General features: G+C 44.3%; 2 protein-coding genes across 5 annotated transcripts; one reads left to right on the top strand and one right to left on the bottom strand.

Moving 5' to 3' along the window:
* Positions 1 to 8,154: 8,154 nt before the first annotated feature.
* Positions 8,155 to 11,227, bottom strand: LOC116967572. Its single transcript, XM_033014189.1, has 3 exons — positions 11,200 to 11,227; positions 9,764 to 10,032; positions 8,155 to 8,648 (listed from the first exon to the last, which is right to left on the bottom strand). The coding sequence occupies exons 2-3, from the start codon at positions 9,873 to 9,875 to the stop codon at positions 8,155 to 8,157; spliced, it is 606 nt and encodes a 201-aa protein (XP_032870080.1). The 5' UTR covers positions 9,876 to 10,032; positions 11,200 to 11,227.
* A 14,926-nt stretch (positions 11,228 to 26,153) lies between these two features.
* Positions 26,154 to 67,966, top strand: LOC116967540. Of its 4 annotated transcripts, none has more exons than XR_004410251.1 (8): positions 26,154 to 26,387; positions 26,644 to 26,796; positions 32,996 to 33,223; positions 41,169 to 41,321; positions 50,824 to 51,054; positions 58,786 to 58,939; positions 65,347 to 65,589; positions 67,360 to 67,656. XR_004410251.1 is itself a non-coding variant. In XM_033014171.1 (6 exons), the coding sequence occupies exons 1-6, from the start codon at positions 26,216 to 26,218 to the stop codon at positions 67,383 to 67,385; spliced, it is 963 nt and encodes a 320-aa protein (XP_032870062.1). In that variant the 5' UTR covers positions 26,154 to 26,215; the 3' UTR covers positions 67,386 to 67,966. The 4 variants fall into 4 exon arrangements, 2 of the variants coding, with proteins under 2 accessions (XP_032870062.1, XP_032870061.1); XR_004410250.1 differs by having other exon boundaries at positions 50,824 to 51,072; XM_033014171.1 differs by lacking the exons at positions 58,786 to 58,939; positions 65,347 to 65,589 and having other exon boundaries at positions 67,360 to 67,966.
* Positions 67,967 to 72,089: the final 4,123 nt, after the last annotated feature.

The following is a 72,089-nucleotide window of genomic DNA, read 5'->3' as shown; positions in this document are numbered from 1 at the left end:
TGTACAGACAAACACCAGCATCTCTCCAGTAATACCACATCCTGACTCAGACAAATGTTCCTATTCACCCTCCATGAATAAGTGGTGAATTCAACACATCCACTTGGTGAATTGCATGTCTTGTGAAAACACTGTAGAGACATCAGTACTACTGATACCTGTACCACAAATTATTACCTTATACTGCATGGGCTTGTAGTCATAAATCTAATCACGGCCTTTCTTTTTTATCCTTCACCCTGACTCTAAACCTAGATCCAATCACAATCCTTTAAAAACCTGGAAAAGTAATCCAATCAAAATATTAACAATAAACTCCCACAGACTGATTACAAAGATGACCTAGAATGAAACAAAACACATTCCTATGCCACAATAATGTGTAACTCCTTAAACTGGTTCATTATATTCTCATTGATGCTGGTGTCACATTTTCCAGACTGACTGGATATCCAGCAATGTCCAAGTCAGGAATTAATTTGTGCAGCTGAGTTATGCAAAGGGAATTTGTATTGAAAAATCTAGCAGGGACAATGATACTTCCAGTACTAGCGGCATCAGTCTCATCCGACACAACCCCCTTCAATGATCTACTTCAATCCACATGTTCTCATTCCTCACTATTGGTGACAAGGCGTGATGCTCTGCTAGCAGTCGCAAATCTTTTAGCTCCGCTGAAAAAAATCGCGATTTTTCGCGTAAAAATCGGGTCTGGAGGTCGGGACCGTTTTTAAAATCTTACCGGAGTCCCGGGTCGCTGTGCTGATCAAAGATCTTATAGCGGAGCAAGATAGACCACTCCTCCGAAATCCAATGGACTGACGTGTAGTACGTGACGGAACGTCACGGCCGCCATTTCTTTAAGCGACACGCGACTTCCGGTATGCCACCCGCTGTGATCCAAAGCAGAGATTATAGAGCTCCTCTATAGAGCTCCTCTATAATTGATCCAAAGCAAAGATCCTCGAGTATCTTGTAGCGGGAACAGCCCCCCTCCTTTGCGTAGTTTCCCTTGCATTGTATTGTGCAGTTTCACTTGTATTGCTTTAACACACACTGCACAAAATTAAATTTAACGTATATATATTTAATATATTTATATGAATGTGTGTCTGTGTGTGAGAGGCAAGTTAGAGATAATAAAGTTTATGCTCATGTATCAGAAGCAACTTTGATTTAAATCATCACTAATAATTTATTTGTCTTGTAAGATGATGTACATAAACCATAAAGGCAATTATATATAGAATTATATAGTGATAATAAATATATGCATATATATATTTATACACACATATATACATATATACACACATACATACACATACATATGCACACATACAAATGCACATACATATTGATACATTTATATGCATACATATATAAACATATATATATATACACACATATACATGCATATATACACATACATGCATATATACACATCAATAGATTTACGATCAGCTCCTGTGGATTGGAGGATAGCTAATGCTATCCCACTTTTCAAGAAAGGAGTGTGAGAGAAAACGGGAAATTACAGACCAGTTAGCCCGACTTTGGTGGTGTGAAAGATGCTGGAGTCAATTATTAAAGATGTAATAATGGGGCATTTGGATAGCAGTAAAAGGATCTGTCCAAGTCAACATGGATTTATGAAAGGGAAATCATGTTTGACTAATCTTCTGGATTTTTTTGCCGCAAGGCTTGGTGTTGGGGCTGCAACTGTTTACCATATATATTAATGATTTGGAAAAGGAAATTAGGAGCAAAACTAATGCATACATACCTACATATGTACCCATGCGCTGCTGTGACCCGACCCCCGGAGATTCGGAGACTCCAACCGCAGGCCTGACAGACAGTAATATCAGAGCCTGCGGGTCCCTGCTGGGAGACCGCTTTTCGGGTCTTCCGCAACGGCGACTTCTCCCGCACGAGTAGCGGGGTCGAGGATGACCTGGAGCGGGGCCATACATCATCTCCCGGCATGGCTTAAACGGCTGCGGCACTTTGCTAGCGCCCGCCGGGGGCTATGAGGTTCAAGTGACAAATAAATTGTATTGTGTATTGTGTATATTTAAATTCATCTGGTAAATTGGTCAAATAACATGGGCACCTTCTTGCTTTTTTTGATACATGGACTTTTTAAATGTGAATGTCTCATATCAACACATTTGTGGGTCAACAGTATTTTGTACAAACCCCCACAATTTCAAATAATTCTCAATTGAACTTCTTAAACAAGGAAAACGATTTTTATTTACATCATTTTGTGCACGACATACACAGGGTTGCAGTATTTAGAATATCAGATAATCAATAAAAGTGATCTCAAATTCTACACATTTCAAACAAAGGAAAAAAATTGCGACTTATACACAATCACTAGACTAAGTGGGACCCGTTGGGATAAGATTTACACAATTCACATTATTCTGTGCGCGAGTTATACAGGATTGCAGTGTTCAGCATATCAGCTAACCAGTGAAAGTGATGTACAATTTAACGTATGTAACACAATGATAGCCCCACCCCTGCTTCACCAAAGAGCAAAATGTCCAACATAGAAACAATAATAAATAAATCGCCATCTGCATTAGTTTTGTGCAGTTAACAAATCACAATTTCACACAATGTACATAAGCGGGCAGTTATTTGACAAATACTCCGCAGTTCGGTGTAGATCATGTCCACTGTCGACATCTGAAATTACAGAAAATATCTGCAGTCAATATGCATTAAATAACAGAGATGTACAAAGAAATTGCTCTTGAGAAGATTTTTACAAGGATGTTGCCATGAGGACTCAACTATCTGAGCTCAATGATCTAACTACAGTGAGAGATGAAACAGGCCAAATAAAGTTTTCAACGTACCACAGAGGTAATAAATGTTTTCTTACCTTTCCTCCTTAATGGGGAACCTGAAGGAAGACAAGTCGTGTTGCCTACATTGCCGATTGTCGATTGTTTTTCGCAGGAGTGGTCCATCTTGAGCACATGGTATTGCGGGTAGGGTGCTCACACGGATAGAAAATTGGTTGGTAGACAGGAAGCAAAGAGTAGGAGTGAACGGGTCCTTTCCAGAATGGCAGGCAGTGTCGAGTGGAGTGTCGTAAGGTTTGGTATTGGGGCCACAACTGTTTACCATAATTTATTAATGATTTGGAAGAGTGAATTAGGAGCAACACTCGCAAGTTTGCGAATGACACAAAGCTGGGTGGCAGTGTGAACTGTGAAGAGGATGTTAGGAGGTTGCAGGGTGACCTGGACAGGTTGAGTGAGTGGGCAGATGCATGGCATGTGCAGTATACTATAGATAAATGTGAGGTTATCCACTTTGAAGGCAAAAACAAGGGGGCAGATTATTATCTCAATAGAGTTAGGTTAGGTAAGGGGGATGTGCAGCGAGACCTGGGCGTCCTTGTACACCGGCCACTGAAAGTTGGCTTAGAGGTACAGCAGGCAGTTAAGAAAGCTATGGAATGTTGACCTTCATAACAAGAGGATTTCAGTATAGAGTGAAGAGGTTCTTCTGCAGCGTAGGTTCACGAGATTGATCCCTGGGTTGGTGGGACTGTATATGAGTAAAGATTGAAAAGACTAGGCTTGTATTCACTGGAGTTTAGAAGGATGAGGGGGTATCTTATAGAAACATATTAAATTATTAAAGGACTGGACAAGCTAGGTGCAGGAAAAATGTTCCCAATGTTGGCTGAGTCCAGAACCAGGGGCCACAATCTTAGAATAAAGGGCATGTAATTTAAGACTAAGGTGAGAAGAAACTTTTTCACCCAGAGAAATTTATGAATTTATGGAATTCCCTGCAGAGGCCGAAGCGAAGATCCTATCTTTGGGCAGAAGTAAGATACTCCCACAGAGTATCCATTACTGCCCATTAGGTTCCCATTGTGATGAAGAACACGCAGGCATGAAAAGTGGAAAAATGATTTATTAAAGTTTAAAATGTGAATCGCTTAAAATATAAGAACATTTTAAATGTCAAAGATGAGAATAATTCTTTCTTGCTGTGCCTCTTGTTGCTGCTCACTGCGTCTTTATGTCTCTTTGTTGTTGATAAAATAAAGAGACAATTTAAATATAGAGAGATTCAGCGGTCAGACTAACCAAGAAAATCTGATAATTTATCTCAGGTCATCATTCAATGAAGCACACTTTTATATAAGCACGCATATATACAAACACACAGACTCACACACATCTATACACACACACACACAGAGACTCGCACACACACACACACAGACTCACTCAAATGTTTAAAGCCTCCTGTAGAGGCTGCTGCTGTTGAAGCAAATACATGCTTTAAATAACGTCCAACAATCACACTCACCATTGACAGAGTAGTCAGCTCTCTTGAATTATTCAGCGGTGTCTTCACTCGGTGCCTTCTGCAGTCAGCGCCATCTTGCCACGAACCGGAAATGACGCACTCAGCACCACATTGCCGCCTTATCCATCCGCATACTGTTGCGACGATTTTAAGAGCCAAGCCAATTAGTCCAACACTTTGCAAGCAGCCAACACATTTTCAGAAGAGTCTTTAAAAGCCAAGACAATTTGGCAAACACTTTGCAAGCATCCAACACATTTTCTGAAGAGTCTTTAAAAGCCAAGACAATTTGGCAAACACTTTGCAACCACATCAAGGGGGCTCGCCGTGGAGTAGACGTGCGTTCAGTGTTATTCGCCGCTCAGAGAGCCGTGACCCTCTCGCTTCCTCTGTCTTGCAGAGACTGCGTGAGGCACAACACTTCCTGGTTTTATAGTCCCTCCCCCTGGGACTCTGAGTGAGCTGGCCAAAAATGACAGCCGTAAGTGGCGGCGTTCACTCGGAAATCAAGAAACAGAAAGACGAGAGCGGTCAAGATATTAGTTTTAGTAATATAGTTAAATAAATCGTCATTGGCACGATTTTGTATGGGTAACAATCAAAATTTTCAACTACGTAGATAAACAACCTGTGCGGACCAACTGGCTGGAGTTTTTACGGACATTTGCAATCTCTCACTTCCGAGGTCTGAGGTTCCCACCTGCTTCAAAAGGGCATCAAAAACCTAGACCCACTGCAGTTCGCTTACCGCCACAACAGATCAACGGTGGACGCAATCTCGCTGGCCCTCCACTCTGCTCTGGACCACTTGGACAACAAAAACTCATATGTCAGGCTGTTATTCATTGAGTACATCTCGGCATTTAATACAATCATCCCCTCCAAGCTGGTTACCAAACTCGCAGAAGTGGGTTTCTGCGCATCCCTCTGCAATTGGATCCTCAACTTCCTCATTCTCAGACCACAGTCCGTTCGTATTGGTGGAAATGTGTCAAGACTCGATAACTATCAGCACGGGAGCACCTCAAGGCAGCGTGCTCAGCCCCCTGCTGTACTCACTCTATATTCATGACTGCATAGCCAGTCATAATCCGAACTCCATCATCAAGTTCGCTGACGACACCACTGTTGTGGGACGTATCACTGATGGGGATGAGTCAGAATATAGAAGAGAGATCGAGCAACTGTCCATATGGTGCCAGCACAATAACCTTGCCCTCAACACCAGCAAACCCAAGGAAATAATTGTGGGCTTTGGAAGGAGTAGGATGGGGACCCACAGTCCCGTTTATATCAACGGGTCGATGGTTGAAAGGGTCAAGAGCTTCAAATTCCTGGGTGTACACATCTATGAAGATCTTTCCTGGTCCGAGAACACTGGTGCAATTATTAAGAAAGCACATCAGCGCCTCTACCGTAGAAGATTACGGAGAGTCTGTTTGTCAATGAGGACTCTCTCTAACTTCTACAGGTGCACAGTAGAGAGCATGCTGACCGGTTGCATCGTGGCTTGGTTACGCAACTTGAGCGCCCAGGAGAGGAAGACTACAAAAAGTAGTAAACACTGCCCAGTCCATCATCGGCTCTGACCTCCCTTTCATCGAGGGGATCTGTCACAGTCGCTGCCTCAAAAAGGCTGGCAGTATCATCAAGGACCCACACCATCCTGGCCACACACTCATCTCCCTGCTACCTTCAGGTAGAAGGTACAGGAGCCTGAAGACTGCAACGACCAGGTTCAGGGATAGCAACTTCCTCACAGCCATCATGCTATTAAACTTGGCTCTGACAAAACTCTGAACATTAATAGCCCATTATCTGTTATTTGACTTTATCAGTTTATTTATTCATGTGTATATATATTATATATAATGGTATATGGACACACTGATCTGTTTTGTAGTCAATGCCTACTATGTTCTGTTGTGCTGAAGCAAAGCCAAGAATTTCATTGTACCATCAAGGGACACATGACAATAAACTCACTTGAACTTGAATAGTATTACTTCAAATAAATAATGTTTGAAAATTATGCACTTTACGTATGTTCCACTTTTTGAAGTTTTTTGACATCTCCTTTTAACAGTCAAGTCATACATTTTTCTATTGTTGAATTTGAGTCCATAGTGCATGTGGATACTCACAAAGATAGCTACAATTCTAACCTTGACTCTATTGCAGCACAAGTTCATGTCTTTGTATTGCTGTGTGTTATGTATTGCTGTGTTTATTAGATGGGAAATGTTATCCCTGGTCATGTTAACATCATCAATTCTGTGCGGAACACTTGCTCGCACACTTCACAGAACCCAAGAAAGTATTCCGAAGGCACCATCAATGAGCCAAAGTCAGAGGTTGATGTGTCATAGGCTTTATGGTGGATGAATACGAGTGCAGGATCAACTAAAGTGGTATCAGTTCGTAAGAGAACTTCTCTGCACGTGATGCATTTTGACGACAGTTCGTGTGAAGTAATGATCCTGTGACAGATGTGACCTGCGATGTAAGCTAGTGTATTTCTCTTCAGGGAGATCAATTGAAATGCTGCAGACTGCATGTGCTGTTAGTTTATTGTATGAGAGACAGATGGAGATGGTTTTTTGACTCTGTTTTTTGTTAGTGTTTGCAATGTCAAGATAAATGTGTCTGAGTCGGGGGAACAGTTTGCACTCACAGATGGCTTGATCAGTTCAGCCACCATAACCATCCGAAAAGCACATCGAAATTCCTTTGCAGATGGATTTTCTCTGAATCTGCCCTTTCGCCGAATTTGTTCTCCACTACATCCTGATTGATCCTGGATGTGAACATAAAACGGGCGTCTGTGCTTTCCTTGATGTGCTGCCACAGTTGTGAAATGCAAGAAATTGCAAGCCGCCATCCCTTGACAAACAACACATTTTTAGCTCCAAGCACTGTCAGGCTTTGGAGTACAGTCAAGCATGATTCAAAGAATGACTTATGTGCAGACGTTTCAGACATAGGCCTCCTTAACTTTTTGGCGTCCTTGTAAAACCTGCTGTTAAAGGAGTCAAAAAGTCCATAAAGCATGTCAATAAACTCTGCCGTATAAACAACCTCCCCAGGTAACTTTCCAAGAGTTGCATAGGTGTAGACACCTGCTGCTACTGAATGGCTAAGCACCTGCGCAGCCTTGTTGACTCGCATTTTAGAGAAGCTGTTTAAAACAAAATGGCCTCTGGTTAATTTATGGGCTTTTCTAATGGGCTCATGCTCATAAAATGCGTAAATATGTGCCCATTTGATATGTTTTTTTATGCCATCCTCTCCCTTGACCTCAAAAACATATTTCTCCAAGTTTGATCGAGTGTTTTTCAACAAGGTGGGGTGGGTCATGCATGCAATAGGATATTGGTTCCCCCGTGGACGAAGAAAAGGATGGTCTTCCGTCACACCCAAGTTGGAGTATAGTCCGAACTATTGCGTGGGCCTTGGTCACAAACAACGGCCTTAGGCTGTAGTCCAATAGCCTTAACCTTCTGTAAACATTCATTGAGTAATGTTTGCAGATTGTCAGCCTTTGTGCAGTCCCAGTGAATGAAAGTAACCTACAGGTTGCTTCCATTTCCCCATCAAGCCTCTAACCATGAAAACAAGAGCATGGTTGGCAGGCCATGATGTCTTCCCTAGAGATCCAAAGTCCTCAAAAGCCCTCTACTGAATCCTCAGTAATATTGTAAGAGAGGCTTGCACGTAAACTCATTTTCGTCAAAGGAGACTACACATAATGTATCCTCTCTGTACATCGCCGCAACCCTGTCTTTCAAAAGCTCAAAGATCTTAGGGGGAAACCCAAGGCCGCACTTCAATATTGCACAACCACCTACGTAGTGATGAGATTGATGGAAGTGTGAGAATGCACTGGCAGAACTGATATGCTCGGGGTCTCTGGTGGTAGAGGGACAAGGCAACTACCTTGTCTGAATAACTCCATCGTCTTCCTCTTGCACTTCTACGTCCAGACGCATTACGCAACTGCGACGCAAAGAAAGACAGTGCTGGTTCTTGTAAAAATTCACCAGCCCCTCTGATCAAGTCACTGATTGTCTTACTTTCTGTAGTATTCTTTCCCATTGATAATTTGATCAGTTGTACTTTTTTTTTGAGGCGGAAAGTACGCTGTCTTTCCTTCTTCAGAGCTCTGCTGTCATTTACATTTTGTGTGATTTGAAGATCAGGTGTTTCAGGAGTTGTAGAGACACTGCTGGGTTCTTCCCGCGGAACTTTGTCTGCAGCTGAGCAGTAAGATTGTTCTGTCTGTATGTTGTGTGGCACTGCCAATACAAGAAAAAAGAAAAAAGGGGGAATGAAATGGCAAGCATACTAATTAAAAAGATTAAGCATATACATGTGAATAAATCATCATCTACTACTGAAAGTCTGTTCTTGACTGGTTTTTGCCATCTGTGCTGCGATTTCCGAGAGAACACCGCCACCTACGGCCGTCTCGCTCAGAGCCCCCCTCCGCCGCATGTGTGCCGAGGTTCTCCCCCCCTTTCCTCTATCCCCCCCTTTCCTCTCCACCCCCCTCGCCTCTCCCCCTCTCCCCTCCCCCACCCTCCCTCCCCTAAACCCCCTCCCCTCCACACCCCCTACACTCCACCCTCCCCACTCCCTGCTCCCCACCTCACCCCCCTCTCAGCACCCCCTCTCTCTCCCCCTCACTCTCACCCTCTCTCTCTCCTCCCCATCTCCCCCACCTTTCCCCCCTCACCCACCCTCCCTCTTATCCTCCTCTCCACCCCCTATCCCTCTTGCCCCTCTCTCTGTGTCTCTGTCTCTCTCTCTGTCTCTGCCCCTTCTCTCTCTGCCCTCACTCTCTACCCCCGCCCGCCCCCCGCCCCTCTCTTGATGTGACTGCAAGTTGGGGGCTATGCGTCAATAGATAGGGTGGTTATGGGGTAAAAGGAGCAAATTAATCATATTAATTTAATATCAAGGGGGTAATTAGCGTGAGTGCGAGAGGGGGAGAGGGGGGGTAGTTAGTGTGCGTGACGCTGCGTGCCCCCCCCCCCACAACCGCACGTTGGGGGAACAGACACAACGGGTCTGCACTTAGTCTAGTTATAATTAAAAATATATGTGATGCACCAATTTCAATCTACCAGAAGAAAATCATGATCTTGATATTTTTGTAGATTTTTTATAAATTAAATCAATTTAAATGTTGTAATAATTATGCTTGAGGAAGTTTTAAATGGATGTTCTTACTTGAATTAAATACTAGTACGCATTCCACCAGCCATACTGTGTAGTCTTATGTGTGATTATAGTTTTGTGAACATTTCACAAATGAAAATTAAAGTACCATACATGCCATTACATATTGACCATTAGCAATCATATCAGTTTGGATACAATTTATTTTAAAAGGGAGAAAATTACTTGCCTCTTTGCTGTTTTAAAGGCGTTGGTGAGGATTGGAGGTTCTCATTCGTCCTCTTGAGTAACCTGCGTTGGGAAGACAGACGTTTTGGCGGGTTACGAATGTCGAAGAGCATTGGAACTGCATTCCAATTTAGCCTGTTCTTGGTCTGCTTGTTGGAAAACTGGTCAAGTTCAAAGTGTAAAGAACAAAGACAACAGTTGGCTGACAAGTACTCCGTAGTTCGGTGTAGGAGATCTTGTCGACGAGTATTCTGGACCCACCGTTGACATCTGAAATTACAGGAGATATCATTTAGGATTAACTAATAAGAAAAAAAATGATCATAACTACATGCCTGCACAATGGATGACATATCACTTAAGTGCAATTGTTTTCAGTTGTGTGGAGAAACCTGTATATTGACAATGCTTTTTGCCTCTAATATGTCTATTTACCTTAAATGTAGAAGAGTTTATTAAAATCTTCTTACAAAGACCATTAAGTATTTTCTTTCTATCCTCTTTTATAGCAGAGCTGCCAACTCTCACGAAGAGGTAAGGGAGGGAGAGAGGTAAGGGAGGGAGAGAGAGAGATCGAGAGAAGAGAGGGAGAGAGAGATTCGAGAGAAGAGATGGAGAGGGAGATCGAGAGAAGAGAGGGGAGAGAGGGATCGAGAGAAGAGAGGGGAGAGAGGGATCGAGAGAAGGGAGAGGGATCGAGAGGGGAGAGGGAGAAGGGGAGAAGGGGAAGAGGGAGAAGGGGGAAGAGGGAGAAGGGGGGAGGGAGAAGGGGAGAAGAGGGAGAAGGGGGGTAGAGGGAGAACGGGGAGAGGGAGAAGGGGGGAAGAGGGAGAAGGGGGAGAGGGAGAAGGGGGGAGAGGGAGAAGGGGGCCGAGGGAGAAGGGGGAGAGGGAGAAGGGGGAGAGGGAGGGTGGAACGATAGCATGTTATAACGTTCAGCCGTCCCATTCCGACCAAAGATTATAGAGCAGAGCTCCTCTCGTATCTTTGATTGCAACCGCCGCCGCCGAACGCCACGGCCCACCATTGCACCCAAAGATGATAGAGCAGAGTTGTATAATATTTGATTGCACCCTTCTTCACGGCGGGCTTGTGATCTTTGCTTGTGATGTCTCGACAATTCGAGGGCTATAACGGGTAACAGCCGCCGCATTCTCGGAATTGAATCTGAGCTCGAAAAATCTCGTGGTCACTGGGCCTAATGTGTCCCGCGGGCCATATTTTGGAGACCAATCCCTTACAAGAACAAAACCAAAAACGTACAGAAGTGTTAAAATTGTCTTTATTATAGTGGTAAGTAAAGATCTATTAAAAATAAGTCTAATAACTTTCTAATGTACCGACAAACCTAGTTTCCCAATGGCCGTTGATGGGAGAACAGAAAATAACATTTTCACGACAGAATATCAACAAAAAATAATAATAATATTTTCTTACCTTTCTTTTTTATCGAGGAACCTAAAGAATGACTATGTCTGGTCGTTTAGATTTACGATTAGAACAATTGAGAGCGGAGCAGTGAGATGAAGATTTAGATGAGGACGCCATGACAGCCCAATAAAATGCTCAATAAAATGGCGTCGACAATCACACACGTCATACTACACGTTTTTCGAGGAGTGGTCTATCTTGCTCCTCTATGATCTTTGGTGCTGATGACGTCATCAGTAAGCGCCGTGAATTTAACGGAGGGAAAGTCATTTAAAATGAAAAACACGTCTCCAGGTCAGAGCCCACAGAGGAAAGCTACAAAACACCTGCTGAAGATTCAGAAACATCAAGACACTGCACAGCTGACCTCCGCAGTGGACTCTGGAATGGACACACGATCGAAGACTGAGATGACCACAAAAGAGAAACCCGAAATGGAGGAGATAAAGAACTCGGTAAGAGACTTGAGAAAGGACATTGAAACTGGAAATTTAAAAATGATGGAAAACATGGAAGCCGGCAATCAAAAAATCCTTGAGGGCATTGGGGCTCTGCAAAAAAGAGTTGAGGATGTGCAAGAAGAATTAATGGGGAAAATTAATAAGGTGGCAGAAGAGACCACAAAGATGTTTGAGGCTGTGCATGAAACTGTTTCTGCAAATGTAACTGCAGTGAAAGATATGGAAGCTGTTGTGGAACAGATGACCGGAGATATGCAGACGATGAAGTTAGAAATAGACAGCCTCGATAGTCAACTAACAAAAGTCTCTGATAAATGTGTCGACCTCGAAGCTCGCTCAAGACGCCAAAATATACGAATACGTGGAGTAACAGAGGGAGCTGAGGGGGACAATGCCTGTGAGTTCACTGCCAATCTAATCAAACACGTACTCAAGCTACCTGAGGCACCTGTAATTGAAGTAGCACATCGACTACCCAGATTTAAACCAAGATCACAAGGAGACCAAGCCTATCCACGACAGATCATAATCAAACTTCGGGATATCTCAACAGTGGAAGAGCTGATGAAAAAAATTAAACACGGAGAGAAGATGATGTATAGAAATGATTCTATCAAACTCCTACGGGACTACCCTTCTGAGATTGTGCAAAAGAGAAGCATGATCTCACAGACAAGAGAAGCTCTTTACGGTGTAAAGGAAGTCATATGCGGAGTGTATTATCCGGCCAGGATGCGTATTAATTACAAGGGAGTTTCAAAAACATTTACTAATTCGGTAGCATCTCTTAAATATGCTCAAGAAATCGTGGCAGAACTCACAGCGTAGGAAAATAAAATTAATCACGGCACCAGTACGTTATGAACAAACTAACTTGCTTATTCCCTCAAAGAGAATATTAGAAGAAAAGAGAAATAACACCAATCTTTAAAAATTATTAAATGCAACAGCTTTTCCACGAGAAGTGTCTAGACATTATTATCTCCCCTTGGACATTGTGGAATTCAATTCAAGGACACTTTGTGTTCAAATGGGGAAAGACTGATAAACATGGGAGTGACGATCTGCTGAGCTGAATGGGGAAAACATTACAAGGACAAGTGTCGGTTTACGATTTTACATAGTTTCACAAAATATAGAGAATTAATAATAATTAATAACTAACAATACTAATATAGAAATAGTAATGGAAACTAACTTGAGGTATATAATGGTAAAAATTATAAAAATGCGTTGCCTGATATATAACGCAGAAAACTGTAATCTTATGTGTTTCGCAGCTTGAGTGGGGAGGGGAGGAGACTCAGACACCTGGCATAATTCCAGGAGCCTGACTCTGGTTAACCCTTTCAGCGAACAGCTCACTATTAACAAAGCTAAAACCGATTGTAAATAGTTAAAGTGAGGAATATAGGTAATTGAATATATGATTAGATTTGATAAGTCGGAATGAAACATATATATATATAGAGTGTAACTGGGTGAAATAGAACTAATTTGGAAATGGTATCGACCCCCTAGGTTTAGGGTAATAAAGGCAGCGGGGCTAACTTCATAACATCTACACCAGAAGCGGTATGTCGAATCCCACAGACGAGTGGGACACTCACTACAGTGTCGAATACTCAGACACTGTAAATTTACTTGTTCTATTTTTTTTTTTTATCACAATAGGTCACATCTATGAGCTTTTTTTTCAAGGAAAATCGCGGAAGGGAGCTACCAAAGAAGCCTATAATATAAACGCCCCCCAAATAACCAGAGTCCTGAGGTATGGACGCACCGCAAAAAATAAGGTCATTAAAATTGGTAAAAATGCATGACGACAATCAAAAGAAAATGGGAGGAATCACACTATGTAGTTGGAATATAAGGGGTATTAATGAACCTATTAAAAGGGGCAAGATACTAGCTCAGTTGAAATCATACAACACGGACATTTCGTTTCTACAAGAAACGCATCTTAAACACCAAGATCAGACGAGACTGAGGGCGAACTGGATAGGCCAAACATTTCACTCTTCATTCACTTCCAAATCTAGTGGCACTGCAATCATTATTCGTAAAGGAATACCATTTAAATCAAAGAATATTATATCAGATAAGGAAGGGAGATACCTTATAATAACAGGAGAAATATATACTACGCCAATTACGCTGGTAAACATTTATGCGCCCAATTTTGATATTCCTCAATTTTTTAATAAAATTCTGAATATAATTGCAGAATTTAATTATCAAAATGTTATAATTGGAGGAGACTTCAACTGTGTTTTAGACCCGTATCTAGATAAATCGATGCAAAAACAAAGAGGTAACATGAAATCTAAAACCAGTGAACTCTTACATACATATATAAAAAACACAAATATAGCAGACGTTTGGAGGATTGCAAACCCGACAGGTGGGGATTATTCGTTTTATTCAACGGTACATAAAACATACTCACGTATAGACTATTTCCTAGTGGATACAAAATTAATTCCGCATACTATGAACCCTAAATACCACATCAATGCGATCTCAGACCACTCTCCGTTAACTTTTGTTTTAAAATTAGAAGGAATGTTTATGAATAAATCGTTCTGGAGGTTTAACTCGCAAATTTTAAAAGACCCACAAGGGAGTATATATCTAAAAAAAATAGATGGACCTATTTTTTGAGATAAATTATACACCAGATATATCCCCCACGCTATTATGGGAATCCTTCAAAGCATTTATTAGAGGAGTCATTATTTCATTTCAAGCTTTTCAAAATAAAAAGAATAAGAATGAACAAAGACATTTAGAAGAACAAATAAAACAATTAGATACAGATAATGCTAAAGATCCAACTATGGATAAACATAATAAAATTCTACTATTGAAATTCAAGCTAAACAAATTGTTGTCAGAGAAAGTTATAACACTATTTCAAATTACTAAACAAGAACATTTTGAATTTGGGGACAAACCCCACAAACATTTAGCACGCCAATTGAAAAAACGGGAAAAAGAGAATGCAATACTAAAGATTAAATCAGATAGAGGGGAATTATTAACACTACCCAAGGATATCAATAAAAGATTTGCTCAATTTTACCAGAATCTATATACATCTAAAACGTCAATAGACAATAATAAAGTCTCAGAATTTTCTGGATAATTGTAATCTCCCTCAATTAGAACTGAGGGAACAAGAGGAACTGGGAGCACAAATTACTTCTAAGGAGATAGAAGACACAATAAACACACTTAAGAATGGAAAAACACGAGGACCAGACGGATTCAGTAACGAATTCTATAAACCCTTTTACGACATAGTTACTCCACGCCTACAGAAAATGTATACATATGCTTTTAAAGAGCAAAGATTACATGAAACATTAGCAGAATCAACGATCACACTAATACTTAAAAAAGATAAAAATATAGAAGAACCAGGATCATATAGAGCTATGGGGTCAAGGAAAGAGCGTTCACGTCGCGGCCCTGTTTCAACCAATCTTTCCACCACCACGCACAAGACGCACAAGAAGCGCAAGACAGACACCATTGTGCAGATGCTGAGAAGTGTGTTCAGCTCTGGCTGAACAACTTCTAATCTTGTGTGTGGACTCGATAAGAAGAAGAAGATATAGAGCTATTGCTCTGTTAAATACGGATCAAAAAATAATAGCGAAAACACTAGCTGGAAGACTAAGCAGGTATGTTAGTAGATTAATAAATGAGGATCAAACAGGATTTATACATAAGAGACATTCATTCAATAACTTGAGACATTTGCTTAACATAATGCACTCACATAAATCTCATGACCAAGAGTTATCTATCATTTCACTGGACACAGAAAAAGCGTTTGATCAAGTAGTATGGGATTATATGATTAAAGTATTGCAAAAATTCCAAATGGGAGAGAACTTCATCGCATGGATAAAATTATTATATAACAAACCCACGGCTAGAATACTAACTAATAATATACTATCCACGAAATTTGAATTATCAAGGGGTAATAGACAAGGATGTTCATTATCACCGCTGTTATTTGCTTTGGTAATTGAACCCCTTGCTGAAAAAATATGAACACACCCGGATATTTATGGTTATAATACAAAACACTCAAATAACATAATATCTTTATACGCCGATGATGTACTATTGTACATCACAGAACCACAAATTAGTATACCAAACATATTAAATTTAATTGAGGACTTTGGATCCTTCTCAGGATATAGAATAAAGTGGAACAAAAGTGAAATTATGTCGATAAAACCAAAAGACTCAACACACCTCTGGAAATTCCCCTTTAAAATAGCCACAGAAAAATTCAAATATTTGGGAATTGAAATTACTAGAAATTACCATGATATGTTTAAAGCCAATTATAATCCCTTACTTAAGAAACTAAATAATTTGATTAAATTCTGGAAAATACTTCCGATGTCCCTAATAGGCAGAATAAATGCTATAAAAATGATCTTTCTACCACAAATCCTATACCTATTTCAACCAATACCTATATATCTCCCAAAAAAGTTTTTCAAAAAATTGGATTCAGACATTACAAATTTTATATGGGATTATAAATCCCATAGAATACAAAGAGCACACCTTAATAAACGAAAAGAGCTGGGTGGTCTAGTGCTCCCCAACTTTATGTATTATAATTGGGCAGTAAATATTAAAAATATGATTCACCTGCTGGACAATTCTGCCCAGCAAGTGGACTGGATTGTAATGGAAAGAGAGGACTGCTCTCCGTGTAATATAGGAGCGACTCTCCTCTCACCAATACATCTGAGTAACTAAAATTATAATAAAAATCCAATTATACATAGCACAATTAGAACATGGAAACAAATAAAACAGAACCTAAAATTAAGAAACCTATCTCTTTTAATACCAACAGTTAATAATCCATCGTTTAAACCATCAATTATAGACAAATCATTCATACAATGGGAAAGAATGGGAATCAAATCGCTCGGAGATCTGTATGAATTGGGAAAATTATTATAATTTCAACAACTACAACTGAAATATAATTTGAAAATTAATCAATATTTTAAATATCTTCAAATTCGTGATTATCTGAAAAAATACACAAAAGACTATCATAATATGCCTACAGACCTACTGGATGAAGCAATGAAGACAAAGGCGGAATCAGCGAATCTAATATCGTACTTATATAACATCATCTTAAACATAGAAATACCCACAACTGATGGAATTAGAAGAGACTGGGAACAAGAATTAGCTATAAAAATGTCAAAAGAGAGCTGGGATAATCATTTACTACAGGTGCATACATGTTCGATCAACGTACGACATACTCTCATCCAATTCAAAACATTACATAGACTATATTATACAAAAACTAAAATAAATAAATTCTTCCCTAATGTCTCACCCATCTGTGATAAATGTCTGTGTCAAGAAGCTACCATAGCGCATTCTTTCGTTTTTTGTACAAAAATACAAAAATTCTGGAATGAAATATTTGACATCTTTACAAAATTAATTAAAATAAAACTGGTACCAAAACCAGAATGGATTATTTTTGGAATATCGGAAGGTAACCCTGAATTAAACGTGTTTCAGAAGAATTTACTCAATTATGGGCTAATAATGGGGGAAAAGCTTATACTTAAATTCTGGAAAAATGCGCCCACACCAACAATAAAAATGTGGATATCAGATATGTTTGAAACACTACATCTGGAAGAGATGACATTCCTCTTAGCAGGAAAAGCAGACCAATTCCAAAAGACGTGGTGTACGTTTTTGGAACTATTACAAGCATGAGGTGCAATAGTAATTTAATAAATAAATAAATAAATAAATGGTACCAGGATCTGACAACAAAAACAGACTTGGTTGGTAGTTCCCTTTCTGCGGAGTTTAATGTTATAATAGAGCGATTGTTTCTCCTTTCTTTTTCCTTCTTTTCTAGGGTCTACTTTCTTTCTTTCTTTACTTCCTTCTCTAACTTCTTTTCTAAGGGGCTTTCTTTTCTCAACACTCTCTTGCACCTTCACGACTCTTGCGCACTTTCCTTACTTTCTTTACTTCTATCTTTTTCTTAAAGCTTAAAAAATGAAGCGGTACAAAAAAATGTATTAAGACATATGTGTTATGTATTATTGTAACTTACCGTACTTCTAATAAAAATATAAAAAATAAATAAAAATTAGAGCATATGGTATTGGGGTAGTGTATTGACATGGATAGAGAATTGGCTGACAGAAAGCAAAGAGTAGGAATTAACGGGTCCATTTCAGAATGTCAGGCAGTGACTAGTGGGCCGCAAGGCTTAGTGCTGGAACCCCAGTTGTTTACAATATATATTAACAATTTAGACGAGGGAGTTAAATGTAACATCTCTAGGTTTGCGGATGACACAAAGCTGGGTGGCAATGTGAGCTGCGAGGAGGATGCTATGAGGCTGCACGGTGACATGGATAGGTTGGGTGAATGGGCAGAAGCACGACAGATGCAGTATGATGTGGATAAATGTGAGGTTATCCACTTTGGTGGCAAGAACAAAAAGGCAGATTATTATCTGAATGGTGTCAGATTAGGAGAAGGGGAGGTGCAACAAGACATGGGTGTGCTTGTACATCAGTCATTGAAAGTAAGCATGCAGGTACAACAGGCAGTGAAGAAACCTAATGGCATGTTGGCCTTCATTGCGAGAGGATTTGAGTATAGGAGCAAGGAGGTCCTACTGCAGTTATACAGGGCCCTGGTGAGACAGCACCTGGAATATTGTGTGCAATTTTGGTCTCATAATTTGAGGAAGGACATTACTGCTATTGAGAGAGTGCAGCGTAGGTTCAACAGGTTAATTCCCTGGATGGCGGGACTGACATACGATAGACAATAGGTGCAGGAGTAGGCCATTCGGCCCTTCAAACCAGCACCACCATTCAATGTGATCATGGCTGATGAAAGAAAGGGTCGACTGAGCTTGTATTCGCTGGAATGTAGAAGGATGAGAGGGCATCTTATGGAAACATATACAATTCTTAGAGGTTTGGACAGGGTAGATGAAAGAAACATCTTCCACATGTTGGGGGAGTCCAGAACCAGGCGTCACAGTTTAAGAATAAGGGGTAGGCCATTTAGGACTGAGATGAGGAAAAACATTTTCATCCAGAGAGTTGTGAATCTGTGGAATTCTCTGCCACAGAAGGCAGTGGATGCCAATTCATTGGATGTTTAAGAGTACGCGCATGGGCCCCAGCTATGCCTGCCTCCTTGTAGGTTACGTAAAATAATCTCTATTCGAGGCGTACCGTGGCCATATCCCCGAACTCTACCTCTGCTACATTGATGATTGCATTGGTGCTATCTCCTGCACCCATGCAGAACTCACTGACTTCATCCATTTCACCACTAATTTCCATCAGGCACTCAAATTCACCTGGACCATTTCCGATATCTCCCTATTGTTTCTAGATCTCACCATCTCCATCGCAGGCAACAGACTACTGACCAACATAGAAACATAGAAAATAGTTGCAGGAGGAGGCCATTCGACCCTTCGAGCCAGCACTTCCATTCATTGTGATCATGGCTGATCATCCCCTATCAATAACCCGTGCCTGCCTTCTCCCCATATCCCTTGACTCCACTAGCCCCTAGAGCTCTATCTAACTCTCTCTTAAATCCATCCAGTCATTTGGCCTCCACTGCCCTCTGTGGCAGGGAAGTCCATAAATCCTACAATAAACCGACTGACTCCCACAACTATTTGGACTACACTTCTTCCCACCCAGCTTCCTGTAAGGAGTCTATCCCCTACTCCCAATTCCTCTGTCTACGCCGCATCTGTTCCAGGGATGAGGTGTTCCAAACCAGGGCATCGGAGATGTCCTCATTCTTTAGGAACGGGGGTTCCCCTCTTCGACTATAGATGAGGCTCTCTCCAGGGTCTCCTCTATATCTCACGCTCCGCTCTTCCTCCCCCCCCCCCACCCCCCCGCACGTAACAAGGGCAGAGTCCCCCTTGTCCTCACCTTCCACCTTACCAGCCATCACATACAACATATAATCCTCTGACATTTTCGACACCTCCAATGAGATCCCACCACTGGCCACATCTTCCCATCTCCTCCCCTATCTGCTTTACGCAGAGACAGTTCCCTCCGTAACTCTGGAAAATTTATCCCTTCCCACCCAAACCACCCCCTCCCCTGCTACTTTCCCTTGCAACCGCAGGAAATGCTACACTTGTCGCTTTACCTCCCCCCTTGACTCTATCCAAGGACCCAAGCAGTCTTTTCAGGTGCAACAGAGGTTCACCTGCACCTCCTCCAACTTCATCTATTGCATCCGCTGCTCTAGGTGTCAGCTGCTCTACATCGGTGATACCAAGCATAGGCTTGGCGATCGCTTCACCCAACACCCCCGCTCGGTCCACAATAACCAATCTGATCTCCCGGTGGCTCAGCACTTCAACTCCCCCTCGCATTCTGAACCCGACCTTTCTGTCCAGGGCCTCCTCCATGGCCAGAGTGAGGACCACTGGAAATTGGAGGAACAGCACCTCATGTTCCACTTGGGTAGTTTACACCCCAGTGGCCTGAACATTGACCTCCAATTTCAAGTAGTCCTTGCTTTCTCCCTCCTTCGCAGGGCAGGATTTACGTATAAGCTAGACAAGTTTAAGCTAAGGGCCTCGAGATCTAGGGGGGGCCTCGGCCCGCTCCACCAGAGTGTATAAAACTTTTGACATAGTGGTGTTGTTACAAATCCTACCATCGGTGGCACTGTTTCCACGCTGCAGACTCCATCTCCCCTGAATTTGACTGCGCTGGGTCCTAGTGCTAGTCCCCCCATACTGGTAACCTCAGTGGCTGTTCCACTGGGTCTTCCCCATTCCCCTCAAACCATGTGACCCCAGCTCTTCCCCACCCACACTACAGTCCTCATACCCCCCTACTCCCTGACCACCCACCAACCCCCCACCAGACATCGCCTGGGCCTCAGTCCACTCACCTGCCTTCCTCCGGCCCCAACCCCCATCCCTGCCGAGTGTTCACCACAGCCCCTGCCCTCCCACTCTCTGGCACCGAACGGTCTGTCCTCAGCAGAGGCCTCACCTTTGTCCCCCTCCGTCCCCACATCAATGAGTTCCGCGACCACCACAATTTGGAGCTCTTCTTCCGTCGCCTCCGCCTCACAGCGTTCTTACATGGGAAGGAGTCCTCATTCCCATTGATGATCCCTTTTCCCATCTCCAATGGACCCCCTTCCTCTTGGACCCCCCCTTCATGGCCATCTTCCGGCTTTAGACCATTTTATTTTAAACTGCCGGCGGGATATCAACTGCCTCAACAGTATATAATACCATGGGTTCAGGGAAGTGGAGAGAGGACAGCCAAGTAGCTGTGTTGCTCACTTGGCTGGGGTTTGTTTTCCTTGCCACTTCCATCGGCCGATAATTAGTAAAGTTTTGAATAGTCTACGAAACTGCTTGGTGAGTTGTCTGTTTATTAAGAAGTGAACCTGTTTGTTTAGTTATAAGTTAGCCTTTTTCAAGCAGATTTGATTCAGATTTGAATCAGGTTTTGCAATATCATTGTCAATAAGGAACAATTCTTTAAGAAATAGTTCCCAACATGCAAAAGCCACAGAAACTATTTTGGAAAGTTACAGCGCTATCATTGATGCCCTCAGCCATTTGTACTCTGATGTTAATGTGAAGGGTGATACCAGACTTCAAGCTAACAATCTTTTGTAGAAAATGGAAGAACTGGAATTTGTGTTTATGCTGCATTTTTGGACCTGTCTGCTAGTTCATTTCCACAAGGTCAACAAAGCCATTCAGAAATCCAAACTGTTATTGAGTACTTGTGCAAGTTTGTACAGTTCACTTCAGGATTTTGTAAGCAAAATTAGAGAAGATTTTGATGAGCTTGAACAACAAGCAAAGGCCACCTTGCCAGATGTTAACTACAGAACTGTCACAGGGAGACAAAGAGTAAGGAAATGGCAAGGACATTATGGAAGTGCACCTGGTCCTGATGCTTTAGATAAACTCTCTTCAAGAGATAAATTTAGGATAAAATCCTTTATTCCTATACTAGATGTACTTGAAACCAATTTAATAAGAAGAGGCAGTGTGTACAGTGAAGTTGCACAACAGTTTTCCTTTCTTGCTAATCTGACTGCATCAAAGCAAGAAATTCAGCAAGGTTGATGGAAGCATACCCAGAAGATGTTGACCTGAAACTTACTGATGAACTTTTGCACTTTCACTCGTACGTGAGACAAAGCCATAGGCATACAGAAGAGCACTCTCTGTCTCATACAGACCTTTATCTAATAATATACAAGGAAACAATTCAGATGGCCTTCCCTAATGTGGAAGCAATCTTGCGGCAGTTTCTTAGCTTAATAGTCACCAACTGCTCGGGAGAGAGGTCTTTTTCAAGATTCAAAAGAATTAAAACTGAATTAAGGTCCACAATGTCTCAAGAGAGGTTGGCTGCACTGAGCATTCTGTGCATTGAGAGTGACAAACTTAGACAAACAGATCTTGGTGAACTTCTGGATGATTTTGCAATGAAGAAGGCAAGAAAAATACAATTTTGCACTTAGTGTATTTAAAGTTTCTTTATTTTTTAATATTCAAGATTCAATTCAAGAGATACTTATTGTCACATGCACCAATTGGTACAATGAAATTTGGGGTCACCATCCGACGTCGTAACGGGAGAACATTCTCAGCGGCTTGGACTTCCGAATTGGCCACTTCCTACTGGAGACCGCAACTCCCGAAGTCCAAAGGCTGAGCTGGGCGGAGATTCACGCTGGCGGCCCTCGGCAAAGGGATGTTGAAATCAGCGCGGCCCGAGGCTGGCAGCTCCTTAAACCACAGCTCCATGTTGTTGAAGCAGCAGGCCCAACACTCCAGAGCTTCAAACAGCGATCCAGGTAACGCATCGCCCGCTCCGTGGTGAATCCAATATGTATTTTAAAACCAACTGTTTAATGACAACATACAGTAAGATCTAAAAGTGTCACACTGTCACTGTCGGGTAACCATGGTCCTCTAGTTATGGGGGTGGGGGATTGGGATGGGGGGGGGGGCTCACAAGTGGAATAGCTTAGGGCCTCTCTTCATCTAAATCCGGCCCTGCTCCTTCCTCTCCCCATTCCCAGCTCTCCCACAAGCCTATTGTCTCCGCCTCTTCCTTTCTTTTTTTCGGCCCCCCCCGACATCAGTCTGAAGAAGGGTCTCAATCCAAAAAATCTCGATACTATGGTTGAGTGGTCACAACAATGGGGCATGCAGTTCAACCCTTTCAAATGTGAAACCATGCGCGTCACCAGACAGAGGAAACCAGGTGAAACATCTTACAATATCCTTGGTGCCACCCTTGAAGAATCCAAACAAACCAAGTATCTTAGCATCAAATTGCAGAACAATCTACGTTGGAATGGTCAGACTCATCATGCAATGGTGAAAGCAACAGGTGTCCTAAACTTTCTGAGGCGCAACTTTCATCATTGTTCAACTTCAATCAAGGAGAAGTTATACTTCACCTTCATTAAAGCACATTTGGACTATGCAGTTGCAGCACGGGAACCGTACACAAATAAAAACATTTCTTCCATCGAACGTGTCCAATGACAGGCAGCCCGATTTGTTACTAATAACTATGAGAGAGAAGCGATGTTACTAAACTTCTGAATTAACTGGTGGGGGTGGAACCCTCTCCAAGACAGACTTAAAGCTCACTGTTTGACCTGTTTTAACAAAACGTTAAATGGTCAGCTCGACATAGATTACCAAACGTACACCAAACCCAAACTTACCAGTAGCGATGTTAAAAAACCTACCTTCAGCGGCTTTGCAGCTCTGCCACTGGCTGTCTGCGCAACTTTAAGGGGGATGGGGGGGGGAGGGGGGTCGGGACTGAAATGCAGGTTTGTATCACTTGTCGTAGAGGGATTTCCTCGGGCTGCTAGTCGATGAAGAAAAATCGATCGGACTTCCGTTCCCAGTTTTTTTTTTTTTTAAACGCTGGACAATTTAATCGTTGCATTAAAGTAAAAAGTGACTTTGAATGCCCTCAACACCTACAACGTGACGGATCGTAATATCAGGACAAAACAAAAGGTAAGTCGCTTATTTCACATATAATCTTGCTTCTTGGGGTGGCTTTAGTCTAATTTTACATTGCGTAAATGTTATTTGGGCCCCAAACGACTCGGCAGTGTCTTGGCTGCCGATATGGGGGTTAAAATTGACGGCAACGGCAACGTTCCAATCGATCGTATTCCAGAAACACCCACTTGCAAGATAGAAACATAGAAACAAGATGATTTAAATCCTCATTTTGTTTGGACAATCATGTCATAAGAGCATCTAAATTATCTATATTTTGTGTTATTGTCTATCCATAGTCAATATTTTTATACTAAATATCCACAACAGTTTTAGCCACATGTATTGTGCAAAAAATAATAATTTTGATTATATTGAGAGTGGATGTGTCTGGATTAATTTATGGGAATTAAACATTAAATTCCTTCCATCTGGCATATAAGTTTCATGACAGTGAGATTTAAAAATCATGTTATGTTGTGAATCCTTGTGTGAATGGGATTAGTTTGTTATTTGAATACTTAGGCTATTTTCTTAAGAAATGGATAGATGTTTAGATCTAATAATTGAATTTTGATTAGATTAATTGATTTGATGAAACTGATTAATATGAATTTTTTGTTGGGTATTTACTATTTGTTTTAGCGTTGAACTTTCTAATTTCTACCTTTTTTCTAAAACTGCAAATAATAACTTGTTTCTGTTACTGCTGTTCCTATACATTTTAAACAGATGTCTCCGAAGAAGAAATGCAAAATTGTTAATCCAAATGCTCAGCAAAAGAGACTGATTTAGACAGCATTCGCAGAGATTATCTGAATTTGGACTACTCCAAATGTGATGATCTACAGGACATTATTAATGGGAAAGTAGTTGGTGGAAAGGCATGTTATGCGTGGTTTGAAGAGCAAAAACTTTTAGTTTAACCATATAACCATATAACAATTACAGCACGGAAACAGGCCATCTCAGCCCTTCTAGTCCGTACCGAACACTTACTCTCACATAGTCCCATCTACCTGCACTCAGACCATAACCCTCTATTCCTTTCTTGTCCATATACCTATCCAATTTATTATTAAATGATAAAATCGAACCTGCCTCCACTTCCACTGGAAGCTCATTCCACACAGCAACCACTCTCTGAGTAAAGAAATTCCCCCTCATGTTACCCCTAAACTTTTGTTCCATAATTCCAAATCACGTCCTCTTGTTTGAATCTTCCCTACTCTCAATGGAAAAAGCTTATCCACGTCAACTCTGTCTATCCCTCTCATCATTTTAAAGACCTCTATCAAGTCCCCCTTAACCTTCTGCGCTCCAAAGAATAAAGACCTAACTTGTTCAACCTTTCTCTGTAACTTAGTTGCTGAAACCCAGGCAACATTCTCGTAAATCTCCTCTGTACTCTCTCTATTTTGTTGACATCTTTCCTATAATTTGGTGACCAAAATTGTACACCATACTCCAGAATTGGCCTCACCAATGCCTTGTACAATTTCAAGGCAGTCTGGGTGTTTATTACTATTTCCGTCACAACGGTCAATTTTGTAATTAGCTACAATTAGGTAACTAATTAATTATATGCTTTAATTTCAGGTCATCTAAGTAAGATGCTTTATATTTGTTTCAGAATGCTTCAATCTATAAAAATTTAAAAATTTCATTCAGTTCTCTTAATTTTTAAGCAAGTGATGGGCTTTTGACTGTCCTCGATCACAGCTTTTGTGTTAAGCAATAGGAAACAAGATGCTAATTTCCGAGTATGAAATGGCCGTAACTTTTTTAATACTGAAGCTATGAAAGTGAATTAGGTGTCAAATTAAACTTCCTTTTATGCTTCACCTGATGGGATAAATTGAAGACTTGATTTTTTAAATCTCAAAATGTTGTAACATTGCTACTATTAGGATCAGACGAGCGCATTCGATCCAATTTAAGATACCAGCATCAAGACAGATGTGTACAGTAATTCATTCTTGCCCCGCACTATTACAGCATGAAATAGTCTTCACCCAACCATAGTTACCCAACCAGACGTAACTACATTTAAGGTAGTTCTTCTTCTCCAAGAATCCTTTATTGCTTAAGTCCACCCTCCGCCACCTCCAGTTTAAATTCTATTTGGGATATTTTGGAGAACCAACAATCACATTCAGACCAGCAACGTCCGATCGCCCTGTTTCTGGACCCACCCTTCGTGTCAGGCAGTGGGTGAGTGGAGCAAAAGTCACGGAAACTTTTAATCGGGGACTCTGCATCAGAAGTGCGGAAGAAATCAAGATGTGGAGAGTTTGGAGGCTTCCTCTCGCCTGCTATTTGTCAGCAGACGGCGGGCCGAATGATGGGCGGGGAGATGATCCAACCCCAGCGGAGCAGCGTTTATCTTGTTCTGGGACCATTGGCAGCTCAGGCCCGGGTGACAGGGGAACGGGCTGGAGTTGAGTAGATGGAGCCCGGTAACATTTGCCCAGACCAACCTTGGGTTTGCGGACTCCTCATTACTGTGGGCATTGTCCTGTTTCTACTCTTCCTCTTCCTCTTGTGTTGGTGGAACCGCGCGGTCTTTCTGTCTGTTCTCTCCGGTTACGGACCATTGCGGCAATCCCTGCGCTGCCAAGGTAGGAAACAGCACAGGATGAAGACGTGTCAGAATAATTGAGGGGCGGTGGGGAACCAGGACAGGAGATGAGATCTGGAGCGGATCGGCCGTGATGGCACAGAATGGTGCAGGGAGGTAGAGGGGCCGAGTGGAGGCCTCTAGTGAAGTGAGAGTGTGCGGGGAGAAACTAGACGCAGCCGGTCAGGGTGGGGAGGAGGGGGTGTGTAATGGATGTGAAAGATGCTGAATGATTAACACATTGTTTTCTGTACCAGTGGAGTGTTACGGTCGAGGGAATGTCCACACAGATATTGTGAGATTACTGAACATTTCCGTTTGTGAAAATCCGGGGCTACCACTTGTTCTCTTTATCTACAAAGTGTCCCGTGAAACTGTTGATCTCCGCAACGCTCTGCTGTGGATTGAAGGTAGGATGTGTATCCATGCCTCTGTACATTTCTGTGTATCTTTGTCCTTCTAGTAACAAGTGTGTCCCAAGCACCATTCTCCATGCAGCACTGGGGCTGCCCTGCTCTGTCGAGTGGTGTCTCACTCCCAACACTCACCCAATGTTGGCAGCCCTGCTTCTAGTAACAAGTGTGTCCCAAGCACCATTCTCCGTGCAGTACTGGGGCTGCCCTGCTCTGTCAGCCTTTAGATATGGGAGAGGAATTAAATAATCGCGTCTACAGCGCCATCCATTCATGCCTGATTTATCCCCTCTCATTCTCTTACATTCCTCCGGTACCATTTGGCCCTCTCACTAATCTCTCGGTTCGACTAAGGCCTCCACTGGTTGTATTTGAAAGGAAGGTGAGTTTCTTGTCTCCTGCGCCACTATATCGCCGAGCCAACATTTCAGTGAGTTGCAGAGAGAATGTTTCAGGCCAATGACCCGTCATCAGATGGGATGGAAGGAGAGATCGGTGATGGATAGAAAATTGGCTTCATGGAAGGAAGCAGAGAGGTTGATGGTGGAAGGATGTTTTTCGGACTGGAGGCCTGTGAGTAGTGGTGTGCCTCAGGGTTAGGTGTTGGGCCCATTGTTGTTTGTCAACTACATCAATGATTTGGATGACTATATACACATTTAAAATATACTAGACTAAGTGGGACCCGTTGGGTCCCATGTTCACACGGGAGGGCTGGTCCCCCAATGAAATATTCGACCTCGCCACCAATTCCAATATTGGTGGCCAGTGGGTGGGGTGGGGGGGGGGGGGGTGAGGAGGAGGAGGAGGAGGAGTGGCTTTCTGGAGCGCTGGAATGGGTGTTGTGGGCCGAAGGGACTGGTTTCCAGAGGGCTAGCTAGTCTCTGGATGGATGGATTCTAGGGCTGGCAGCTCAGTCACTCAGACCTGGTGGGCTGGCAGCACAATCACTCAGGGCTGGTGGGCTGGCAGCACAGTCACTCAGGGCTGGTGGGCTGGCAACACAGTCACTCAGGGCTGGTGGGCTGGCAGCACAGTCACTCAGGGCTGGTGGGCTGGCAGCTCAGGAACTGCCAGAAATTCTGCCCAAAACAGGTGAGAGACTCTGTGAGGGAAAAGGGGGAGAGAGTGGAGAATCAATTTTAGACATTTTTCATCTTTGTTTCATGCAGATTTCAAAAAATCTGCTTGAAATCTCAGTGAAAGGCACTTTTTCTGGACTGTCCTTGCCTGGCACGAGCCTTTTGGGCCAACATGCTCCTCCTGGGTTAATATGGACATTTTGGGCAAAAGGGACTGGTTTCTGGGCTGAAATGAGTTGTTTCAGGTAGGCCAAAATTGGGCTGGCAGTTGACTCACTCACTGACAGCTGGTGGGCTGGCAGTTCACTCATGTCTGGCGGGTACTCACACACATACCCTCCATCTCACACACATAACCTATCACACACACACACAAACTCACAGCCACACACACTGACTCACACCCACTGACTCACACACACACACAGTGCCAAACACAGTGAGTGCAGGGCCAACAATGCAATCCATTCCATTTCAATTCAAATCAAGCCAAGCACAGTGGGTGCAGTAAGGGCTTGTGCATTGACTCAATGCAAGTCAAGCCAAGCACAGTAAGGGCTAACCAATCATCATTTCACATCGCTGGCTAACAAATCATTTATTGCAAGCACATTAAGCGTTAACAAATAATCATTTATTGCAAGGACATTGTAGACTCACAGTTCAGTAGACTCACAGCTTAGAATCACAGTTGTGGAATCTCCCTCATGATCTTCCAGGCTCGCGACCGGCATCCGGTGCTTTATACTCCTGCCCCCTCCTGTCATAGTTAAGAGATGGGAAAAATTCTTGGGGTTGCTTGAGTGGAGGAGGACTGTGAGGCCCAAAAATCATAGCAATATGAGGCAGCATTTTTTCTAAAATCAATATACAACGTAGACCGGAAGTGGTCAAGATGAGACTTTTAGTACAATAATAGATTTGGACAAGTACATGGATGGAAAAGGTCTAGAGGGATATGGGTCAAATGTGGGCAGATGGGACGAACACTGAACAGTGAGTTTTACCTTAATCACTGGATTGAAAAGGCTAGGCTTGTATTCACTGGAATTTAAAAGGATGAGGGGTTATCTTATTGAAACATATTAAATTATAAAAGGACTGGGCAAGCTAGATGCAGGAAAAATGTTCCCAATGTTGGGCAAGTCCAGAACCAGGGGCCACAGTCTTAGAATAAAGGGGAGGTCATTTAAGACTGAGGTGAGAAAAAACTTTTTCACCCAAAGAGTTGTGAATTTATGGAATTCCCTGCCACAGAGGGCAGTAGAGGCCAAGTCACTGGATGGATTTAAGAGAGAGTTAGATAGAGCTCTAGGGGCTAGAGGAGTCAAGGGAAATTGGGGGAAGGCAGGCACGGGTTATTGATAGGGGACGATCAGCCATGATCACAATGAATGGCGGCGCTGGCTTGAAGGGCTGAATGGCCTCCTCCTGCACCTATTTTCTATGTTTCTATGTTTATAAAAAATTAGTTAAGTCTGATAAATGTCACCGTTAGGACAACGGCACTTTATGGCCAAGTTAAAACTCCACATTTTAACAAAGTTGAACTTGAAGTGTACAAGAATGTGCCAAATGTGGAAACTCTTGTGTATCTACCATTCTTACACTTTTGTAATTGACTGGTCCATATTCAGGGATTGTGCAGCTTACCTGAATGAGTACGCCATTGGAATTTGTTTTTAAAACATGGAGGGGACACAATGAGGCCTAACATCGAGGACAGGGGTTAGCAACCAATGGCCCACAGGCCGGATTGTCCCCCACCTCTCAAAACATGGGGGGAACAGCCCCCCCCCCCCCCCCCCTCACCAAGAGACAATACCGGGACAAACTTGAGTCCCAGTATAATCACTTGGACACATGGAGAATGTGGCACGGTCTGAATAAGATAATTGGCTGCACAGCAAGGTCAGGCAAGATCTTTAGTGAGATGCATCATTCATGAATGCTTTCTATTCCCGTTTTGAGCAGAAGGCTAGCAGGTTGCTGACACCTGGCACATCAGACTCGAATGTGCCTCTCCCCAGGGTAACTGTAGCTGAGGTTAGATTGGCCTTCCTGAGGGCAAACCGAATAAAAGCAACTGGCCCACACGGAGTTCCTGGCCCTGTCATTAGTAGTTACGTGGACCAACTAGTGGGAATATTCCCGGGCATCTTTAATCTCTCCCTACTCCGTTCTGCGGTACCCACTTGCTTTAAGCTGACCGCTATCATCCCAGTGCTGAAGAAAAGCAAGATCTCATGCCTAGACGACTACCTTGACATCCACCATCATGAAATGTTTTGAGAGGCTAGTTATGGAATGCAACAAAAATCCAGTCTACCCAGCAGCCTTGACTCAGTGCATTTCACCTACCGCGACAACAGGTCCACGGATGATGCCAATGTCCTAGCCCTACACTCATCCCTACAACACCTGGATAAGAGAGACACCTATGTCAGACTCCTATTCATAGACTGCAGCTTTGCCTTTAATACCATTATACCATCGAACATCACCAAACATGCGGGACTTTATGTCAGCACTCAACTCTGCAACGTTGATTTCATGACCAACAGACCCCAATCAGTGAGGATAGGGGACAAAGCATCCTCTATGATAATCCTCAACACGGGGGCTGCACAAGGATGTGTCCTCAGCCTCCTGCTTTATTCCTTGTACTGAGAATATGCAGAACTCGGGATACTCTAGGATTAGGTTAAGTATTCTGTCTCTTGATCATGGGATACCTCGTGGCTGATTGAAGTTAGGTTTCACTTTTCTTACTGTGACATTTTGTAAACCATGTGATGTTCGATGCTATTGTGATTGGCTAAGATGTATTATGCTGAGTATGATTGTAATTGGGTGGAAAGATTGTCTCCACCAATATAACCATGTGATACTGTAGTGACTGGTGTAAAAGATTAACGCCCATTGTAAGCTACCTCCTACTGTATCAACTATAGATATGCTAATTCCTTTGTTTGAGCAAATGTTTCTCTGTGATTGTGCTGGGAGAGCTTCCCAGAGTAGGACAGAGAAGCAAGGTCACCAGGGTGAAATAAAAGATTGTTTAAAGTATTCTAGTCGGTGTTTTCACTGAACGGACTAAGGGATATAAATACTTGTATTATCAGTACACCCAGGGTTGTGCAGGCATGTACAAATCTAATTCAATTTACAAATTTGCAGACGACATCACCATTGTGGGCTGGATATCAAATAATAATGAAACGGAGTATAGGAAGGAGATTGAGCCCCTCATGACCTGGTGTTGAGACTACAAGCTTTACCTCAATGTCAGAAAGACAAAGGAGATAATGATCGACTTCAGGAAACAAAGTGTTACACATACAGTTTGCAGCCACAGTGCCCAAGTAAAGAAGGTTGAAAACTTCAAATTCTGAGTTAATATGATTAACAATTTCTCCTGGACCACCCATATTGAAGCAACGACCAAGAAAGCTCACCAATGCCTCGACTTCCTTAGAAGGTTTAGGAAGCTTGGCATGTCCCCTATAACTCTCAGATGAACCACAGAAAACATTTTATCCAGATACATCACAGCTTGGCATTGGGACAGCTCCATCCATGACCGCAAGAAATTGTAGCGAATTGTGGACGTGTCCTAGACCAACGCACAAACCAACATTCCTTCTATTGACTCCATTTATACTTCACGCTGCCTCGGCAAGGCCAATAGCATAATCAAGGACGAGTCGCACCCTGGCCACTCCTTCTTCTCCCTTCTCCCATCAGGCAAAAGATACAGAAGTGTGAAAACGCACACCTCCAGATTCAGGGACAGTTTCTTCCCAGCTGTTATCAGGCAACTGAACCATCCTACCACAACCAGAGAGCAGTGATGAACTACCATCTATCTCTTTGGTGATCCTCGAACTATCCTTGATCAGACCTTGCTGGCTTTATCTTGCACTAAATGTTATTCCCTTTTCACATATCTATATATACACTGTAAATTGCTTGATTGTAATCATGTATTGCCTTTCTGCTGACTGGTTAGCTGGCAACATAAGCTTTTCACTGTACCTCGGTACATGTGACAATAAAACTGAACTGACTGAACTAAACTGGCATTTTTATCGTTATTGCGAAAGGGTTGGTTTCAGACCAGAGAGATGTTTTATTGGTCCAAAACAGTGTTGATGAGGGCACACCTGGAGGACTTGCACAGTTTACTTCCTCTAACAAGTTTGTTTCTGTTTATTGTTGGAGTATGAAAGAATGAGGTGTGACCTTATTCAAACATACAAGACCATGAGGGAATGTGACAGATATTGAGACATTTCTAGTAGTGGGACAGCTACAAATGAGGGGCTATAAATACAATACAAGTGGCTGGACATTCTAAACTCGCTCTCGGAAGGTGATAATCCCTGGAATTCCCTGCCCCAGAGAGTTGTGGAAATATATATGTCTAAGGTTATATGGTTATATGGTTATAAGGTTGAGATATCTGAATCACTAAACAATAGATGCTTACTTCAGGGACTATCATCAGAACTTTACAGTAAGAAAGCTGGCAAGTTTAAACTTCAGCCCAACAGCAAGAACAACCCTGAACTACATAGTCTGCCATGTTAATTCGTCATCTCCTGCTGAGCAAGTCAAGCAGTGGCTGTTGAGGCAGAAACTGTTCATGTTTCAGGTCAACGAGCTAATTAGAGAGAAGTTCTGATCTGAAACATTAACTGTTCCCCTCAGGTGCTGCCTCACCTGCCGCTGCATTGTTACAAGTGAAATACCATGAAGCTCTGTCCTGGGACCTGAGATGGTCACCATGTGCTGGGCCTGGGGAGAATACACCTGGAACACTCCAAGGAAGGATATCCCTGGGCAGCAGTAAAATAAATCCATTCCCGTGGTGAGGCATTGCGTTGAGGAAAGGGTGAGGAAGATTGGCTGATATTTACTGGAACTCAGAACAGAGAGATGTGATCTCACTGAGACACTAAGGTGGGATAGGGGGAGAGCTGTGAGATGCTGAGTGGTCAATCAGCTGGCTTTGCTTTGTCATTTTGCAGGAAGTGTCTAAGCATGTAGAAATAATTGAGGTATAAACACTCAAGGATAAGCAATTTCAACATTGATTAATTTCTCAATAGAGTATCGAGGAAGAAAGAGAGAAGACATCTGTGCTGTGATCCTCCTGGAGAAGTCTTCAGATACAGACAAGCCGGTGGAAGTTGATCACCTGGGAACGTTTGATGAGAAAACTGCAGTTGTGAGAATTCGGCTGATCCCTTTTTATGGATCACGTGAGAAGCTTCAGAAGGGCCCCAGAACCAACAGAGCGATGGACATAATCAAGCAGAGCATCCTGGGGTGGCAGAGTGAGTACAGGTTTCAAGGCAAAGCTTTGAGCATTTAGTAATGCCAGCTGGTTACGATACCCTTGTGCCTGCCATCCTTGCAGCACCAGGCGATGGGGTTGTGGGGAGGTGACGGTGAGTTGCTGCAGGAACAGGTCTTGTGACCCTGGACCTCCCCACCCTGTTGCACTGTGGCCATTCCTCTCCCTCCTCCATCTCATTGGTCCCTATCTAACCGTGAAAGCAGTGACCGTGGTCAAACTCCCTGGATCAGTGACATCCTTTGGAAAGTACGAGTGGTGGCCTCTCCTGGTCTTGTCCACAGGTGACTCCAGACCCACATGGTTCCTTCCAATCTTCACCGGAGACATAACCAGGTTCACCAGACATCATCTTCCCTCAGGAAAACAACCATATAACCATATAACATATAACAATTAACCATATAACAATTACAGCACGTAAACAGGCCAGCTCGGCCCTTCTAGTCCGTTCCGAACACTTATTCTTCCCTAGTCCCATCTACCTGCACTCAGACCATAACCCTCCATTCCTTTCCCGTCCATATACCTATCCAACATCCAATAATTTTCCGATTACAGTGGCCTCACAGTGATTTCCTGTAAGCCGGAGTGATGCAGAGTAGCCAGAGATTCCCTGTTTCCACTCCTCTTCTCCACAATGAATAGTTATAAATGGGTCACAGTCACAGGATAAGGAGATGATTGTTTAGCATTGAGACCAGTCCACAATTCATTACTGAAACTTGCTTTGGACAGTGATCAAGCCCTCCCTGGTTCCTTGCAAACATTGCTCTTCAAATCCAGGCCTTGGATAAGTCATACAAAGCATTTCCCTACAGTTGTGTATTTAGGTGCCTGGAACTGACTTTAAATAACACTCAGATACGGAAGTAAACTATCAAACTTCATTATTCCAGGACTCCACCTTGAGTCTCCCCCAGCGCATGCGTCCCCTCGCACAAGATATAACATATGCTAATTATATCCCATACATCACACTGCTCCCCCTTTAACTTGGAGGCAGGTAACACCATTTATATAATATACACCTCACCTACTAACTGCCTCTATCCCAGTCCGTAGTTCTGTGTTGTTCCTCCAAAACCAACATCAGTCTCCAAGATCCTTTTTCCAACCAAGTCGATGGATTTCCACTTTCTCCACATTTTGTTTACTTTAGACTTTACAATGTGGAAACAGGCCCTTTGGCCCACCGAGATCGCTCCAACCTACACACTAGGAACAATTTGCAACTTATAGAAGCCAATTAACCTACAAACCCACACGATCACAGAGTGAACGTACAAACTCCATACACTAGAACCCACAGGCAGGATCAGACATGGATCTCTGCTGCTGTGAGGCAGAAACTCAACCTCTACCTGACCACTTTGTTCTGGCCGCTTCACTCATTCTGTCCTTGTCTCTTTGTGAAAGAAACATTTTGAAAACATTCTGTTCTCATTGACTAATTTGCAGCAACCATAGAGTTTTGTTTTTTTTACAATTTGGACAACCATGACCGTGTGCTTTCCCACCAATATCTACAATGTCAACAATGATGAGCATCCTCACAATTTCTCTGCCATCTTTTGACTAATTCCTGAAGATTACTATGATTTGAGACAATATTGTAAGTCTCCCATTGCAACATCTTTAACTCTGACAGAGCACTGCCTGGGCCCTTTATCCCACAAGGTTTATGATTCCTGAAAGAAAAGTACATTTGAAACCTTCAGCTATTTCACTGAAACATTTGCCACCGTTTATCTCTTGACACTCATTATCTAGTTTCCCAATATGTCCTTGCCAGCATTGCACAGATGCTGAACAATAAGTCAATATAAGTTCTGACTTGTCCAGTATGTCATCAATCCTCTAGATGTTATGACCCCAATATCAGACTCAACTAAATCGCTCCCTAACATGACATACAATTCCAGCAGCACATGCTGCAGCCTCTGTGTGTGACGGGGAGGTGATGGAGGAAACTGTGGGTCTCATATCATCTGTTGGTCACTGTTGCACATCCACCTGTTTGTTCAGTGACAGTCCCATATCCGGCATTGGACAAGTTGTGTCTATCTGCATTGGACATTGTTCCACGGATAGTGTTTACAGCAGGGAATCGGGACGCTTGTCCTGACTGGTTCATGCTGGTATTTCTGTTCACCACCAGCTACCTCCCATCCCTCTCTCTCACTCCCCTCAGTGTGTCCTTCCAATCCTCACCCATTGTCTGATTATCCAGCTTCCCCTTCTTCAACCTCGCCCAGTAGTAGGGAGTTTCACCTTCCTGCCTCTCTCCGGGGTGAAGTTTCCCCTGAATTGTGTTTAATTTCTCTGTGACAGTTCTGTATCAGTGACCCTGCATCCAGTTCCAGCCACTAGTGGAAGCATCTTCTCCCATCAAACCCTTTTGTAACATTGAGACCGTTCACCAGGTCAACTCTCGTCCTTCTCATTCCCAGTCTGGACAGTGCTACTGGCTGGGACCACTCCTTGTAAATCTGTAATGACCCCTTTTCAGCACCACGGTGACCAGAAACATGTGCTGTGTCCCAAGTGTGTTCTGACCAGGGCTGGTGACAAGGTTAACATAACTCCTGCACTTTCCACTCTGTCCCACTGAACTGGAGCCCAGGGTTGCATTTACATGAGTGACCTTGTTAATGTCCATGGGTGCCGGTGTGACTGAGCACAGGGGATGTGGTGGGAGGGCTGGGAGTGGGGACGTGTGCATCATCCCCATGTTGTCACACAACACTGCAGTGATCCAGCACTGTGCTCTCCCTCCTGCAAGGGGGAATGTCGGCGTGAGTACATCTGTTGGAGCTCATCTGTGTTTCCTGTTTCAGGCAGCCCTGCAGGAGGAGACGACTGATACCCTGATCCACCACCGTGTGGGGAATCTGCTGCCCAGACCCAGGCTCAATGCTGCTGCTACTTCCCACTTCAGCCCCCACCTGCTCCGGGCCAATAAATGAGGAGATTAATTCTTTACATAAAGTTGTTTGTAACCATTGATTTAACAGTTGAATTAATTTTGATAATTGCATCAAACTACTTTGGAATCATTACATTTAGTTTAGATTATTATTGTCACGTGCACTGAGCTATAGTTAAAAGCTTTTTTGTTGCCTGCTATATAGTCAAAGAAGAGATGAGACATGATTATACTCATATTACGTATTGTGATGGAACTGGGCAGTTTCGGAAGCTTCTAAATCAAGAACAAGTTTTACAATAAATATGTATCCTAACGGTTCAGAATTTTTCTTCACATTCTGTCGTTTACAACCATTTATTTTACAGCTGAACCTGGACTCTGGAAACAGGCGAAACTTTAAGCTGTATTTGGGTCTTAATCAGGAATTTGGGGTTAATCAATATTGAACTCAAAGTGCCTTGTCTTCCCCACCCAGAGCCCTTTGTAATACCATTTGGCCTGTTTTGCATGTGGCATGTGCCTTTAAATTTTAGACTGCCTGTTATATTGTGGGTGGGATTTATGACATGTTTGGGTGTGTTTGGAGCTAAGATGCTTGCACAGAAGTTTAGTTTTTAGTGTAGTTTGGAGCGTGTAGGGAGAAGGTTAACCCTGCGACCATGCAAGCCATGCGAGATCATGTGAGTATTAAAGGAGATCATGCCAGTGTTACGGAGACACGAGGAGTTTCCTAATGTTTAAAGTAATAAGCTGGAGTTCGATGGAGATTGCAGTAACGTCGGAAGAAGTTTGGATGTATTTTACCGTTTTCTATCAACAATAAAGCATTTATTAATCAATGCTGTGTTTTTGAAGACTTATCTGTGAAGAAGCCCTGAAGGTCTCTGTGAGCCAGATCGCATGCGTATCGAAGATATTCCCCTTATCCCTGCTCATCCATTTAGCGACTAGGGAGTTAATTTCCCGAAAGATATGAAATTCTGCCGCTACACCGACAGATTAATTTTCCGAGTGCCTTGGTAAGGTACTGCACGTAAAACTGCTAAAGAAGATGAGAGCCATGGTATCAAGGGCAGATACTAGCATGGATAGCAGGTTGGCCGGGAGGCAGAAGGCAGAACGTGACACTAAAGGGGATTTATTCAGGTTAGTTGCCAGTAACAAGTGGAGTTCCACAGGGGTCGGTGCTGGGGCCGCTACTGGTTGTGTTGTATATATCAATGATTTGTATGAGGGGATTGTGGCCTAGTTTACAGATTATATGAAGACAGATGGAGGGGCAAGTAGTGTAGAGAAGGCAGGGACTCTGTAGAAGACTTGAACAGGATGGCAGAGTGGGCAGAGACGTGGCAGATGGAATAAAGTGGATATTTTTATTTTTTTAGTAACCAAAGTTATCAACGTATAATTTTTTGTGTGTTGGAAAACAAAATATAGTGGCACAGCTGGTGGACTTGCTGCCTCACACGCCAGAGATCTGTGTTCGATCCTGTCCTCGGACACTGTCTGTGTTGAATTTGTACAATCTCCCTGCAAGCGTGTGGGTTTCCTCCCACATCCCAAAGACGGATTGGCTTTGTAGGTTAACTTGTCACTGTAAAATTGTCCCTAATGTGTAGGGAGTGGGTGAGGAAAGTGGGATAACAGAACTTGTGTGAATGGATGGACAAAAATGCTGGAGAAACTCAACGGGTGAGGCAGCATCTATGGAGCGAAGGAAATAGGCGACGTTTCGGGTCAAGATCCTTCTTCAGATTGATGTGAGGGTGGGGGGAATGGGAAGAAGAAAGGAAGAGGCAGTGACAGTGGACTGAGGGAGAGCTGGGAAGGGGAGGAGAAAGCAGGGATTATCTGAAATTAGAGATGTCAATGTTCATACCGCTGGGGTGTAAACTGCCCAAGTGAAATATGAGGTGCTGATCCTCCAATATGCAGTGGGCCTCACTCTGGCCATGGAGGAGACCCAGGACAGAAAGGTCGGATTCGGAATGGGAAGGGGAGTTGAAGTGTTGAGTCACCGGGAGATCAGGCTGGTTATTGCGAACTGAGTGGAGGTGTTGGGTGAAGCGATCGGCAAACCTGCGCTTGGTCTCACCGATGTTGATCATACGCTGAATAATTCAACTACAATTTTGTTTGGAAGTGGAAAGAAAGAATATAAATTGCATTCATTGCAATGTGCAAAAATAGTTGAAGAATTAAAAAGAATTACTGTATTGTAATTTTGCTGCATGCCATTGTGGTATATATCATAGGTACACAAAAATGCTGGAGAAACTCAGCGGGCGCTAGTGGTATATATCATGTCTTGATTGGTGAATATGTCTAGTTTGTGACTTTATTTGAAGCAGAAATAATATGTGAATGCTTCATTGAGCATAATTCTGACTGGTAACTACCTTCGTCCCGAGCACATTATCGCACTCGTCATGCAAGCCGTCTTAAATGACCACCTAAACTGTCATTTGGCAACCTAAAAAGCTGCCAAGGTTGCCCGGCTGGCAACAGGGAAAAAAATTAAGTGAGAGCCCTGCAAGGTGCATAATATTTTTGACACTGTCGTCGGCCTTTCTTACATATGACAATAGACAAAAGGTGCAGGAGTAGGCCATTCAGCCCTTCGAGCCAGCACCACCAATCAATATTATCATGGCTGATCATCCCCAATCAGCACCCCGTTCCTGCCTTCTCCCCTTATCCCCTGACTGCTATTTATAAGAGCCCTATCTAGCTCTCTCTTGAAAGCATCCAGAGTAACCGGCCTCCACCTCCTCTGAGGCAGAGAATTCCACACTCACCACTCTGTGAGAAAAATGTGTTTCCTCGTCTCCGTTCTAAATAGCTTACTCCTTATTCTTAAACTGCGTGTGGCCCCTGGTTCTGGACTCCCCCAACATTGGGAACATGTTTCCTGCCTCTAGTGTGTCCAAACCCTTAACAATCTTATATGTTTCAATGCGATCTCCTCTCATCCTTCTAAACTCCACAGTGTACAAGCCCAGCTGCTCCATTCTCTCAGCATATGACAGTCCCGCCATCCCGGGAATTAACCTTGTAAACCTACGCTGGGCTCCCTTAATAGCAAGAATAGGCCAACAAGCCATTCGCTTGTCCTGGGTCTCCTCCATGGCCAGAGTGAGGCCCACTGCATATTGGAGGATCAGCACCTCATATTTCACTTGGGCAGTTTACACCCCAGCGGTATGAACATGAATTTTGTCCATTCGCTTTCTTCACTGCCTGCTGTACCTGCATGCTTGCTTTCATAGACTGATGAACAAGGACCCCCCAGATCCCGTTGTACTTCCCCTTTTCCCAACTTGACGCCATTTAGATATGCGCTGTAGTCTCTAAACAACCCTTCGGTAATTTTCCTCGCCCTCCATTTCAGAATAATAGTGTTTTAAGCCGAGAACTCGACACTCGCACTGGAAACAAATGAACAAATAAATAAATAAATAAACGCAGCTTCCCAGCTCCTTGTCTCATTGGCCACGCTGGTCTGTAAATCGGTGTCAATCTGGTGGAGCATCTTGCTCTAGTCGTGGGGGTGGGGGATTGGGGGGTGGAAGGGGCCTCACAAGTAGAACACCTTAGGGGCCTCTCTTCATCTAAATCCGCCCTGCTCTGGTCTGAGTGACAGGGGAGCGGTGCAATAGTGTGGTAGTCGTGCGGTTCCTGCACCGACATCGAGCCGCTCCTTTATTCAGAACAGTTTCCTGCTTGGTGTTTTACTCTGGTGTGAGTGTGGATGCCGCTGTCTGCTCTCGCCGTGTTGCCGTATCTATGGACACCTTTCGTGCGCAGCGTTCCCGAGGGATTCCCTGGGCTGTGGCCAGTCTGACCGCCCTTTATGCGAGTTCCCGAGGAATCACATGGATACTATCCAGTCTGACTGCCCTTCCTGTGTTGTGTTCCCGACTCTTCACCTGGTGGAACCAGCGGGAAACCGTCCCCTGCCAAGGTGGGACTGAGCAGGAGACGGGGAGTTAGAAACATAAGAAACGGCAGATGCTGCAAACTTGAGCACAACACGGCGCTGGAGGAACTCAGGGGGCCGGGCAACATCTCCGGTGGAAAGCGACCCTTCATCAGTCTGCCCATTCCCTCCATAGATGCTGCTTGACATGCCGACTTCCTCCGGCACTGTATTGTGCTCAAGAACTGGTGTCCGAACTATAAGGGAACGTTCATTGAAACAACTCAGACCGCAGGGGACACGATGGAGGAGATGTGGAGATGTGGGTTTCCACCAGTGACAGAGTCTGAATGGAGGGGACAGAGTTAAGGATCAGGGCCGGTTGTGTCAAACTGCCTGGCGTGGAAACTATCGGTAGATTCCCGGGGATTATCTGCCCCGGACCCCGGTGGAGAATTGAACTCTGGGGATCAAGCGGAGAGGAATAAATGTTGGAACAATAGGGAAACGAAGGGCAATGGGGAAGTGGAACAGGAGAGATGAAATTAGCTGTGGAATTCTCTGCCTCAGAGGGCGGTGGAGGCAGGTTCTCTGGATACTTTCAAGAGAGAGCGAGATAGGGCTCTTAAAGATAGTGGAGTCATGGGGATATGGGGAGAAGGCAGGAACGGGGTACTGATTGGGGATAGTCAGCCATGATAGAAAAATAGAAAATAGGTGCAGGAGACCATTCGGCCCTTCGAGCCAGCACCGCCATTCATTATGATCATGGCTGATCGCCCCCTATCAATAACCAGTGCCTGCCTTCTCCCCATATCACATTGAATGTGATCACATTGAATAGTGGATCTGGCTCGAAGGCCCGAATGGCCTACTCCTGCACCTATTGTCTATTGTGTGTGATAGCAAAGAATGGTGCAGGGAGGTAGAGGGGCCGAGTGGAGGCCTCTAGTGATGTTGTGAAGTGAGAGTGTGCGGGGAGAAACTAGACAGCAGCCGGTCAGGGTGGGGAGGAGGGGGTGTGTAATGGATTTGAAAGATGCTGAATGATTAACACATTGTTTTCTGTACCAGTGGAGTGTTACGGTGAAGGGAATGTCCACACAGATATTGTGAGATTACTGAACATTTCCATTTGTGAAAAGCCGGGGATCCCACTTGTTCTCTTTATCTACAAAGTGTCCCATGAAACTGTTGATCTCCGCAACGCACTGCAGTGGATTGAAGGTAGGATGTGTATTCATGCCTCTGTACATTTCTGTGTATCTTTGTCCTTCTAGTAACAAGTGTGTCCCAAGCACCATTCTCCGTGCAGCACTGGGGCTGCCCTGCTCTGTCGAGTGGTGTCTCACTCCCAACACTCACCCAATGTTGGCAGCCCTGCTTCTAGTAACAAGTGTGTCCCAAGCACCATTCTCCGTGCAGTACTGGGGCTGCCCTGCTCTGTCAGCCTTTAGATATGGGAGAGGAATTAAATAATCGCGTCTACAGCGCCATCCATTCATGGCTGATTTATCCCCCTCTCATTCTCTTGCATTCCGCCGGTAACCTTTGGCCCTCTCACTAATCTCTCGGTTCGACTAATGCCTCCACTGGTTGTATTTGAAAGGAAGGTGAGTCTCTTGTCTCCTGCGCCACTATATCGCCGAGCCAACATTTCAGTGAGTTGCAGAGAGAATGTTTCAGGCCAATGATCCGTCATCAGATGGAATGGAAGGAGAGATCGTTGATCGATAGAAAATTGGCTTCATGGAAAGAAGCAGAGGTTGATGGTGGAAGGATGTTTTTCGGACTGGAGGCCTGTGAGTACTGGTGTGCCTCAGGGTTAGACGTTGGGCCCATTGCTGTTTGTCATCTACATCAATGATTTGGATGACTATATACACATTTAAAAGATACTAGCATAATTACGGACCCGTTGGGTCCCATGTTCACACAGGAGGGCTGGTCCCTCAATGAAATATTCCACCTCTCCACCAATTCCAATATTGGTGGCCAGTGGGTGGTGGGGGGGGGGGGCTTTCTGGAACGCTGGAATGGGTGTTGTGGGCTGAAGGGACTGGTTTCCAGAGGGCTAGCTAGTCTGGACATTGTGGGCCGAATGGATTCTAGGGCTGGCAGCTCAGTCATTCAGGCCTGCTGGGCTGGCAGCACAGTCACTCAGGGCTGGTGGGCTGGCAGCACAGTCACTTAGGGCTGGTGGGCTGGCAGCACAGTCACTCAGGGCTGGTAGCTCAGAAACTGACAGAAATTCTGCCCAAAACAGGTGAGAGACTTTGTGAGAAAGCAGGGGAGAGGGTGGAGAATCAATTTTAGACATTTTTCATCTTTGTTTCATGCAGATTTCAAAAAATCTGCTTGAAATCTCAGTGAAAAGCACTTTTTCTGGACTGTCCTTGCCTGGCACGAGTCTTTTGGGCCAAAATGCTCCTCCTGGGCTAATATGGACATTTTGGGCAAAAGGGACTTGTTTCTGGACTGAAATGAGTTGTTTCAGGTAGGCCAAAGTTGGGCTGGCAGTTGACTCACTCACTTACAGCTGGTGGGCTGGCAGTTCACTCATGGCTGGCAGGCACACACACACATACCCTCCATCTCACACACATAACCCATCACACACACACACACTCGCAGCCACACACACTGACTCACACCCACTGACTCACACACACACACAACATCTATAGGACAGTAAAACCCTCTTGAATCTACTCACGCGGCTGAGCGGGACTTCCGTAGTGAGAGGGACTTCCGGAGTGAGCGGGACCTTTGGATCAAGCAGAGTCCAGGGCCAACAATCAAATCCATTGCAGTTCAAGTCAAGCACAGTGAGTGCAGGGCCAACAATGCAATCCATTCCATTTCAATTCAAATCTAGCCAAGCACAGTGGGTGCAGTAAGGGCTTGTGCATTGACTTCAATGCAAGTCAAGCCAAGCACAGTAAGGGCTAACCAATCATCATTTCACCTCGCTGGCTAACAAGTCATTTATTGGAAGCACATTAAGCATTAACAAATAATCACTTTTTGCAAGGACATTGTAGACTCACAGTTCAGTAGACGCACAGTTCAGTTGACTCACAGTTTAGAATCACAGTTGTTGAACCTCCCTCACGATCTTCCAGACTCACATCCGGCATCCGGTGCTTTATACTCCTGCCCCCCCCCCCCCCCCCCAGAAGGGGCGTTACCTTCATCATGGTGATTGACAGGGGAGAGGATCAATCAGTTGATCTGACAATTTTTTAACCAGTCATAATTTATTTATTTTTTAGAAATGGGAAAAATTCTTGGAGTTGCTTGAGTGGAGGAGGACTGTGAGGCCAAAAAATCATAGCAATATGAGGTAGCATTTTTTCTAAAATCAATATACAACGTAGACCGGAAGTGGTCAAGATGAGACTTTTAGTATAATAATAGATTTGGACAAGTACATGGATGGAAAAAGTCTAGAGGGATATTGGTCAAATGTGGGCAGATGGGACGAACACTGAACAGTGAGTTTTACCATAATCACTGGATTGAAAAGACTAGGCTTGTATTCACTGGAGTTTAGAAGGATGAGGGGTTATCTTATATTAAATTATAAAAGGACTGGACAAGCTAGATGCAGGAAAATGTTCCCAATGTTGGGCAAGTCCAGAACCAGGGGCCACAGTCTTAGAATAAAAGGGAGGTCATTTAAGACTGAGGTGAGAAAAAACTTTTTCGCCCAGAGAGTTGTGAATTTGTGGAATTCCCTGCCACAGAGTGCAGTGGAGGCCAAGTCACTGGATGGATTTAAGAGAGAGTTAGATAGAGCTCTAGGGGCTAATGGAGTCAAGAGAAATTGGGAGAAGGCAGGCACGGGTTGTTGATAGGGGACGATCAGCCATGATCACAATGAATGGTGGCGCTGGCTTGAAGGACTGAATGGCCTCCTCCTGCACCTATTTTCTATGTTTCCATGTTTATAAAAAAATTAGTCAAGTCTGATAAATGTCACCGTTAGGACAACGGCACTTTATGGCCAAGTTAAAACTCCACATTTTAACAGAGTTGAACTTGAAGTGTACAAGAATGTGCCAAATGTGGAAACTCTTGTGTACTGTCTCAGTGTAATCTACCATTCTTACACTTTTGTAATTGACTGGTCCATAGTCAGGGATTGTGCAGCTTACCTGAATGAGTACGCCATTGGAATTTGCTTTTAAAACATGGAGGGGACACAATGAGGCCTAACATCGAGGACAGGGGTCAGCAACCAACGGCCCACAGGCTGGATTGTCCTCCACCTCTCAAAACATGGGGGGGACAGCACCCCCCCCCCCCTCCCTCCCTCACCAAGAGACAATACCGGGACAAACTTGAGTCCCAGTATAATCACTTGGTCACATGGAGAATGTGGCACGGTCTGAATAAGATAACTGGCAGCAAAGCAAGGCCAGGCAACATTATTAGTGAGATGCATCATTCATGAATGCTTTCTAATCCCGTTTTGAGCAGAAGGCTAGCAGGTTACTGACACCTGGCACATCAGACTCGAATGTGCCTCTCCCCAGGGTAACTGTAGCCGAGGTTAGATTGGCCTTCCTGAGGGCAAACCCATGAAAAGCAACTGGCCCACACGGAGTTCCTGGCCCTGTCATTAGTAGTTACGTGGACCAACTAGTGGGAATATTCGCGGATATCTTTAATCTCTCCCTACTCCGTTCTGAGGTACACACCTGCTTTAAGCTGACCGCCATCATACCAGTGCTGAAGAAAAGCAAGATCTCATGCCTAGACGACTACCTTGACATCCACCATCATGAAATGTTTTGAGAGGCTAGTTATGGAATGCAACAAAAATCCAGTCTACCCAGCAGCCTTGACTCACTGCATTTCACCTACCGCCACAACAGGTCCACGGATGATGCCAATGTCCTAGCCCTACACTCATCCCTACAACACCTGGATAAGAGAGACACCTATGTCAGACTCCTATTCATAGACTGCAGCTTTGCCTTTAATACCATTATACCATCGAACATCACCAAACTTGCGGGACTTTATGTCAGCACTCATCATATTTTAATGCTAGGAGCATTGTAAGAAAGGTGGATGAGCTTAGTCTGGATAGACACCTGGAAGTATGATGTTGTGGCGATCAGTGAAACATGGTTGCAGGAGGGCTGTGATTGGAAACTAAATATTCCAGGATTTCGTTGCTTCAGGTGTGATAGAATTGGAGGGGCAAGAGGTGGTGGTGTTGCATTGCTAGTCAGGGCAGATATTACAGCAGTGCTTTGGCAGGATAGATTGGAGGGCTCATCTAGGGAGGCTATTTGGATGGAACTGAGAAGTGGGAAAGGTGTAGCAACACTTATAGGGGTGTATTATAGACTGCCAGATGGGGATCGAGAATTGGAAGAGCAAATATGTAAGGAGATAGCAGATATTAGTAGTAAGCACAAGGTAGTGATTGTGGGAGATTTCAACTTTCCACATATAGACTGGGAAACACATTCTGTAAATGGGCTGGATGGTTTGGAGTTTGTGAAATGTGTGCAGGATAGTTTTTTGCAGCAATACATAGAGGTACCTACTAGAGGAGGGGCAGTGCTGGACCTCCTGTTAGGAAATGAGACGGGACAGGTGGCGGAGGTATGCGTTGGGGAGCACTTTGGGTCCAGTGATCACAATACCATTAGTTTCAATATAATTATGGAGAGGGTCAGAACTGGACCTAGGGTTGAGATTTTTGATTGGAGAAAGGCTAACTTTGATGAGATGTGAAATGATTTAAAAGGAGTGAACTGGGACATTTTGTTTTATGGGAAGGATGTAGAAGGGAAATGGAGGACATTTAAAGGGGACATTTTAAGAGTACAGAATCTTTATGTTCCTGTTCAAAAGGGAACTGCAGTTGCTGGAATATCGAAGGTACACAAAATTGCTGGAGGAACTCAGCGGGTGCAGCAGCATCTATGGAGCGAAGGAAATATGGAGCGAAGGAAATTTCCTTATTTCCTTCGCTCCATAGATGCTGCTGCACCCGCTGAGTTCCTCCAGCAATTTTGTGTACCATCTTTATGTTCCAGTTCGGTTGAAAGGAAACAGTAAAAATTGGCAAGAGCCCTGGTTTTCAAGGGAAATTGGACATCTTGTTCGGAAAAAGAGGGAGATCTACAATAATTATAGGCAGCATGAAGTAAATGAGGTGCTTGAGGAGTATAAGGAATGTAAAAAGAATCTTAAGAAAGAAATTAGTAAAGCTAAAAGAAGATATGAGGTTGCTTTGGCAAGTAAGGTGAAAGTAAATCCAAAGGGTTTCTACAGCTATATTAATAGCAAAAGGATAACGAGGGATAAAATTGGTCCATTGGAGAGACAGAGTGGACAGCTACCTGCACAGCCAAAAGAGATGGGGGAGATATTGAACAATTTCTTTCCTTCGGTATTCACCAAGGAGAAGGATATTAAATTATGTGAGGTAAGGGAAACTAGTAGAGTAGCTATGGATACTATGAGTTTCAAAGTAAAAGAAGTACTGACACTTTTGAAAAATATAAAAGTGGATAAGTCTCCAGGTTCGTGACAGGATATTCCCTAGGACATTGAGGGAAGTTAGTGTAGAAATAGCCGGGGCTATGACAGAAATATTTCAAATGTCATTAGAAACGGGAATAGTCCCCGAGGATTGGCGTACTGCGCATGTTGTTCCATTTTTTACAAAGGGTTCTAAGAGTAAACCTAGCAATTATAGACCTGTCAGTTTGACTTCAGTGGTGGGCAAATTAATGGAAAAGATACTTAGAGATAATATATATAAGCATCTGTATAAACAGGGTCTGATTAGGAACAGTCAACATGGATTTGTGCCTGGAAGGTCATGTTTGACTAATCTTCTTGAATTTTTTGAAGAGGTTACTAGGGAAATTGACGAGGGTAAAGCAGTGGATGTTGTCTATATGGACTTTAGTAAGGCCTTTGAGAGGTTCCTCATGGAAGGTTGGTTAAGAAGGTTCAACTGTTGGGTATAAATGCAGGAGTTGCAAGATGAATTCAACAGTGGCTGAATGGGAGATGCCAGAGGGTAATGGTGGATGGCTGTTTGTCGGGTTGGAGGCAGGTGACTAGTGGGGTGCCTCAGGGATCTGTGTTGGGTCCTTTGTTGTTTGTCATGTACATCAATGATCTGGATGAAGGTGTGGTAAATTGGATTAGTAAGTATGCAGATGATACCAAGATAGGGGGTGTTGTGGATAATGAAGAGGAATTCAAAAGTCTACAGAGTGATTTAGGCCATTTGGAAGAATGGGCTGAAAGATGGCAGATGGAGTTTAATGCTGATAAATGTGAGGTGCTACACCTTGGCAGGACAAATCAAAATAGGATGTACATGGTAAATGGTAGGGAATTGAAGAATGCAGTTGAACAGAGGGATCTGGGAATAACCGTGCATAGTTCCTTGAATCTCATATTGAAGGTGGAATCTCATATTGAAGGTGGAATCTCATATAGACAGGATGGTAAATAACGCTTTTGGTATGCTAGCCTTTATAAATCAGAGCATTGAGTATAGAAGCTGGGACGTATTGTAAAAATTGTACAAGGCATTGGTGAGGCCAAATCTGGAGTATGGTGTACAATTTTGGTCGCCCAATTATAGGAAGGATGTCAACAAAATAGAGAGAGTACAGAGGAAATTTACTAGAATGTTTCCTGGGTTTCAACAACTTAGTTACAGAGAAAGGTTGAATAGGTTAGGTCTTTATTCTCTGGAGCGCAGAAGGTTAAGGGGGGACTTGATTGAGGTCTTTAAAATTATGAGAGGGATAGACAGAGTTGATGTGGACAAGCTTTTCCCTTTGAGAATAGGGAAGATTCAAACAAGAGGACATGACTTCAGAATTAAGGGACAGAAGTTTAGGGGTAACATGAGGGGGAAGTTCTTTACTCAGAGAGTGGTGGCGGTGTGGAATGAGCTTCCAGTGGAAGTGGTGGAGCCGGGTTCATTTGTATCATTTAAAAATAAATTGGATAGGCATATGGATGACAAGGGAATGGAGGGTTATGGTATGAGTGCAGGCAGGTGGGACTAAGGGAAAATAATTGTTTGGCACAGACTTGTAGGGCCGAGATGGCCTGTTTCTGTGCTGTAATTGTTATATGGTTATATGGTTATCTCTGCAACGTTGATTTCATGACCAACAGACCCCAATCAGTGAGGATAGGGGACAAAGCATCCTGTATGATAATCCTCAACACGGGGGCTGCACAAGGATGTGTTCTCAGACTACTTCTTTATTCCTTGTACTGAGAATATGCAGAACTCGGGATACTCTAGGATTAGGTTAAGTATTCTGTCTCTTGATCATGGGATACCTCGTGGCTGATTGAAGTTAGGTTTCACTTTTCTTACTGTGACATTTTGTAAACCATGTGATGTTCGATGCTATTGTGATTGGCTAAGATGTATTATGCTGAGTATGATTGTAATTGGGTGGAAAGATTGTCTCCACCAATATAACCATGTGATACTGTAGTGACTGGTGTAGAAGTTTAACGCCCATTGTAAGCTACCTCCCACTGTATCAACTATAGATATGCTAATTTCTTTGTTTGAGCACATGTTTCTCCGTGATTGTGCTGGGAGAGCTTCCCAGAGTAGGACAGAGAAGCAAGGTCACCAGGGTGAAATAAAAGATTGTTTAAAGTATTCTAGTCGGTGTTTTCACTGAACGGACTAAGGGATATAAATACTTGTATTATCAGTACACCCAGGATTGTGCAGTCATGTACAAATCTAATTCAATTTACAAATTTGCAGACGACATCACCATTGTGGGCTGGATATCAAATAATAATGAAACGGAGTATAGGAAGGAGATTGAGCCCCTCATGACCTGGTGTTGAGACTACATGCTTTCCCTCAATGTCAGAAAGACAAAGGAGATAATGATCGACTTCAGGAAACAAAGTGTTACACATACAGTTTGCAGCCACAGTGCCCAAGTAAAGAAGGTTGAAAACTTCAAATTCTGAGGAGTTAATATGACTAACAATTTTTCCTGGACCACCCATATTGAAGCAACGACCAAGAAAGCTCACCAATGCTTCGACTTCCTTAGAAGGTTTAGGAAGCTTGGCATGTCCCCTATAACTCTCAGATGAACCACAGAAAACATTTTATCCAGATGCATCACACTTGGTATTGGGACAGCTCCATCCATGACCGCAAGAAATTGTAGCGAATTGTGGACGTGTCCTAGACCATCGCACAAACCAACATTCCTTCTATTGACTCCATTTATACTTCACGCTGCCTCGGCAAGGCCAATAGCATAATCAAGGACGAGTCGCACCCTGGCCACTCCTTCTTCTCCCTTCTCCCATCAGGCAAAAGACACAGAAGTGTGAAAACGCACTCCTCCAGATTCAGGGACAATTTCTTCCCAGCTGTTATCAGGCAACTGAATCATCCTACCACAACCAGAGAGCAGTGATGAACTACCATCTATCTCTTTGGTGATCCTCGAACTATCCTTGATCAGAGCTTGCTGGCTTTATCTTGCACTAAATGTTATTCCCTTATCACATATCTATCTATAAACTGTAAATTGCTTGATTGTAATCATGTATTGCCTTTCTGCTGACTGGTTAGCTGGCAACATAAGCTTTTCACTGTACCTCGGTACACATGACAATAAACTGAACTGACGGAACTAAACTGGCATTTTTATCTTTATTGCGAAAGGGTTGGTTTCAGACCAGAGAGATGTTTTATTGGTCCAAAACAGTGTTGATGAGGGCACACCTGGAGGACTTGCACAGTTTACTTCCTCTAACCAGTTTGTTTCTGTTTATTGTTGGAGTGTGAAAGAATGAGGTGTGACCTTATTCAAACATACAAGACCATGAGGGAATGTGACAGATATTGAGACATTTCTAGTAGTGGGACAGCTACAAATGAGGGGCTATAAATACAATACAAGTGGCTGGACATTCTAAACTCGCTCTCAGAAGGTGATAATCCCTGGAATTCCCTGCCCCAGAGAGTTGTGGAAATATATATGTCTAAGGTTATATGGTTATATGGTTATAAGGTTGAGATATCTGAATCACTAAACAATAGATGCTTACTTCAGGGACTATCATCAGAACTTTACAGTAAGAAAGCTGGGAAGTTTAAACTTCAGCCCAACAGCAAGAACAACCCTGAACTACATAGTTTGCCATGTTAATTCTTCATCTCCTGCTGAACAAGTCAAGCAGTGGCTGTTGGGGCAGAAACTGTTCATGTTTCAGGTCAACGAGCTAATTAGAGAGAAGTTCTGATCTGAAACATTAACCGTTCCCCTCAGGTGCTGCCTCGCCTGCCGCTGCATTGTTACAAGTGAAATACCATGAAGCTCTGTCCTGGGACCTGAGATGGTCACCATGTGCTGGGCCTGGGGAGAATACACCTGGAACACTCCAAGGAAGGATATCCCTGGGCAGCAGTAAAATAAATCCATTCACATGGTGAGGCATTGCGTTGAGGAAAGGGTGAGGAAGATTGGCTGATATTTACTGGAACTCAGAACAGAGAGATGTGATCTCACTGAGACACTAAGGTGGGATAGGGGGAGAGCTGTGAGGTGCTGAGTGGTCAATCAGCTGGCTTTGCATTGTCATTTTGCAGGAAGTGTCTAAGCATGTAGAAATAATTGAGGTATAAACACTCAAGGATAAGCAATTTCAACATTGATTAATTTCTCAATAGACAAACGAGGAAGAAAGAGAGAAGACATCTGTGCTGTGATCCTCCTGGAGAAGTCTTCAGACACAGACAAGAAGCCAGTGGAAGTTGATCACCTGGGAACGTTTGATGAGAAAACTGCAGTTGTGAGAATTCGGCTGATCCCTTTTTATGGATCACGTGAGAAGCTTCAGAAGGGCCCCAGAACCAACAGAGCGATGGACATAATCAAACAGAGCATCCTGGGGTGGCAGAGTGAATACAGGTTTCAAGGCAAAGCTTTGAGCATTTAGTAATGCCAGCTGGTTACGATACCCTTGTGCCTGCCATCCTTGCAGCACCAGGCGATGGGGTTGTGGGGAGGTGGGGAGGTGACGGTGAGTTTCTGCAGGAACAGGTCTTGTGATCCTGGACCTCCCCACCCTGTTGCACTCTGGCCATTCCTCTCCCTCCTCTACCTCATTGGTCCCTATCTAACCGTGAAAGCAGTGACCATGGTCAAACTCCCTGGATCAGTGACATCCTTTGGAAAGTACGAGTGGTGGCCTCTCCTGGTCTTGTCCACAGGTGACTCCAGACCCACATGGTTCCTTCCAATCTTCACCGGAGATATAACCAGGTTCGCCAGACATCATCTTCCCTCAGGAAAACAACCATATAACCATATAACATATAACAATTAACCATATAACATATAACAATTAACCATATAACAATTACAGCACGTAAACAGGCCAGCTCGGCCCTTCTAGTCCGTGCCGAACACTTATTCTTCCCTAGTCCCATCTACCTGCACTCAGACCATAACCCTCCATTTCTTTCCCGTTCATATACCTATCCAACATCCAATAATTTTCCCGTTACAGTGGCCTCACAGTGATTTCCTGTAAGCCGGAGTGATGCAGAGTAGCCAGAGATTCCCTGTTTCCACTCCTCTTCTCCACAATGAATAGTTATAAATGGGTCACAGTCACAGGATAAGGAGATGATTGTTTAGCATTGAGACCAGTCCACAATGCATTACTGAAACTTGCTTTGGACAGTGATCAAGCCCTCCCTGGTTCCTTGCAAACTTTGCTCTTCAAATCCAGGCCTTGGATAAGTCATACAAAGCATTTCCCTACTGTTGTGTATTTGGGTGCCTGGAACTGACTTAAAATAACACTCAGATACGGAAGTAAACTATCAAACTTCATTATTCCAGGAATCCACCTTGAGTCTCCCCCAGCGCATGCGTCCCCTCGCACAAGATATAACATATGCTAATTATATCCCATACATCACACTGCTCCCCCTTTAACTTGGAGGCAGGTAACACCATTTATATAATATACACCTCACCTACTAACTGCCTCTATCCCAGTCCGTAGTTCTGTGTTGTTCCTCCAAAACCAACATCAGTCTCCAAGACACCTCCCTTTTCCCAACCAAGTCGATGGATTTCCACTTTCTCCACATTTTGTCTACTTTAGACTTTACAATGTGGAAACAGGCCCTTTGGCCCACCGAGATCGCGCCAACCTACACACTAGGAACAATTTGCAACTTATAGAAGCCAATTAACATTTGCCACCGTTTATCTCTTGACACTCATTATCTAGTTTCCCAATATGTCCTTGCCAGCATTGCACAGATGCTGAACAATAAGTCAATATAAGTTCTGACTTGTCCAATATGTCATCAATCCTCTAGATGTTATGACCCCAATATCAGACTCAACTAAATCGCTCCCTAACATGACATACAATTCCAGCAGCACATGCTGCAGCCTCTGTGTGTGACGGGGAGGTGATGGAGGAAACTGTGGGTCCCATATCATCTGTTGGTCACTGTTGCACATCCACCTGTTTGTTCAGTGACAGTCCCATATCCGGCATTGGACAAGTTGTGTCTATCTGCATTGGACATTGTTCCACGGATAGTGTTTACAGCAGGGAATCGGGACGCTTGTCCTGACTGGTTCATGATGGTATTTCTGTTCACCACCAGCTACCTCCCATCCCTCTCTCTCACTCCCCTCAGTGTGTCCTTCCAATCCTCACCCATTGTCTGATTGTCCAGCTTCCCCTTCTTCAACCTCGCCCAGTAGTAGGGAGTTTCACCTTCCTGCCTCTCTCCGGGGTGAAGTTTCCCCTGAATTGTGTTTAATTTCTCTGTGACAGTTCTGTATCAGTGACCCTGCATCCAGTTCCAGCCACTAGTGGAAGCATCTTCTCCCATCAAACCCTTTTGTAACATTGAGACCGTTCACCAGGTCAACTCTCGTCCTTCTCATTCCCAGCCTGGACAGTGCTACTGGCTGGGACCACTCCTTGTAAATCTGTAATGACCCCTTTTCAGCACCACGGTGACCAGAAACATGTGCTGTGTCCCAAGTGTGTTCTGACCAGGGCTGGTGACAAGGTTAACATAACTCCTGCACTTTCCACTCTGTCCCACTGGACTGGAGCCCAGGGTTGCATTTACGTCAGTGACCTTGTTAATGTCCATGGGTGCCGGTGTGACTGAGCACAGGGGATGTGGTGGGAGGGCTGGGAGTGGGGACGTGTGCATCATCTCCATGTTGTCACACAACACTGCAGTGATCCAGCACTGTGCTCTCCCTCCTGCAAGGGGGAATGTCGGCGTGAGTACATCTGTTGGAGCTCATCTGTGTTTCCTGTTTCAGGCAGCCCTGCAGGAGGAGACGACTGATACCCTGATCCATCACCGTGTGGGGAATCTGCTGCCCAGACCCAGGCTCAATGCTGCTACTACTTCCCACTTCAGTCCCCACCTGCTCCGGGCCAATAAATGAGGAGATTAATTCTTTACATAAAGTTGTTTGTAACCATTGATTTAACAGTTTAATTAATTTTGATAGTTGCATCAAACTACTTTGGAATCATTACATTTACTTTAGATTATTATTGTCACGTGCACTGAGCTACAGTTAAAAGCTTTTTTGTTGCCTGCTATATAGTCAAAGAAGAGATTAGACATGATTATACTCAAATTACGTATTGTGATGGAACTGGGCAGTTTTGTAATGCAATAGCTTCTAAATCAAGAACAAGTTTTACAATAAATATGTTTCCTAACGGTTCAGAATGTTTCTTCACATTCTGTCGTTTACAACCATTTATTTTACAGCTGAACTTGGACTCTGGAAACAGGCTAAACTTTAAGCTGTATTTGGGTCTTAATCAGGAATTTGGGGTTAATCACTATTGAACTCAAAGTGCCTTGTCTTCCCCACCCAGAGCCCTTTGTATTCCCATTTGGCCTGTTTTGCATGTGGCATGTGCCTTTAAATCTTAGACTGCCTGTTATATTGTGGGTGGGATTTATGACATGTTTGGGTGTGTTTGGAGCTAAGATGCTTGCACAGAAGTTTAGTTTTTAGTGTAGTTTGGAGCGTGTAGGGAGAAGGTTAACCCTGCGACCATGCAAGCCATGCGAGATCATGTGAGTATTAAAGGAGATCATGCCAGTGTTACGGAGACACGAGGAGTTTCCTAATGTTTAAAGTAATAAGCTGGAGTTCGATGGAGATTGCAGTAACGTCGGAAGAAGTTTGGATATATTTTACCGTTTTCTATCAACAATAAAGCATTTATTAATCAAAGGACTGTGTTTTTGAAGACTTATCTGTGAAGAAGCTCTGAAGGTCTCTGTGAGCCAGATCGCATGCGTATCGAAGATATTCCCCTTATCCCTGCTCATCCATTTAGCAACTAGGGAGTTAATTTCCCGAAAGATATGAAATTCTGCCGCTACACCGACAGATCAATTTCCCGAGTGCCTTGGTAACGTACTGCACGTAAAACTGCTAAAGAAGATGAGAGCCATGGTATCAAGGGCAGGTACTAGCATGGATAGCAGGTTGGCCGGATGGCAGAACGTGACACTAAAGGGGATTTATTCAGGTTAGTTGCCAGTAAACAGTGGAGTTCCACAGGGGTCGGTGCTGGGGCCGCTACTGGTCGTGTTGTATATATCAATGATTTGGATGAGGGGATTGTGGCCTAGTTTACAGATTATATGAAGACAGATGGAGGGGCAAGTAGTGTAGAGAAGGCAGGGACTCTGCAGAAGACTTGAACAGGTTGGCAGAGTGGGCAGAGACATGGCAGATGGAATAAAGTGGATATTTTTATTTTTTTAGTAACCAAAGTTATCAACGTATAATTTTTTGTGTGTTGGAAAACAAAATATAGTGGCACAGCTGGTGGACTTGCTGCCTCACACACCAGAGATCTGTGTTCGATCCTGTCCTCGGGCACTGTCTGTGTTGAATTTGCACAATCTCCCTGCGAGCGTGTGGGTTTCCTCCCACATCCCAAAGACGGATTGGCTTTGTAGGTTAACTTGTCACTGAAAAGTTGCCCATAATGTGTATGGAGTGGGTGAGGAAAGTGGGATAACAGAACTTGTGTGAATGGATGGACAAAAATGCTGGAGAAACTCAACGGGTGAGGCAGCATCTATGGAGCGAAGGAAATAGGCGACGTTTCAGGTCAAGATCCTTCTTCAGATTGATGTGAGGGTGGGGGGAACGGGAAGAAGGAAGGAAGAGGCAGTGACAGTGGACTGAGGGAGAGCTGGGTAGGGGAGGAGAAAGCAGGGATTATCTGAAATTAGAGATGTCAATGTTCATACCGCTGGGGTGTAAACTGCCTAAGTGAAATATGAGGTGCTGATCCTCCAATATGCAGTGGGCCTCACTCTGGCCATGGAGGAGACCCAGGACAGAAAGGTCGGATTCAGTATGGGAAGGGGAGTTGAAGTGTTGAATCACCGGGAGATCAGGCTGGTTATTGCGAACTGAGTGGAGGTGTTGGGTGAAGCGATCGGCAAACCTGCGCTTGGTCTCACCGAGGTTGATCATACGCTGAATAATTCAACCACAATTTTGTTTGGAAGTGGAAAGAAAGAATATAAATTGCATTCATTGCAATGTGTAAAAATAGTTGAAGAATTAAAAAGAATTACTGTATTGTAATTTTGCTGCATGCCATTGTGGTATATATCATAGGTACACAAAAATGCTGGAGAAACTCAGCGAGTGCTAGTGGGATATATCATGTCTTGATTGTGAATATGTTTAGTTTGTGACTTTATTTAAAGCAGAAATAATATGTGAATGCTTCATTGAGCATAATTATGACTGGTAACTACCTTCGTCCGAGCACATTATCGCACGTGTCATGCGAGCCGTCTTAAATGACCACCTAAACTGTCATTTGGCAACCTAAAACGCTGCCAAGGTTGCCCGGCTGGCAACAGGGAAAAAAAATTAAGTGAGAGCCCTGCAAGGTGTATAATATTTTTGACACTTTCGTAGGCCTTTCTTACATCGCGGGACGACAGATGGCACAATGGGCTAAGTGTTCGGCTGGCGACCGGAAGGTAGCCGGTTCGAATCCCGCTTGGAGTGCATACTGTCGTTGTGTCCCTGGGCAAGACACTTCACCCACCTTTGCCTGTGTGTGAATGTGTGTGAGTGATCGGTGGTGGTCGGAGGGGCCGTAGGCGCAGAATGGCAGCCACGCTTCCGTCAGTCTGCCCCAGGGCAGCTGTGGCTACAGAAGTAGCTTACCACCACCGAGTGTGACTGAGGAGTGTATGAATAATGCGATGTAAAGCGCCTTGAGTATTAGAAAGGCGCTATATAAATCCCATCCATTATATGACAATACACAAAAGGTGCAGGAGTAGGCCATTCAGCCCTTCGAGCCAGCACCACCAATCAATATTATCATGGCTGATCATCCCCAATCAGCACCCCGTTCTTGCCTTCTCCCCTTATCCCCTGACCGCTATTTATAAGAGCCCTATCTAGCTCTCTCTTGAAAGCATCCAGAGAACCGGCCTCCACCACCACCTGAGGCAGAGAATTCCACACTCACCACTCTCTGTGAGAAAAAAGTGTTTCCTCGTCTCCGTTCTAAATAGCTTACTCCTTATTCTTAAACTGCGTGTGGCCCCTGGCTCTGGACTCCCCCAATATTGGGAACATGTTTCCTGCCTCTAGTGTGTCCAAACCCTTAACAATCTTATATGTTTCAATGAGATCTCCTCTCATCCTTCTAAACTCCACAGTGTACAAGCCCAGCTGCTCCATTCTCTCAGCATATGACAGTCCCGCCATCCCGGGAATTAACCTTGTAAACCTACGCTGGGCTCCCTCAATAGCAAGAATAGGCCAACAAGCCATTCACTTTCTTCACTGCCTGCTGTACCTGCATGCTTGCTTTCATAGACTGATGAACAAGGACCCCCCAGATCCCGTTGTACTTCCCCTTTTCCCAACTTGACGCCATTTAGATATGCGCTGTAGTCTCTAAACAACCCTTCGGTAATTTTCCTCGTCCTTCATTTCAGAATAATAGTGTTTTAAACCGAGAACTCGACACTCGCACTGGAAACTAATAAACAACAAATAAATAAATAAACGCAGCTTCCCAGCTCCTTGTCTCATTGGCCACGCTGGGCTGTAAATCGGTGTCAATCTGGTGGAGCATCTTGCTCTAGTCGTGGGGGTGGGGGATTGGGGGGTGGAAGGGGCCTCACAAGTAGAACACCTTAGGGGCCTCTCTTCATCTAAATCCGCCCTGCTCTGGCCTGAGTGACAGGGGAGCGGTGCAATAGTGTGGTAGTCGTGCGGTTCCTGCACCGACATCGAGCCGCTCCTTGCTTCAGATCAGTTTCCTGCTTGGTGTTTTACTCTGGTGTGAGTGTGGATGCCGCTGTCTGCTCTCGCCCTGTTGCCGTATCTATGGACACCTTTCGTGCGCTGTGTTCCCGAGGGATTCCCTGGGCTGTGGCCAGTCTGGCCGCCCTTTATGCGAGTTCCCGAGGAATCACATGGATACTATCCAGTCTGACTGCCCTTCCTGTGTTGTGTTCCCGACTCTTCACCTGGTGGAACCAGCGGGAAACCGTCCCCTGCCAAGGTGGGACTGAGCGGGAGACGGGGAGTTAGAAACATAAGAAACGGCAGATGCTGCAAACTTGAGCACAACACGACGCTGGAGGAACTCAGGGGGCCGGGCAACATCTCCGGTGGAAAGCGACCCTTCATCAGTTAGCCCATTCCCTCCATAGATGCTGCTTGACATGCCGACTTCCTCCGGCACTGTATTGTGCTCAAGAACTGGTGTCCGAACTATAAGGGAACGTTCATTGAAACAACTCAGACCGCAGGGGACACGATGGAGGAGATGTGGAGATGTGGGTTTCCACCAGTGACAGAGTCTGAATGGAGGGGACAGAGTTAAGGATCAGGGCCGGTTGTGTCAAACTGCCTGGCGTGGAAACTATCGGTAGATTCCCGGGGATTATCTGCCCCGGACGCCGGTGGAGAATTGAACTCTGGGGGGGGGGGGGGGGGGGGGGGTTAAAGCGGAGAGGAATAAATGTTGGAACAATAGGGAAATGAAGGGCAATGTGGAAGTGGAACAGGAGAGATGAAATTAGCTGTGGAATTCTCTGCCTCAGAGGGCGGTGGAGGCAGGTTCACTGGATACTTTCAAGAGAGAGCTAGATAGGGCTCTTAAAGATAGTGGAGTCATGGGGATATGGGGAGAAGGCAGGAACGGGGTACTGATTGGGGATAGTCAGCCATGATAGAAAAATAGAAAATAGGTGCAGGAGGCCATTCGGCCCTTCGAGCCAGCACCGCCATTCATTATGATCATGGCTGATCGACCCCTATCAATAACCAGTGCCTGCCTTCTCCCCATATCGCATTGAATGTGATCACATTGAATAGTGGTTCTGGCTCGAAGGCCCGAATGGCCTACTCCTGCACCTATTGTCTATTGTGTGTGATAGCAAAGAATGGTGCAGGGAGGTAGAGGGGCCGAGTGGAGGCCTCTAGTGATCTTGTGAAGTGAGAGTGTGCGGGGAGAAACTAGACAGCAGACGGTCAGGGTGGGGAGGAGGGGGTGTGTAATGGATGTGAAAGATGCTGAATGATTAACACATTGTTTTCTGTATCAGTGGAGTGTTACGGTCGGGGGAATGTCCACACAGATATTGTGAGATTACTGAACATTTCCATTTGTGAAAAGCCGGGGGATACCACTTGTTCTCTTTATCTACAAAGTGTCCCGTGAAACTGTTGATCTCCGCAACGCACTGCAGTGGATTGAAGGTAGGATGTGTATCCATGCCTCTGTACATTTCTGTGTATCTTTGTTCTTCTAGTAACAAGTGTGTCCCAAGCACCATTCTCCATGCAGCACTGGGGCTGCCCTGCTCTGTCGAGTGGTGTCTCACTCCCAACACTCACCCAATGTTGGCAGCCCTGCTTCTAGTAACAAGTGTGTCCCAAGCACCATTCTCCGTGCAGTACTGGGGCTGCCCTGCTCTGTCGAGTGGTGTCTGCTCATCTCGGTTACACCCAGGTCTCCACTGGCTTTATTTCAAAGGGAAGTGAGTTATTCAAGTTCAAGTTCAAGTGAGTTTATTGTCATGTGTCCCTGTATAGGACAATGACATTCTTGCTTTGCTTAAGCACACAGAAAATAGTAGGCATTTACTACAAAACAGATAAATGTGTCCATATACCATGATATAAATATATACACACGTGAATAAATAAACTGGTAAAGTGCAAATAACAGAAAGTGGTTATTAATAATCAGAGTTTTGTCCGAGCCAGGTTTAATAGCCTGATGGCTGTGGGGAAGTAGCTATTCCTGAACCTGGTTGTTGCAGTCTTCAGGCTCCTGTACCTTCTACCTGAATGTAGCAGGGAGATGAGTGTGTGGCCAGGATGGTGTGGGTCTTTGATGATACTGCCAGCCTTTTTGAGGCAGCGACTGCGATAAATCCCCTCGATGGAAGGAAGGTCAGAGCCGATGATGGACTGGGCAGTGTTTACTACTTTTTGTAGTCTTTTCCTCTCCAGGGCGCTCATATTGCCGAACCAAGCCACAATGAAACCGGTCAGTATGCTCTCGACTGTGCACCTGTAGAAGTTAGAGAGAGTCTTCCTTGACAATCCGACTCTCCGTAATCTTCTCAGGAAGTAGAGGTGCTGATGAGCTTTTTTGATAATTGCGTTAGTGTTCTCGGACCAGGAATGTGTTCTCGGACTTCAGAGATGTGCACGCCCAGGAATTTGAAGCTCTTGACCCTTTCAACCATCGACCCGTTATTCCATGTGTCCAGGGTCAATGTTTATCCTTGAGCCAACACTTCTGTGAGTTGCAGAGCTAATGTTTCACGGCAATGACCCCGTCATCAGATGTCCTGGTGTCAATTACCTTTCGGAGCGGCAGAGGCACGATGGACTGAATGGTCTCCACATGCGATGGAAGGTTATTTGAGGGGAATTTTAGTGTCAGCAGTGAGTTCCGATCTGGAATGTGTTGCCTGGAGGGACAGTGGAAGCAGATTGAACTGCCCTTACAAGAATCATAAGTCCATAACAAACGGCTGATTATCCAAACAGGTGTCTGCAGCAAGTTATGTTCAGAGTGATCGGATGTTCTAGCGCAAGGATTACAAAATGTAACACCATCTCGTTACGAAGCAAATGGCACCTTGGCCTTAACTAACAAGCGTTTGGTGTTTAACAATTGGGAGATGTTACAGTTGTGTGGGGCTGTGGGCTGTTGGTGAGGTCACACCTGGAATGTTATGCACAGTTTTGTTCTCCTTATCTAGAAAAGGATATGGAAGCACTGGAGTCAGTCCAGGGAAGTTTCACCATGATAGTTCCTGTCGAATCAGTAGCAAAAAAAGCAAACACAATGCAAGCATTTATTTTGAGGGGGCTTATGTCATAAAACAGGGATATAATACTGAGACTCTATAAGGTGCTGGTCAGGCTGCATTTGAAATATCGTGAGCAATTTTGAGCACCATGTCAGAGGAAGGGTGTGCTGGCTCTGGAGAGTGTCCAGAGGAGGTTTACAACAAAGATCTCAGAAATGAGTGGGTTAACATATGATGAGCGTTTGGGCTACTCCTGCACTTATTTTCTAAGTTTCTATGACTGGATAAGCTAGATTGAGGGTTTTTTCCCCCAATTTTGGGCAAGTCCAGAACCAAGGGCCACAGTTTGAGAATAAAGGGGAGGCCATTTAAGACAGAGAAAAAACCTTTTCACCCAGAGAGTTGTGAATTTGTGGAATTCCCTGCCACAGAGGGCAGTGGAGGCCAAATCACTGGATGGATTTAAGAGAGAGTTAGATAGAGCTCTAGGGACTAGTGGAATCTAGGGATATGGGGAGAAGGCAGACACAGGTTATTGATTGGGGACGATCAATCAATCAAACAATCAATCAATCAACCTTTATTGTCATCTTGAAAAGCAACAGTTGTACAGTGCAAAATGAGAAGATGTTTCCCAGGGAATATCGGAGCATCACACATGCAACTTAAACATTTCACACATAACAGTAAAAACAATCCAGTCCCTGATGAAACAGCATAAATAATTAAAAGCAGGTAAAACGGCAACATTAAAATAGTAAAAATTGTCATTAAAATATCCAGGGCATGGGTGGAAGATGATCAACAATATAAAAACTCATCTCCCATTGCCAATTTGCTAATCTCACTCTTGCTCATTCTTTCTTGCTTCTTTCCCTCATTAGCTCTTTTTTATACAAACTACACGTTTTTCTACTCTCTATTACCCCCCTTTCTCCCATTTCTCTCTTTAAAAAAATATTAAAAATGGAGTTGTACAGAATATGTATCATGTTAACATATATTCGGCACCTGAAAAAAGGTACCACTGTATTAGATACATAGATACATAGAAAATAGGTGCAGGAGTAGGCCATTCGGCCCTTCGAGCCTGCACCGCCATTCAATATGATCATCCAACTCAGTATCCAATACCTGCCTTCTCTCCATACCCCCTGATCCCTTTAGCCACAAGAGACACATCTAACTCCCTCTTAAATATAGCCAATTAACTGGCCTCAACTACATTCTGTGGTAGAGAATTCCAGAGATTCACTACTCTCTGTGTGAAAAATGTTTTTCTCATCTCGGTCTTAAAGGATTTCCCCCTTATCCTTAACCTGTGACCCCTTGTCCTGGACTTCCCCAACATCGGGAACAATCTTCCTGCATCTAGCCTGTCCAACCCCTTAAGAAATTTGTAAGTTTCTATAAGATTCCCCCTCAATCTCCTAAATTCTAGCGAGTATAAGCCGAGTCCAACCAGTCTTTCTTCATATGAAAGTACTGACATCCCAGGAATCAGTCTGGTGAACCTTCTCTGCACTCCCTCTATGGCAATAATGTCCTTCCTCAGATTTGGAGACCAAAACTGTACGCAATACTCCAGGTGTGGTCTCACCAAGACTCTGTACAACTGCAGTAGAACCTCCCTGCTCCAATACTCAAATCCTTTTGCTATGAATGCTAACATACCATTCGCTTTCTTCACTGCCTGCTGCACCTGCATGCCTACTTTCAATGACTGGTGTACCATGACACCCAGGTCTCGTTGCATCTCCCCTTCTCCTAATCGGCCACCATTTAGATAAAAGTCAACTTTCCTGTTTTTGCCACCAAAGTGGATAACCTCACATTTATCCACATTATACAGCATCTGCCATACATTTGCCCACTCACCCAGCCTATCCAAGTCACCTTGCAGCGTCCTAGCATCCTCCTCACAGCTAACACTGCCCCCCAGCTTAGTGTCATCCGCAAACTTGGAGATGTTGCATTCAATTCCCTCGTCCAAATCATTAATATATATTGTAAATAGCTGGGGTCCCAGCACTGAGCCTTGCGGTACCCCACTAGTCACTGCCTGCCATTCTGAAAAGGACCCATTTACTCCTACTCTTTGCTTCCTGTTTGCCAGCCAGTTCTCTATCCACATCAATACTGAACCACCAATACCGTGTGCTTTAAGTTTGTATACTAATCTCTTATGTGGGACCTTGTTGAAAGCCTTCTGAAAGTCCAGATACAACACATCCACTGGTTCTCCCCTATCCGCTCTACTAGTTACATCATCAAAAAATTCTATAAGATTCGTCAGACATGATTTACCTTTCGTAAATCCATGTTGACTTTGTCCAATGATTTCACCACTTTCCAAATGTGCTGCTATCCCATCTTTAATAACTGACTCTAGCAGTTTCCCCACTACCGACGTTAGACTAACTGGTCTGTAATTCCCCTTATTCTCTCTCCCTTCCTTTTTAAAAAGTGAGGTTACATTAGCTACCCTCCAATCCTCAGGAACTACTCCAGAATCTAAAGAGTTTTGAAAAATTATCACTAATGCATCCACTATTTCTGGAGCTACTTCCTTAAGTACTCTGGGATGCAGCCTATCTGGCCCTGGGGATTTATCGACCTTTAATCCATTCAATTTACCCAACACCACTTCCCGACTAACCTGAATTTCACTCAGTTCCTCCATCTCCTTTGACCCCCGGTCCCCTGCTATTTCCGGCAGATTATTTATGTCTTCCTTAGTGAAGAAGGAACCAAAGTAGTTATTCAATTGGTCCACCTTATCCTTGTTCCCCATGATCAATTCACCTCTTTCTGACTGCAAGGGACCTACATTTGTTTTATCTAATCTCTTTCTCTTCACATAGCTATAAAAACTTTTGCAGTCAGTTTTTATGTTCCCTGCCAGTTTTCTTTCATAATCTATTTTCCCTTTCCTAATTAAGCCCTTTGTCCTCCTCTGCTGGTCTCTGAATTTACTTCTAATAAATAAAATAAAAATATATAAAATAAAAATGTCCAGGGCAGCTGATTTGAGTGGCCAGTGCCAGAGTTATTAAAATGTCAGTGCAAAGCAGCAGAATCATGTGACTGTGAGTACAGAGTGACTGTTTAGCACCCTCGCATCCTGTGGCAGGAAGCTGTTTAGCAGTCTGGTAGTCCGGGCTTTGATGCTATGATATCTCTTGCCTGATGGCAGGAGATCCAGGTGTGTGTGGAGGGGGTGCAGTTTGTCCTTAACTATTCTCAGAGCTTTTTTCAGGCAGCGGTTCTGGAACAGTTCTTGTACCGAGGGTAGGGAGACGCCAATGATCCTCTTTGCTCCCCTCACTACCCTCTGCAGAGCCTTCCTGTCTGAGTAGTTACAGTTGGAATACCACGTGTTCATGCAGTACGTGAGTACAGACTCCACCGTGCCCCTGTAAAAAGTCCTGAGGATGTTGGTGGGGAGTGAGGCCTGTTTGAGTTTCCTCAGGAAGTGCAGTCGCTGATGGGGCCGTTTGACAATCCCAGTGTTGTTCCTGGACCAGGTGAGACTGTCTGTAATTTGCACTCCGAGGAACTTTATGTTCTCCACTCTCTCCACCGTGGTGCCACTGATGTTGAGGGGTGTATGCTTTGGCTGCGACCTCCTGAAGTCGACAACCATCTCCTTTGTTTTGTCGACATTTAATGCTAAATTGTTGTTGCTGCACCAGTCCACTAGTTGTTTCACTCCCTCCCTGTATATTGTTTCATCCTCTCCACTGATGAGTCCCACCACAGTGGTGTCATCTGCAAATTTTATCATCTTATTGTCCCTGAATCTGGCAGCACAGTCATGTGTGAGCAATGTGAACAACAGCGGGCTGAGCACACAGCCTTGAGGGGAGCCGGTGCTCAGCGTGATCGAGCCTGAAGTGTTCTTGCCAACACGGACTGACTGCAGTCTCTCAGGCAGAAAGTCCAAGATCCAGTGACACAGGGTGGTGTTGAGGTCCAGCAGGGTTAGTTTCTCCACAAGTCTCTGTGGGATGATGGTGTTAAACGCTGAGCTGAAGTCAATGTAACCATGATCCCAATGAATGGCGGTGCGGGCTCGAAGGGGCGAATGGTCTCCCCCTGCACCTATTTTCTATGTTTCTAAGGGAATCTGCACTGTTTGGGTGTACATTCCTTGGTATTCACAAAAATGAGGGGTGACCTGAAGTGGACACCTAGAACCTGAGGGGACATGATAGTGTGGAGATGTTTCTGTGCAATAACTTGGATGACGTTGCAGTCCTGTGTCTAAGTGTTGGATGCAAAGCCTGGCAGTACTGAAGTGGTGGAGATGACATAATATGGGAATCTATGGGAAACCGAGTGGGAGAAATGTCCCAGATGTTGAGAAAGTGACCAATGTGCTGGAACTAGGAGAATGAGCTCACAAAACATCCATCAGGTCAGTGGAAAAGGCCAATGCCCCTCATTGCAGGGGGCATGGAGGACCAGAGAGAGGAGGTGTGTTGCTGTACTGGGCCTGGGGAGACCACAACCAGAGCACTTCAAGGAAGGATATCCTTGGGCAGCACAGAAACAAGGAATGGACTCCTGGATTAAGGAGTAGTGCTGAAAAAAGGGTGAAGATTGTCTGATACTCACTGGAGCTTAGTTGTTATGTCACTGAGATATAATGGAGCTGGGGAAGGATATGTGGGAAAGAGTTGTGGAGTACTGGGAGGTATTTGAGAGCTCACTCATATGGACATGACAAGGAAGTTCCACTCCTGGTTTAGTATTAGGAATCTCTCAGATGGAATAATTGAAGATTAAAGACTCAAGGTTAAGCAATTTCAACAATGATTAATTTCACAATAGACAATCGAGGAAGAAAGAGAGAAGACATCTGTGCTGTGATCCTCCTGGAGAAGTCTTCAGATACAGACAAGAAGCCGGTGGAAGTTGATCACCTGGGAACGTTTGATGAGAAAACTGCAGTTGTGAGAATTCTCTGGGAACATCGGCAGATCCATTTTTATGGATCACGTGAGAAGATTCAGACGGGTCTCAGTATCAACAGAGCGATGGACATAATCAAGCAGAGCATCCTGGGGTGGCAGAGTGAGTACAGGTTTCAAGGCAAAGCTTTGAGCATTAGTAATGCCAGCTGGTTACGATACCCTTGTGCCTGCCATCCTTGCAGCACCAGGCGATGGGGTTGTGGGGAGGTGACGGTGAGTTGCTGCAGGAACAGGTCTTGTGACCCTGGACCTCCCCACCCTGTTGCACTGTGGCCATTCCTCTCCCTCCTCCATCTCATTGGTCCCTATCTAACCGTGAAAGCAGCGACCATGGTCAAACTCCCTGGATCAGTGACATCCTTTGGAAAGTACGAGTGGTGGCCTCTCCTGGTCTTGTCCACAGGTGACTCCAGACCCACAGGTCTCTGAAATGACCATGGAACCATTCAGTTCTGCAGCAAGAAGGGGCAGTGCCAGTGATGGGTTGTCCGTGGCTAAGACAAGTCATTCCTGCCCTAGGTGTAAATGGCTCCAAATACACTTCTTCAAGAAACAGAGTGTCATCATTTAGTCCCGGTAAAAGGATTTCCGGGAGCGGAGCTGATGAGAGTAGCCGAGAGTTCCTCCTCCCTGACACAGTGTGAATGGGGTCTGTGGAACAAGTTAGCCAGAGAGGAGAAAGCATGAAGTTGAGGTCTCCACCCCAGAAGTCGGAAATAGTTGTGGGTATACTTGAGCAAATTGGGATAGATAAAGACCAAGGACTGCATGAGTTTGGGGTTGGTGATCTGCTTTGATTTCATTCAGGGAGAAGAGGGGTTCAAGGGCCCTTGGAGCCCACTTCAGTTTGTTTTCCTTACTCTGGATTCCAAGGATGCCTGTGAAACATTGTCTTTGATAAGTGACTCTGAATCTGCACATTAGGCCTGAGTTGGGCACCAAGATCACTATATCTCTCCACACCACGTTTCCATTTCCCAATCTATCCAATGGACTTCCCACATCTCCACTTCTAACCACCTCCCTCATTCACTGACTTATCCTGTCCGGGTCTCTTTACAAAGGGAAAACTGAGCATGTTGTCAACATTTACACAAGTATGTTAGACGTCAGCATCTCTGTGTCCTGACCACTCACTTTCCCACCAGGATTTGAGCTCCCAGTAAAGCCACACATACTCCCAATTCCTGGTTGTCACTTGTTGATGTTCCCAAACCCTTTGCATCCCCCAGGTTACTATTATTTTTGCCAAAGTTGTGTTTCCTTTGAATCCATCTTCATCTCTAGAATTGTCCACGTGTCCCACTTGTTCCATGTGGCTTTTAATTCATTTAAATAATGAATATTTGTAAATCATAAGTCAATTATATTCCATGCTTCCTACTACTTTCTCCTGTTGCTCTTTGTCTTGTTATCCGATTTGCCCTTTGCAAGCTCTGCCTGGATGCTGAGCAATCAATCAATAGATCTTCTGTCCAATTTAGTATGTCATTAAATGTCAACATTTGATGACTTTAATATCAGACTCGACCGAACCTGATGTACTCCTTCTCTAACACCACAGTTGCCAGCAACACGTGTGTTCTGACCAGGGCTGGTGACACCGTTAACATAACTCCTGCACTTTCCACTCTGTCCCACTGGACTGGAGCCCAGGGTTGCATTTACGTCAGTGACATTGTTAATGTCCATGGGTGCCGGTGTGACTGAGCACAGAGGATGTGGTGGGAGGGCTGGGAGTGGGGACGTGTGCATCATCTCCATGTTGTCACACAACACTGCAGTGATCCAGCACTGTGCTCTCCCTCCTGCAAGGGGGAATGTCGGCGTGAGTACATCTGATGAAGCTCATCTGTGTTTCCTGTTTCAGGCAGTCCTGCAGGAGGAGACGACTGATACCCTGATCCATCACAGTGTGGGGAATCTGCTGCCCAGACCCAGGCTCAATGCTGCTGCTACTTCCCACTTCAGTCCCCACCTGCTCCGGACTGATCGCTGAAGACAACTACTCCAGTCCTGACAGATTCAGGTCCCATAAACAAGCTGCAACTTCCAATGTGTCTGTATCCCAGTCTGGAACAATTATTGAACTGAATGTGTCTTGTGTTCCCCGCTCTGAACTTTTGTATTTGCCAATAATAGACAATAAACGTGATGGTGAACTGCAGATGCTGCTTTATGTAAAGAGTCACAAAGTGCTGGAGTAACTCAGTGGGTCAGGCAGCATCTCTGACAACTTGGATGGGTGACATTTCAGGTCAGGACTCTTCTACATATAGATTGTGTGTGGGCTGGGAATAAAGCTGGAGGAGAAGAGGGTTAGGACAAAGCAACAGGTAATAGGTGAATGAAGGTTGATAGACAGATGGTTGGACAAACAACAGATGAAAGACACAACGGTGTGAGATAAGTAGAGAAGATGGGTGTAAAGTGCAACTATTGGAAGGAATATAGGTGGGAGGGGAGGGAGAGAGGAACATTGGTATGTATCTAGGTGGAGAACAGGGAAGGGTGGGCAGTTTTAATGTTAGGAGAATTTGAAGAATCAAAATCTGAGTTGTAAGCTACTCAAGAGGAATATAAGGTGCTGTTCCTCCAGTTTGTGAGTGACCTCACTCTAGTAATGGAGGAGGCCCGGGTTAGAAAGGTCTGTGTGGGAATGGCAGGAGAGTTAAAATGGTTAGCATCCAGGAGATCCTGCAGAAAAAGACACAAGGTGCTGGAGTAACTCAACGGGTCAGGCAGCATCTCTGGAGAACATGGATAGGTGATCTTTGCATCGGGATCTTTCATCAGACTGAAATCCAGCCGGCCTTGGCATACCGAGCACACATGTTCAGCGTGCGTAACTGTCGCCTGTGTCTATGCTTGGTCTCACTGATGAAGCGTGATGTACGGTGTTACCATTCCCCCGTGGGACAGAGGGACAATAGACACTAGGTGCAGTAGTAGGCCATTCGGCCCATCGAGCCAGCACTACCATTCACTGTGATCATGGCAGATCATCCACAATCAGTTCCCCGTTCCTGCCTTCTCCCCATATCCCCTGACTCCGCTATCTTTAAGAGCCCTATCTAGCTCTCTCTTGAAAGTATCCAGAGAACCAGCCTCCACCGCCCTCTGAGGCAGAGAATTCCACAGACTCACAACTTTCTGTGAGAAAAGGTGTTTCCTCAACTCCGTTCTAATGGCTTACCCCTTATTCTTATCCTGGTTCTGGACTCCCTCAACATCGGGAACATGTTTCCTGCCTCTAGCGTGTCTAACCCCTTAATAATCTTATATGTTTCAATGAGATCTCCTCTCATCCTTCTAAACTCCAGAGTGTACAAGCTCAGCCACTCCATTCTCTCAGCATATGACAGTCCCGCCATCCCGGGAATTAACCTTGTAAACCTACGCTGCACTCCCTCAATAGCAAGATGTCCTTCCTCAAATTTGGAGACCAAAACTGCACACAATACTCCAGGTGTGGTCTCACTAGGGCCCTGTACAAATGCAGAAGGACCTCTTTGCTCCTATACTCAACTCCTCTTGTTATAAGTAAGTAAGTAAGTTTATTGGCCAAGTATTCACATACAAGGAATTTGCCTTGGTGCTCTGCCCACAAGTAACAACGTGACATACAGTGACTGTTACGAATGGCTCAGAAAATGCTAAACATTAATAATAATAAAACATTAATCATAAAACACCATTGATCAAGCATGTGAACCAACAAAATACCAGATCAAAGGGAGGCTACAGATTTCTGGCTGTTGAGTAGAGCAACTACTCAAGGATAAAAACTGCTTAGACTGTCCGGAGTCGCCTTCCAGAGGGAAGTGATTCAAAGAGTTTGTGGCCAGGTGAGAGGGGTCAGAGATGATCTTACCTGCTCACTTCCTGGCCCTTGCAGTGTACAGTTCATCAATGGAGGAAAGGTTGCAGCCAATAACCTTCTCTGCTGATCGGACGTTTCGCTGCAGCCTCCAGGTGTCGTGCTTGATGGCCATGATGGAGAAGGTGAGAACCGACTCTACGATGGCCAACGTGCCATTCGCTTTCTTCACTGTCTGCTGTACCTGCATGCTTAGTTTCATTGACTGATGAACAAGGACCCCCAGATCCCATTGTACTTCCCCTTTTGCCAACTTGACACCATTTAAATAATAACCTGCCTTCCTGTTTATGCTACCAAAGTGGATAAACTCACATTTATCCACATTAAACTGCATCTGCCCACTCACCCAACCTGTCCAAGTCACCCTGCATTCTCACAGCATCCTCCTCACTGTTCACACTGCCACCCAGCTTTGTGTCATCTGCAAATTTGCTAATGTTACTTGGAATCCCTTCATCTAAATCATTAAAATATATTGTAAATAGCTATGATCCCAGCACCGAGCCTTGCGGTACCCCACTAGTCACTGCCTGCCAATCTGAAAGGGACCCATTAATCCCTACTCTTTGTTTCCTGTCTGCCAACCACTTATCTATCCATGTTAGCACTCTACCCCCAATACCATGTGCCCTAATTTTGCCCACTAATCTCTTATGTGGGACCTTATCAAATGCTTTCTGAAAGTCCAGGTACACTACATCCACTGTCTCTCCCTTGTCCATTTTCCAAGTTACGTCTTCAAAAAATTCCAGAAGATTAGTCAAGCATGATTTCTCCTTGATAAATCCATGCTGACTCGGACCGATCCTGTTACTGCTATCCAAATGTGCGGCTATTTCATCTTTTATAATTGACTCCAGCATCTTTGCCACCACTGATGTCAGGCTAACTGGTTTCCCGTTTTGTCTCTCCCGCCTTTCTACAAATGTTCCTCCGTCACCCCAGATCCTCTGGCCACCAGTACATCAGGAAGATTGTTTGTGTCCTCCTTGGTGAAGATGTATCCAAAGTACCATTTCAGCTCATCTGCCATTTCCTTGTTCCCCATTATAAATTCACCCTTTTCAGTCTTCAAAGGTCCAACTTTGGTCTTAACTAATTTTGTCCTCTTCACATACCTAAAGAAGTTGTTACTATCCTCCTTTATATTCTTGGCTAGCTTACCTTCATACCTCAACTTTTCTCCCCGTATTGCATTTTCAGTTAACTTCTGTTGCTCTTTAAACATTACCCAATCCTCTTGCTTCCTGCTCATCTTTGCTCTGTTGTACTTCTCTTTTATTTGTATTTTTATACTGTCCCTGACTTCCCTTGTCAGCCACGATCACCAGTCACTCCCCTTGGAATCTTCCTCTTTGGAATAAACTGATCCTGCACCTTCTGTATTATTCCCTGAAATACCTGCCATTGTTGTTCCACTGTCATCCCTGCTAGTGTATCTTTACAGTCAACTTTGGCCAGCTCCTCCCTCATGGCTCCATAGTCCCCTTTATTCAACTGTAATACTGACACTTCCGATTTACCCTTCTCCCTCTTCAATTGTAGATTAAATCTGACCATGTTATGGTCACTACCTCCTAATGGCTCATTAACCTCAAGTTCCTTTATCAAATCCAGTTCATTACATAACACTAAATCCAGAATTGCCTTTTCCCTGGTTGGCTCCAGTACAAGCTGCTCTAAGAATCCATCACGGGGGCATTCCACAAACTCCCTTTCTTGGGGTCCAGTACCAACCTGATTTTCCAAGTCTACCTGCATGTTGAAATCTCCCATAACAACTGTAGCATTACCTTTACTACTTGCCAATTTTAACTCGATTCAATTTACACCCTATATCCAGGCTACTATTTGGGGGGGGGGAATTTTTACCCTTGTAATTCCTCAGTTCTATCCATACTGACTCCACATCTCCTGGTTCCATGTCACCCCTCGCAAGGGACTGAATTTAATTCCTGACCAACAGAGTTACCCCACCCCCTCTGCCCACCTGTCTGTCTTTTCGAAAGGATGTATAACCCTTGAATATTCAGTTCCCAGCCCAGGCCCTCTTGTAGCCATGTCTCAGAAATTCCCACAACAGCACACTTGCCAATTTCTAACTGAGCTTCAAGCTCGTCCACTTTATTTCTTATACTTCGTGCATTCATATACAACACTTTGACCTCCGTATTCACATCCCCTCTAACAGCGGTCACTATTGGCCACGACCATACTCTCTTATCCATTCTCAAACTCTCCTTCCCTTTACTTCGGGAGTCTTTTGTAACTTTCCCTGAACTCGTTTTCCTTTTAACTCCATATTTATACTCCCAATTTGTCAATCCCTCCCCACTCTTTAGTTAAAACCACACGTACAGCAATAGCAAGCCTGCCTGACAGAACGTTGGTCCCCCTCCAGTTAAGGTGTAAAGGGCCTGTCCCACTATACGAGTTTACCCAAGAGCTCTCCCGAGTTTTAATAACAATCAAACTCGTGGTAAGTACGTAGCAGTTACGTCGGAGCTCGGGACGTCTCTTAGCGGCTCGTAACGCTAACGGCAGGTACTTGGAAAACGCGGTAAGCTCATGAAGATTTTTCAACATGTTGCAAAATGTCCACGCTAGCCCCAAGTACCTACGAGCGGCTATTACCGTAATTCTCCGAGTTCGAATCGTGAAATTCGGGAGAACTCTTGAATTACCTCGTAGAGTGGGACAGGCCCTTAACCCGTCCC

The sequence above is a fragment of the Amblyraja radiata genome, chromosome 40, assembly GCF_010909765.2.
Source record: "Amblyraja radiata isolate CabotCenter1 chromosome 40, sAmbRad1.1.pri, whole genome shotgun sequence".
Classification (NCBI taxonomy): domain Eukaryota; kingdom Metazoa; phylum Chordata; class Chondrichthyes; order Rajiformes; family Rajidae; genus Amblyraja; species Amblyraja radiata.
This window is presented reverse-complemented; position numbering and strand designations above follow the sequence as displayed.

What these genes read in the sequence shown, in the direction of transcription:
- LOC116967572 (XM_033014189.1), bottom strand. Translation starts at nt 9,875, where the DNA reads ATGCTCTTCGACATTCGTAACCCGCCAAAACGTCTGTCTTCCCAACGC. An exon ending in GCCTTTAAAACAGCAAAGAG is followed by an intron (nt 8,649 to 9,763) that starts GCAAGTAATTTT and finishes TTGTATTGGCAG; the next exon opens with TGCCACACAACATACAGACA.
- LOC116967540 (XM_033014171.1), top strand. Translation starts at nt 26,216, where the DNA reads ATGGAGCCCGGTAACATTTGCCCAGACCAACCTTGGGTTTGCGGACTC. An exon ending in GCAATCCCTGCGCTGCCAAG is followed by an intron (nt 26,388 to 26,643) that starts GTAGGAAACAGC and finishes TTTCTGTACCAG; the next exon opens with TGGAGTGTTACGGTCGAGGG. An exon ending in GAGCATCCTGGGGTGGCAGA is followed by an intron (nt 51,055 to 67,359) that starts GTGAATACAGGT and finishes TTCCTGTTTCAG; the next exon opens with GCAGTCCTGCAGGAGGAGAC.